Here is a 72,089-nt window from a genome sequence, read left to right on the forward strand (position 1 = left end):
ACCGCCGGTAGCAGACAAGGCACCAAAACACAGGTACGCCTATATATATATATATAACATTGTGAATGCGCATGATTCTGATTGTGCATGGGCATCGCGCTGATAAACGTGAGACATCGAAAGTAACACGATGATTTGATCTCGATCCTGTTACAATAATAAATGCAAAATGTATTTATGTTGGCGAGGACCATTGTTTCTCTTCCCGTGTCCTTATGGATCTATAGCCATCCGATATGGCGAAAACATCTGAACACTGACATGTTAATAAAGAATCAATTTCTTTCCCAGCACAGATGGGTCATGAAAAGATCCATTATCACTAGTGCTTAAAACGAGAAATCCCTTTTCGTGAAGGCATTTAAGATTTCCTTGTTTTCTTTTTCTGGCTGAGTTAACGATCGGAACTCACAAATCGTTTAACATTAAATACAAAAACTGATAAGTCCATATTTGCCAAATGGAGATATTTGCGATTAAAGGTCAAGAAAAATAAAGAGAATAATAGGAAATTGTTTGCTTCTTTTGACCATAACTTCAAAAATGTATACCTTTAAATGTAGTGACCAATAGTATTACCATTTAAAAGGTATTATTTTGTACTTTATTACACAGACCGCACTTCAAAATCTTCAGAAATGGACTTATCGGTTTTTGCAAACAAACTCTTCAAGTATTATGCTTTGTTTTATACTAAAAATGATAATGATGATAATCATAATAATTATAACAATGCTGATGGTAATACTAATGATGCCAGAAAAAAGCACTGATGAGAACTAGGGTGTATAGGAGGAGGTAAGATGTGTTTGAACAATCGCTTAAATAATGAAAGAGGAGAGAACAAATAGATGTCACATTGTGCTACTTTTTCATCGGAGCGCCATCAAATACGTACACTGTATACCATGGCCATAAGCAATGCAAGATATATATAATGTATATATATATATATATATATATATATATATATATATAGTATATATATGTATGAGTGTGTGTGTATGTGTGTGTGTGTAATAGTTCTGAATACATACATGAATACATATGCACAGTGGCGTATCTAGGGAAAACGGCGCCCGGGGCAAGCGCGAAAATTGCGCCTCTAATTTCTGAAAAAGTGTTCAACCCCAACCCCGAGATTTTTCAAGCACTTTAAAGGGGTCTTTTGAGGGTGATTTAAATGTAATAAATTTTGATAAATTTTGGCGAGCGAGCGCAGCGAGCGAGCCGAAAATGTTTGTATTTCAACTTACAATGCATTGAATTCTTGTCATTTCTGGTTATCAAATCTTCGAATTACAATTCTAATCAATGTATAGTGACGGCCTTATAACGAATTATACCAACAGTGTTCAATCCCAATCCTGTCCCGGTAGGGAATTAAAAAAAGTCCACATAAAATGCCTTTTCAAGCATTAAAACGGGTCTTTTGAGGGTGATTTAAATGTAATAAATTTTGATGAATTTTGGCGAGCGAGCCGAAAATTTTTGTATTTCAGCTTACAAAACATTGAATTCATGTCATTTTTGGTTATTAAATCTTCGAATTACAGTTCTAATGAAGATAATATAGTGACGGCCTTATAGATAACGATTTATACCAACAGTGTTCAACCCCAACCCCATCCCGGTATAGGGACTTTAAAAAAGTCCACATGATATGCTTTTTCAAGCACTTAAAATGGGTCTTTTGAGGGTAATTTAAATGTAATAAATTTTGATGAATTTTGGCGAGCAAGCGCAGCGAGCTAGCCGAAAATTTTTGCATTTCAGCTTACAAAACATGGAATTCTTGTCATTTTTTGGTTATTAAATCTTACAATTCTAATCAAGATATAGTGACGGCCTTATAAATAACGATTTATACAACAAACTGAGGACTTCGTAAAAATATTCTAAATTAGTACAAGCTTGTGAGCCGAAATTTGTATATTTCCGCGTCATCATTACGTTTTGTTCTTGTCTTTTTTTTTATTTGATAAATTTTGGCGAGGGAGCGTAGCGAGCGAGCCGAAAATTTTTACATTTCAGCTTACAAAACATGGAATTCATGTTTTGTTTTTATCTTGTTTGATTTGGCTTTCTGCCCCCCCCCCCCTGCCCTCCCCCCCCCATTCTCCCTCCCCCCCCCCCCCCCCCGTCCGGGTGAGTTTTTTTTTTCTTCTTCTTTTTCGTCGTTTTTTTTTTTGTTTTTGGCGCCCCAACGAGTGGCGCCCGGGGCACGTGCCCCCCTTGCCCAGCCCCCCCCCCCCCCCAGATACGCCACTGCATATGCATAATACATCGCATGGACAGAGTTATGCATCCATACAATAGCGCAAAACCTGAAAAGATGCTGAACCGCCGTGGCACTGGATCTGTATACGTCTATAAATTGATGAAATCATACACTCCAGTGATGTAAATCAGTACCTGTACCGTTGGATCTTGTCATCTAGGGTACGCATTTTGCAAAGGCGGCTCAAAATCATGGGTGGCGAAAAGGGGCAAAATTAACATTATATTAAAAGGACAAACGGCGATAACTAAAAAAAGACAAAGGACATCAAGTCAGAAGGACAAAGGACGTCTAGTGAAAAGGGCAAAGGACGTCAAGTCAGAAGGACAAAAGACGTTTACTCAAAAGGACAAAGGACGTTACAGAAACGAACTAAACATATGAGGTCAACAGAGGGCGCTAGTCGAAGAATAAAGGACGATAAGTCAGAAAGACAAAGGACGATGTGTCAGAAGGACTGGAAAGATAACTCAAAAGGACCAACACTCGGAAGGACAAAGGACGTTAACTCAGAGGGACAAAGGACGTTGACAAAAACGTACTGGACATATGAGGCCAATAGAGGGAGCTAGTCGTAGTCGCACAGTCTTGTGCTGGTCGTGTAGCGCTAGTGCTGCACGCTCGCAACGGCACCGATAGTATACAAATGATGCACAGAATAGAGTGTGTTAGTGAAGGTGCGGCGCGCTCGAGAGTATTGACAATGGTGCGACATGCACGAGGCGCAGCCTAGCCTTTAAACAAGGCGACTCGCTCTGCGTGCCCCCGTATAGCGCGTTTACCCCACAAACCTGTTGGCCGGCGAGTGGAGCGAGCCGCCTTTAGCCACTCGTTCAGGGATGTGTACTTTTGTCGTTGTTGTTGCTTCATATTCTTTGACAAATTTGCGTACGAATTTGACGCAGAAAATACACACGGCACCAAGGCAAGCCGCGCGCGCTTGCTAACAAATTTGTACGCAAATTTGTCAAAGAATATAAATTTGTTTGCAACCGTTGTCAATACTCGAGAGTGCGCCGCACCTTCACTAACGCAACGAAATAATCCTGTGCATCATTTGTTTTATAAAATGGGTCGAAAACTAACAGCATTATTCACGTACCTTTGTGGGTCAATACCAGTCAGCTACATGTAGCACTCGCTCAAAAGTCAAGATGTCCGAAGATGTTAGTCCCAAACATTTACGCACGTCGCACTCGGAAATCCCGCACATAAGTACTGTACGTACGTATAAGAGTATACGTACGCCACGTGTTATGCACAAGAAAGGCCGCTGGCTGTTGTGGCAGCCCGCGGCCCGAACTAGAAGTTGTTTACAGGATTGACAGCGCGTATAGTAGCGCGTGACGCACTTGTAACAACTGATTGAGTGCGCACTGCTAGTGTAAACATTGTGACGTACGTCAGGCCAGGGAGGTGGAAGAGAGACTCTTCTTAGTGCATTTACTAAGAAATTAATGCACGCACACGTGACTCATTTCAGCGCTTCCAATTGGCTACATTCTTGAACCCATTTTATAATACATGTATAACATATACAATGGCACTAATTCCCCATGGCGTGCTGTAGCTATCCACTACTTAGGTGGTACCGCCGCGGCGCAGCTAAAGCACGCCATAGTCAGGCACCGGCTTCGGCCGGGGATCAAGTGACAGTGTGAGGGTATTACCTGACCGATAACCGACCAACTTGTGGATGCAGTTGCTGTTAAAATCTACGTACAAGTACTAAAATAGGCCCTACTTGTAAATGCGTGACATCTTCATCGAGACAAAGGCCTTTTGCAGGTGAGTTTGTGTCGGAGTTCATCTGAAATCAACCATAGGATACTGCAGTACAAGTTCTATCTGCTCACAATATAAAGACAGCTAGTAGTGCGACGAAATCAGAGCTGTTTTACTGTTTAGAGCAATGCTAACATACATTCAGCACTTTATGAAGAATTAATTTGATACAAAATATTGTCACAAGCTAAGGACCATAGGGTAGAGATTAATTAGGGTATTTGTGCACTTTCAATACCCTCGCCATCTAGCTGTAAAGTGAAAATAACGGCTCTGACAATAGGCCGCATCTAGACAGAAAGATCCGTCTGTCCGGAGGAGTCTTTTATTTTTCAGCTCTCCTGAGGGGATCCGTGAAGCCAGACGCAGTCTCCGCGGAACATTTCCCCGACGACTAGATACAGACCGATCTTTCGGTCAAGCCTGCATCACGCTTTATGGGTATACTGCGACCAGCTCCACCGCTCCCACAGTATAACTGTACAAGGAGTGCCCCGTGGTTAACATGGGTATAGCGTGAGGATGAGTGCAGTACTTCACTACTACTAGGGCTAAATCTAGACTAGATGGTCTTAGATCAATATAGACAGAAAAATCTATCTGTTGACTTTGACGATGCTCCTCATATCCATGAAGCGTATAGTCCAAAAGTCTTGCGGAACATGTAGAATGTCTATTTCATACGATAGATAAAGACTGATCTTTTTGTGTAGTCTACCTATCCCACTCACCCAAAAAGTACCTAGGGCAACATTACTACTTTGAACACTGCAGCTGAACTATACAGCTGTACATCAACAGATGAAAAGCACCAATAAGGATTTATATAATGTAGGTGTGGAAACATTAGGCCTACATAATACAGAGCATGGTGAAAATTGTTTAACCAATGTAACAAATTAGCCTCAAATAAAACTCATATATTTGTGATAGTGCATGATAAAACCAATACAAAATGACACACCCTGATAATTGTGTGAGGACTAAAAAATGGTGAAACAAGTCTGTATAATCAGTTAACCGAATCACTTCTATTTTTTTTTTAAAGAGCAATTCCTTTTTCTACATTTGATATTACCTCCCGCAAGGAAGGATGTTTTTTATTGGTGTTTGTTTGTCTGTACGCAAAATAACTCAAAAAGTAGAGAATGGATTTAAATGAAAATTACAGGGAAAAAATAATAATGACAATAGGAACAGAATATTTAGATTTAGGTAGTGATCCGGGATTTTTTTGTGGATTCTTGAAGGATTTCCTATTGTTTGGCATGACTGTTTAGGGTCTAGGGTCAATTAACTTGGGAGTTGGAGCTGCGCTTACTGCTGGAGGTTTACATAATGCGACTAAATTGCATGCTCTGCTCGGGCAAGGCGTTACGCAGATGGAAGCTGATAACGTAAATAAGGCTTTTATATCGGGAAATTGGGCAATTTTCAGCATACATGTAGATGAACAGGTGGAAATGAGCTGCTGCCTTGGTGGAGGTCTGAGCAGCTCTCTAAGTGCTTTTCCAGTTCTATTAAAGTTCTGGATCATAAAACAAGTGGGAAGTTATATGTGTGTGGTTTTTTTTTAAACAGTATTGTCCATATTGCCAGTACTAAATAGAGGGTGTTGTGAATATGGTAGAAAATGCATTTTACGGAAGGTATGTCACAAAGATGAGACCATGATTGTCTTTGCTGTTTTTCAAGAAAATACCCGTGCAAATACTAACTTAAAGAATAAATAGTCCTATTACTAAACCAATTATGAATAATGCATGCCTCTTGTTTGGTGGCCATTCAAATTGTTAACTGTACGGTCGTTAAGACGGGGGCTGACCAGCTACCGCATTACTGACGGTACAGTTAACAAAGACAGCACCAAACAAAATGTAGACTTATCGGTTTGAGAATAAGACAGCCCTCTGGCATGCTCTAGATGTAAAGGGCTATCACATTTTTTTTTCAGAATTGCTGTCAGAAACCCTATTGCTTTGCCCCCCTCCAAAAAAGCTGATTATAAAGATGATAAAAATTATGCATGTCACATACCATGCTACCGGTATTGGAAAATTTCAGTGACCCCAAAAAAAAAAAATGAAAAAAGAAAAAAAATGACTTGATTGTGTGCTTAAAGTATGGTGAACGAGACATTAAAATCAAGAAAATCATTTGAAAGAATGTGTCAAAGCAGAGGGAAATGTCTCTTAAAACAGATTTTTAATGTGACTTGTTAAAAGATATTCGCGCCACTGAGAAATCGCGAGTTAAAACTGATTGATTTGCTTCACCGATATTCGCTCCAGAGCAGCCGTCTTTTTCGAGCCCTAAAATATGACGTCACGAAATAAACAAAACCCTTTACGTGTGCAGCGGGACATCGAGGCCGCCATTCATAAAGCACATATTTCTTGGTGAGTAGATGGAATATCTGGCCTGTCTTTAGCCGCATCTGCTTTCTCGGCTGAGACATTAAAACGTCCAATTGTTACCTTATATTGTACGGAAAGACTTTTAGTTTGACATCGAGAGTGAATTGAGTGATGACAGTGACAATGACACTGTTAGTGACAGTGGTAGAGTCGGGGTAGTAGAAGAAGCGAGGGAGAGGCGACGGATATGGAAGGCCGCTGCGGACACAACTCGCTTGGGGCATACATGGAACTTTGCAACTGCCTCTCCATACGTATGCCCCAAACGCACCATGTCCGCAACGGCCCTCCATAGACGGAGAACACTGTGTGGATGGAGTGCTTGGCACAGCGCACATTTCGTGACGTCATAATTTTGGTCACCAAAATTTCGCCGTCAGATCGGGTTCAGGTGGTCTAAAAAGGGTCTCAAAACACCATCTCTCCATCGTTCTGGAGACGTTATTACCTTCTGAAAGTTAATTATTCATATTTCTAGAGACTTGAACTTTCAAGAAATATATAGATCACCTTAATGTTAATGAATATCGTCTTTTTTTCTCGTTCACCGTACTTTAATGCTAAATGCTAGACTGTCAACATTACTATGAAACTTAGAAACTCATCTCATTTAAACATGACTTAATTTGAAATTGTGTGAGATATCTTTGAAAACTGACAGCGTCACATACATTGTACTACAATTCTGTGTACAATAGACCTTACATGCAAGTTTGATGAAATGCATGTTCTGTACACTGGCAAGTTCCTTTGTTTGCATATTAATGTAAAGTGTGAACTTGATTTATGTCATCTACCATACCAATACTATATACTATGCAGACAAATCCACAAGTTTCGTGGATTATGTCACTTAGCAGCCTACTTTACAGTGCTCAGTGGTTTATGTTTTTCTCTGAATAATAAGATGATAGGCCTATACTAGCTAGACAGCAGTCAATATGGATATGAATCTTAATCCTACCATGTACATACATTCAAGCTTGCGTAAGTCAAAGATTTTTTTAAGTCCTTTTCTTTTAATTTTCTGTTCATTTTAATTCCTTATAAGTCGACTTTTCTTGTGAGTTGAAGTTATTTCTTTATTCCAAATAGATTCCACTTTTCAGGAGAGTTTGACTGGATGAATAAGCTACTGATCACCTTGCTGTAGAGTGAATAGCTGGCATGATTAACATATCTTATGCAATTCTAATTGGATAACACAAGTGTATACTTAATAGAATGTTAGGCTGGTAGCATGATTAAAGCCCAAAGAAAGTTCTGGTACGCCTGCAAAAGTTGTCAAATTTTGCTCCAAAATGTGAACGTATGCCTAGGAAATGTGCGGAATAACGCTGTAATAACAAGATATTCGATGGGTAACGACGAAAATGGGAAATATTAACCAAAAACGTTCAGTCTCAGAACTTACCCGAACGGGGTCAGGCTAGACTCGGACTCGGGGATAACTCGGCCTCGCTTTGCTTGACGGCGGGATGAGCTGTATTGCTGTCCCTCTGGATTGTACAGCGTTGTACTATGCATATGGGAGCGGCCTGTATAAACTACAATGTAGCGTTCTGGCTACTCGCAGTAATGGTCCGAGTTGTTACAACGCGCGCATCAAAAACCTCTTTGGCGCGCATGCAAAATCAGTGTGCGCCTCTCAAGCACCTCTAAAAACAATCAAAGACGCTTGATAAACAACAACAAAAACTTCAAAGACCGCGCGTCTCAGCAACTGAGGTGATGTGCGTATACTATAGGCTTGAGGACCGCGCGCTGTCCATTTGTTTTGTACAGGATTAGCACGCACTTTCCTGTCTGCTCAGTAAGGCCTCGTTTGGTACCCGTAGTATTATAGAGTACTGATGAACATGGCGATCACGAACTGTGTGTAAATTGTCTGAAATAGGGTCGAGTTTTCCCTGAGACCGAGTTATACCCCTTTCCCGCTGCCCGTCTCGGTGAACCACCGAGAGGTTCCCCGGTGAATTCACCGGGGAACCTCTCGGTGAAAGTTTCAGTGCCGTCGTTTCACACTGCTCTCGGTGAAACTTTCCCCTAGACGGGTTTTCTGCTCGCAACGTGGGTGATCTTATGTACTTGAGTTTGTTGTGCATCTGCGATTTGGTTTTTTCGATCCCATGTTCAGCAAGTTATCGGAGGAGGGACTCGTACGCGGTGCCAGCGTCATCTAGCCGACGTCCCGCTCAGTTCTTCGTTCACTGCTGCCTCGCTACGTAATTGAAATAACAATCTCTCTTCGTCTTTGGTCCACGCTCCAGCCATTTGCAAAATTCCCTCAAATTTCAACAGTACAAAACGTCAACGGATTTCTCCTGCACACTGTAAACCCAGGACTTGACGAGAAAAGCACAAAATACGAAAAAATCAAGCAAGAGGCGGACTGTATCACTATCAGACTTTACTGGAACAGTTAAGAGCTAGACACTAGAGGAAGACGAAGAAGGAGGAAGCATCAAAGCGATCAAGTACATTGTAAACCTATATCAGCTTTGTATACACGGCGTGCTAATTAAACAATACAATGCACAGCACGATGGAAAACAATGCTGTCGCACTGTGAACGCCACATTGCACACGAAACGACATACGATGTAGTGTCGTGTTTATGTTTACAAACACGAATTACTAGTACCCTGTACGTGTGGATTTGGGAGGTCGAGTGCGCGCTAGCTAGCTGAAAACGTGTGCATGACCAGAAACAAGACATGACCTTTGACATAATCTGCATATTTTCCCGGTGTTTCACCGAGACAACCTTTCACGCTGGGCGCTCTCGGTGAACCACCGGGTGATTTCCCGTTGAACTATCGGTGTTTACCCAGGACGCTTCTCGGGTAAAAATTGCCCAAAATTTCATCGGTGTTTCACCTAGGCTTCCCCTAGGTTTCAACCGAGTGACCTTTCACACTGCGGGGTTCCCCGGGTGCCCCCAGGTGCCCCCGGGGAAGATTTTCTTCAGCGGGAAAGGGGTATAAGTCTGGAGCCTTCTGTAATAAACGTCGGTCTACCGAGTTTTATTATTTTTCTCAAAATACTCCAAAACGACTCATCATTCCGGCAAACCGCGTCAGCCAGGTAAGTTTCTTTGTAGACTCTTTCGATATATTGCAAGCAAATATGAAATGGTGCCAGACGGGTTCTCAGGCCCTTACCAGAACTTTGTTTTCACTTTAAACTTTCCACTGTGATTTGTTTTGTGTTCTGGTTTGTATACAGATCACGACACACAGTGGACTCTCCTTGTTCTCCCTCAACTGACTCCAGTGTAGATGATACCACTGTAATACTGATGCTGAAATTGTAGCTTCTCGAAATTCTCCATAGCTTACTGCGACGCAAGTGGATCCAAGTTTGGGCAGTAGATGAAGGTAGATTTATTGCAAAGCTGTTGGAGTGTTACCAAATAAACATGATGGTCATTAGAATATTGCTAGTGTTATAAATGTACCAATAAATTACTCATTTTTTCCACAAGAAAAGTCACCACAGCTCTAATGAGAAAAGAGATCGATCTTAGTGACTGCAGTCACTTTTCCCTTAACATCCTTTTGTTTTGTTTGGTTTGATTTGTGTATTATGCTTACTTTGTTGTCTCTCAAATGTAATTATGTAGATCACATTTGGGAAATGAGCAAAAGCCAACAGTGGACTCTCCTACTTGGTCTCCGTCAGCCGATTCTGTTAGTGGAGATGACACCGATGCAGAAATTGTAGCTGGTAGAGTTTCTCCACTGCTACCACAATGCAGGTGGATACAAGATTGGACAGTAAGCTTAGTGAAGATGAAGGTAGGTGGGTGTAGTTGTAAAGCTAGTAACCAAATGTGACCCGCTACAACAAAAGGATCCTAAAGTCGCTGACGGTTGAGCCGAGAAAATCGAGTTTGAAGTCACGTCATTAAAATTGGTCAAAACAATCGGATTTGTGATTTTAACATAATTTTGTAATGTTTTCTTTTTTCTATCATCTGCTGAAATTTCTTAGCTAAATGGTCAAAGGAAAGACAAGAAATCAGTGTTTTTTTCTGGGCCATAATTTTCCGACTTTCAACGTAACAGTAACGTGTCCGAAGATTTTGATTCAGCGCCGCAGCTACACTCCGCCCCTAGCAACGAGGGAGTGATCTTATTGGTCAGTACGTGACATTCTGATTAATGATTGGTCGTGCGTAGACCGCTGGCGCCAAGCTTGAATGAACATCGCGGAGGTCGCTATTAGCATGCCTTCTATTTTCATGCGGTGAAAACTGTCTCGCCTCCTCTTGATCATGATAGGGTCGGAAGGAAAATTTTGAAGGCGTTTTTCTCGAAACTCAGATTTCCTTAACGACCACACATGCGCTAATAATATTATCGATATCTCCGCAACCGAGTAATTTTATGACTTGTGCTATGTATGAAATTAAAGTAGAAGAGTAGTGGAATAATGTCATGCCATTTTAGAAAATTGTCCTCCCCCGACTTTCGGATACTTTTGTTGTAGCGGGTCATAAATGTACTTAAAAACTACAATGTTACCAATGTTAAAAATGTACTTGATGATTTCTCTTTTCCGCTTAAGCAAAACTATGGCCCCTAGTTCCTGCAAGCCACATGCTTCCCCACATGTCTTTTTGTTTTCTCTTTGATGCACTGCTTGTCATTGCCACAGGTGTCAGTTTGGTTTATATGTTTACACTCGGTGTTAGATATTGCATACATGGAAGATAAAGTGTTGACCTGACCCATCACATACATACAGTACACAATTTTTGCAATCTGCTTTCTCTTTCTCTCTCTCTCTCTCAAAAAAAAGATAAATAAAATGAATAAATAAGATTACAAAATGTGTTGCTCGATCAATGAAAAATTTGTCTGTTGACTTTTTTGTGGTTTGTTGCAGTGGTTCATACAAACATTTCTGCTGTGAGTTGTAGGTGAGGAGGCAACATTTAAGATAACAAAACCTCAGTCCATAAAAAGATGCATACAATCACCTTGTACAGTAAAGAGCAGCAATCATGATTTCAATATCTGCTTGTTTACTTTAATAATTATACTTTGATTGATAAGAATATTAGGTTGCAACATAATTACATTTTCCACCGTAATTTTGTGTTTTATTTCTCTTGAATATGAAGATCAACTCTGGGAAGCAGATCAGGAGCCAACAGTGGACTCTCCTAATTGGTCTTCCTCAACTGATTCGAGTGGAGATGATACCAATGGTGATGTTACAGCTGGTAGAGAAGATCCAGATCCAGATGATCCAGACAATTGTTTTAATTGGCAGTCATCTGCTGATTAGTCTGACAAGGATGATGATAAGAAGCAAAGGAGACGTTGGAGGAATAGAAGAAATTAGATTAATGATATCATCATCATTGCATTGTTTCTCTTGCCTCGGATCTAGTTTTTCTAACTACCGCAAGGATACTTTATTTTTGTCTTCTTTACTGTAATGGCACGTGAGCACTTTGCATGTGTTTGCGTGATTGAAAAAGTCTTCAATTTCCTACTAGTGGGCCTACAAAACACACAAACTGTGTACATGTGTGTGTGTGTTTGTGTGTGTGTGATTATTTTCGAAAATATTTCGAATTTTGGAGAATTATACATTGTACCTTCCGTCTTGTATGCAATATTCTTGCAAAATGTAAAAAATTGAGTATCTGAATATAAAAACGACCCAGGTCCATGGAAGACCATTTCAAGTAAACTTAAAAAAAACTTCATATCTTTTTTATTTGTCTAATAATATTCTATTTAACTGTGATGGGAAGGCAACATTGTATATACAAATTGGAACATATATTATTATGACAATTAACATTTACATTAATTGTGGAGAGGCCATTTCGTGTGATGGACTTGGGTCGTTCTTTGATTCATATATATCTGCTATAGAGATGAGAGAAGGATGAGAGAGGGCACTATAATAATTATGAATGTAAGAATGACCCAAGTCCTTCATTCTTACATTTATATAAGATTTAACTCATTCTTTTCAGGCACTTGCGGGGGTAATTAGGATTTATCATTTATACACAAGATGAGTCCATGCATAAGCTTCAATTTCCCATGTCAAACTGAATGTGGCCAAAGATTGGACTTGGGTCGTTCTTATATTCAGGTCTTCAATTGATATTTATTGTAATTGAAGGGTAAGATATCTATTATACATTTATCTATCATATATTACATTTATATCTATAAACAGTGTTAATTGAGGTATTGTATAGCGAATAAAACTAATCAGTATTATATATACGTGTAAAGAGGGATTACACATCAACCAGTAGAAACCAACAGGAAAATCCGCACAGCCTATCCTCTGGTTTGAAGAAGGTTTGTAAAAACTAAGTATAACCAGTAGGAATCGGCATGTACTTGTGGAATCTACTGCATGGTTTGAAATGGGGTGGGCAGGCTCATCAACTAAAAATAAAACCAGTACAAACCAGTACAAACCAGTCAATTTCTTACAATAAAAAAACAAGTCAAACCAGTAGAAACCAGCAGGTACCTGTTGAGTTTACTGGTCTGGAGAGGGTTGTAAAAGTGTTGATAGCAGTAGAAACCGTTAGAAACCGTTAGAAACCAGTAAATCCTATACTGGTTTGAAATGGAGTGTAAAAATATCAAGTTAAACCAGTAGAAACCAACAAGTGCCTGTGGAGTCTACTGGTTCGTAGGGTGTTGTAAAGTTGAAGTAATACCAATAGAAACTAGTGCAGTGTAATGTTTCATTTGAAAACAAGTAGAGCCTACTGGTTTATAGAAGTGGGCTACATCAAAGAGAAGAAAACAGATTTTGCAAATAAAGTTGATTATCATTAATCATGCCTTTTATTTTCATGTTGATTTTTGCACCAACTTCATATCCCTTCCTAGGCAAAAAAGCAGGATTATATGAATGTTCACACAAAAAAAAAGAAATCAAAAAGCTGGTGGTTTGTAACTTAGCTTTGTTATGCAAGTCGAACAAACACTGGAACTTAAGTGCTCATTTGTTAGAACGGGAGTTGCCTGTGATAAACAGATGATGCTTTATGGTTGCACAAAATACTAAACGCTATAGACATCTCAGGATTCAAACATATTGGTTTAAGATACTAGCAAGTCTTTCTGGACAACATCGATTCATGTACTGTATGCAGCAACCGGAATATTCTTGTACATGTTGTAGGGACAAAATGAGGAAATCACAACATATCTCGAAATAAATTGGTGGTAGAAATAAGCCTTGTCAAATTGCAGCGTAAAATAGAGAGGTGAATAAACACCATGCAGCAGACAAAAGATTTGCTTTTTTTTTCGGGGGGGGGGGGGGTTGAATCACGCAATATTTATTTTATAATGTACTGTACATTGTGTGTATATATGAAGAGTTTGTTTGCAAAAACCGATAAGTTCAAAAATATACCTTTATAATTATGTAGTGACAAATATATCATTTAAAAGGTATTATTTTGTACTTAATGACAGAGATCGTACTTCACAATTTTCAAAAATGGACTTATCGGTTTTTGCAAACAAACCCTTCGTATATATATATATATATATATATTATATATATATATATATATATATGGAGAAAAAAACTTATAATGCATTTACTTTTTTGTTAATAAAGAGTGAGACTCCTGAAGAAGGCAGAGGCTTCAGAAAATTTGAGTCAATAAACTCACTCGTAAATTTATTGACAAAAAAGTGCATTACCAGTTTTCTTCTTCATTTCGTCTTGGAGTCAATATGTGAATTATAAGCATATATATAATTATATATGAGGAGTTTATTTTCAAAAGGGGTTAGATCCACTTCTAGTACTTTAGAGAAAAACTGGTTTGTTTGTGAGAATTTGTACACAAGTGTTTGGAAAATCAAAACCTAATTTTGCTATAATTTCTATTCAAATGTTTGTTTGGATTTGAAATTTTCACTGTAACTAAGTCAAATGGAATTCTGTGAAGTGATGCTAATAACTCAATTTTCGTCAAAAATGGATCTAACCCCTTTTGCAAATGTCTTCTTTATATATGTAGAGAACGTATTATGTAGAGAATGTATGTATGTATATAATTATATATATGTAGAGAATGTATATATATATATATATATATATATATATATATATGGTCTACATACATACTATTTTTTCTTTAACCAGGGATAGTGACATTACAACATCAATTACTGACATTTATAACAATGTATCTGGTATTCAATAACCATGGCAATAGTCTTGAAAAAAAAAAAGAAGTTTGCAATCCATTTCATTTCAATTCATTTATTGAGTTTTCACACAAATTATAGTGTTGTATTTACAACATCCATCTATGACAATAAAGTAACACACCTACATAAATTATGAGTTCAGTATGTAAAGACTATAATAACATTTACTTGACACAAAACCAATTAATATCAATCTCAAGCTTTGTATAGTTTGAGCTGGTTGTAATCGGCCATTTGCCGAAACAATTTCATCAAACTCATTAAAATGGTGTATATTAAAGTTAGGGAATACCTTTTACAGACCTCCCAAAATGCAGCAAAACATTACAAAATATGAACCTCAGGGGACTTGTTTAGGCCACTGCTGAAAAATTTGGAAGTCAACAGTTATCTACAATTTGAATAATGCACAAAACTCAATTACTCAGTAGTTATGTGTGTCAGCCACACTTAAGCTTTTTTGTTGCAGTCTTCTGTATTTTTTATCTATAAACACAAATCTAAAAGTATAAGAGCTGATGTAATAACATATAGAGTGTGTGGCAAGAATGTATATAGAAATGTTTGTAAGTTTTTATGAACTTCCTTCACAAAATATACATGATGGACACACATGCAGTGCATGGGTCTGCAAAGGTAGCCTAGTAATGTATTGGAATTTACGGTGAGCCCCGAAAAAAAATCAATTCAAAATCTAACGGTCAATAAAAATGTACTAAATGTTACCTTCCACTTTCAATACTTTATGGGAGTTTCTAAAATGATACTCTCTTCAACACACCACTGTATTTGTACAACTCTTCATTTGAGGCATGCAAATGGGATTCCCTACATTTAAAGGGGATCATTATAGTACTCTTGATATAAAACACAACATGATATCAACTCAAGGATGCACATATGTATGCACATCTCTGAACGAGAGACAAGACGTGACCTTGTCCTTATACAATTGAACATTCCACTCAAGCTTAACTCTTTAAGGGGATAATTATAGTACTCTTAATACAAAACACAACATAATATCACCTCAAGGATGCATATATGTATGTACATCTCTGAACGAGAGACAAGACGTGACCTTGTCCTTATACAATTGAACATTCCACTCAAGCTTAACTCTAAAAAAAAACTCTGGAAAATTATCCACACAAAGTTACTCAGCGGCATTCCTGACACAGAAAAGTTCAAAACCACTGACTGCTTATGAGGCCTATATCTTCTAGTGTAGCAGCTATAGGTGCCCATTGCGAGGCAGCCATTATTAGAGCATTCAACTTCATATAAAATTTGCTTCATTGATCTGACAACCATGACAATCTTTGGGTAAGCAGAATGAGTTTCATTTTTATGAAGTTAAGCCGATGTAATCATATACTTATGTCCTGTGGCATTTAGAATTAATTCTTATTCTACATTTATAGAGTTTAGTTCAGGACCATAAGATCTGGAAAGAACTGTAGAACTGAAAGAAATGTAGAGGACACCATGATCTATGTTCATTGACACAAACAAGTATGGTACGTGCATGAAACTATCACACCCGAGTTTGGGTGACAATTCATTGATTATTAAATAAGTTGGACACAGTGGGTATTTTGATGACTTGACACCTAGCATCCATCAGAATAAAATGTGTAAGAAAATTTGCAATAATTACCAAAAATTTCATTATCTGATCTCATCTTGTTATACATTTCCCTATCAAAAGTATCTTCAGCATTGGCTTCAGGTTCTTTTGTGGTGGGTATGTTAAAAGTGACAATATGCCTGCCCCTCTCAGAGAGAGATTCAACTTGTGATGCTAATTAAGCTTTCCGTCCAAACCCCCCCCCCAAAAAAAAAAAATACAAAAAAAAAGATTTAAATACACATGCATTGCTACATTGTGGACAGTATTTTCATCACTTATAGAATCAACAATCTCACAAAAATAAAACAAGAAAGACAGTATTTATGAAAGATATGCTGAATAACATATTATAAAAATACGTCTGAGAATAGATTTTGTTGACTGAAAGATCAAATTTCTGATAGAAAGATTCACGAGTTCTTGCAGTAGCTGATGACAGTGTCCCATCACAAACGACAACACCATTTTCATCTTTGAAAATATACTTCTATCCTTCAAAACAGGAGACCCAGGGGTCTTGCGCACACAATTTCACCTTCCACATTCATTTTTTTCCTTTTTGAAATAGGGCGTCCTGGGGTCCTTGTATTAAATACATACTTTGTCACCATTGTGAGAATACACTGAGTTTGGTGACAAATTGATCATGTGTTTTCAAGAAGAAGAGGACAATGTGTAGGTCCTCCCGTCAACTTGCACCCCACAACCTCCCTGGCCTCCCCCCCCCCTCCCGACACCCAACACCCACTCATGGATCTGCCATGGCAAAGTAGAAACTACAGTCTCCAATCTATAGCACAACTTATCTTTTCTCTTCTGGTTCTAGATAGAAGGTTCACAATTTCTTTAATTTGGAACCTAGCCCCCCTCCCCTGTCATTGTACCCCTTGAAGCCCCCAGGTGGGGAATGTTGCCAATATGCACAGAAACATATTCTACCACTCCCTGTCAACTTAAGTAGAAATATGACCATGTGTTTTCGAGAAGAAGATGAAAATGTGAAGATTTCATTTAGCCTAAATTGGTCCCCCCCCCCCCGGCTCATCCCCGATATGCCACAAACAAACTCTAAAACTACAGTTAACTTATGGGTTCTACTCATAGTATGAACATGTCTCGACAATTAATATTCTGACTCTATCACTTCTGTTCCTTTTTTTTTGGGGGGGGGGGGGGGGGCTTGGGTTCCCATGGACAGCATGGTGCCCATATTTTGAACAATTTGAGATGCTATTCCCTAACGGAAGCTGGTTGAAAAATTTTGTGAAATTCTTTCATGGGGTTTTAAGTAAGCCAGGAATGTACAATGTATTAAGGCCCCATTTGGACACCCGCCTCCTGGATCCACAGTGAACACACTTGAAACCACGTGGGGTTAATGATTAACCTAATCATACCAACTTAGCTCTATGACTTCTGGTTCTTGAGGAGAAGATTTTGAAAGACTTCCCAGTTTTGGGGGTTTGGGCCCTCTGCCCCTCCACCCCTTCCTGGGTTCTCTCCCCCCCCACCCCTTCTCGGGCTTCACCCCTGGAAATGCCATGAACAAACTTAAAACTACTCATCAATGTACAACTCATATAGAGTATCCAGACCTACCAAGTCTCGAGCCTCCGGTGTGAGATTCCTGATAGAGCACCCCATCTCACGCTCACACGCCCAGCATCCATTTTTTCATTCCTCCAGGAGCAAAAAAAAAAAAGAAAAAAAAGCAAAAAAAAAAAAAAGAAGTAGGTAATATGCATCGATCGCATAAGAGCCGGGGAATTCACCCATCTCCAGCCTGTATTGCCAGTCAGGGTAATTCCACACACACACACACACACACACACACACGCACACACACACACTCACACACACACAAATGACGTTATTCATTCATGATCCGAGCACGTGGAAGCAGAATAACATAGCACACAGCCAACTGCTCCAGACTGATCTCTGATAAATATAAACGTATTACCGGTGAGATCGAGAGTGATTGGATCCTCACCTACCAATCCGCCTTGCAGATCTTCCTCCATTTCAATCATTTTATGGAATGTAAAGACCCTGTAATACCACTGATACATGCGCAAATGAGATTGTTCCTGCACATGCTGCGACCACATTTGTCAAGGTGCCTGTTATCAGAGAGGCAAACACGGATTTCATGAACTTGCAGTTCAAAGTGCTAGATGTGCATCTTGAAGGTGCGTCTAACTGCAAAGTCATCAGTGTCTTGTTAAAATGTTATTATTGTTTGGAGCCATAGGGCAGTAATCTCTTTGTGAAAGCATGTCTAGTGTTAATGTCCTTCTGGCGTCAAATAGAGGTGATGATTCTTAGTTTTTCCATAATTCTCAGGGCCAATGATTCTTGTTTGAGTCCTTGTACTCTTACATCATGCTTATAATGATCAGTTATTTTCATTATGCATGTTTCCAAATCCAAACTTATATGTCATTACTCATTAATACACTGTCAAACATACTTACCATCAGTGATAATGAGATACAAGTAATTTTCAGTCAATATAGGTTATTATGAAATGTCCTGTTTACATTTTGTTCTCAGAAAACCAGTTTACTAATAGAAATCATGAGATTTGGCGCATACCTGTAATACAGTTTCATTAACAAAATTGCCCTACAGGTATGCACCAAATCTCATAATTACCTAATATATAGACTACACAAAAAAATTAGTCTGTATTTACCGTATGAAATAGTCTGGATATTCTACATGTTCCGCTAAGACTGATTTGACTATACCGGATGTCCCAAAAAAGCGGAACGGTGAATTTTCAGTACCTTGCGTTCTAAAAGTGATATATTTTTTGACATCAATAGAAAGAGCATCTTCCGCTGAAGACCATGATACCAAAATCATCAAATTTGGTTCAGTACTGTTTATTCTACGCCAATTTCTCTAAATGCAGTCATTTTCTTTTTTTTTTTTTTTTGGCGACTTATGAGATAATAATTTGGGTGCAACACGCGTTCCATACGGTGAATTGTGTAAGCTCGTTGATCCATGTCAACAAAAGATAACGCTTTCATATTGGTCGAGCGCAAACACACACACTGACACAGACACACACACACACTGTTTTTTTCCTGGCCCGTGCTCAATGTGAAAGCTGTATCTTTTGTTGACATGGATCACCGAGCTTAAACAATATTCACCGTATGGATCGCGTGTCGCACTCAAATTATTAGCTCATAAGTCGCAAAAATCCGGCGAAATTTGAAAATGACTGCAAAAAATTAGCGTAGAATAAAACGTATTGAACCAAATTTAATGATTTTGGTATCATTGTCTTCTGCGGAAGATGCTCTTTCTAATGATGTTAAAAAGTATATCACTTTTACAACGCAAGGTACTGAAAATCCACCGTTCCGCTTTTTTAGGACACCCGGTATTATACATGCTACACGGATATGAGGAGCACCGTCAAAGTCAACAGATAGATTGTTCTGTCTATGATGTAAGATCACCTAGTCTAGATTTAGACCTAGTAGTGAAGTACTGCACTCATCCTCACGCTATACCCATGTTAACCCCGGGGCATTCCTCGTACACAGTTATACTGTGGGAGCGCTGGAGCTGATCGCAGTGAGCCAGTAGGACCTATACCCAAAAAGCGTGATGCAGGCCTATTGTCAGAGCTGTTATTTTCGTCTTACAGCTAGATGGTGAGGGCACTATTGAAAGTACACAAATACCCTAATTAACCTCTACTCTATGGCCCCTAGCTTTTGACAATGTTTATTTGTTTCAACTGAATTCTTTCATAGAGTGCTGAATGTATGTTAACATTGCATTAAACAGTAATAGCTCTTATTTCGTCGCACTATAGCTGTCTAACGTTAGAACTACTGCAGTATCCTATGGTTGATTTCAGATGAACCCCGATATTTGAACTCACCCTGCAAAAGGCCTTTGTCTCGAAGATGTCACGCGTTTACAAGTAGGGCCTATTTTAGCACTTATACTTAGATTTTGACAGCAACTGCATCCACATGTTGGTCGGTTATCGGTCAGGCAATATCCTCCCGCTGTCACCTGATCCCCGGCCGAAGCCCCGGTGCCTGACTATAGCGTGCTAGCTGTAAAGTTAGCTATATCCACTGGCACTGCGTGGTACCGCCGCCGCAGCAGCAGAGCATCAGCAGGGGAATTAGTGCCATTGTACATGTTATACATGTATTATCGGTGCCGTTGCGTGCGTGCAGCGCTAGCGCTACACGACCAGCACTGTACGACTACGACTAGCTCCCTCTATTTGCCTCATATATCCAGTACGTTTCTGTCAACGTCCTCTGTCCCTCTGAGTTACCGTCCTTTGTCCTTCTGAGTTATCGTCCTTTGTCCTTTTGAGTTATCGTCCTTTGTCCTTCTGACACATCGTCCTTTGTCTTTCGACTTATTGTCCTTTATTCTTCGACTAGCGCCCTCTGTTGACCTCATATATGTTTAGTTCGTTTGTGTAAACGTCCTTGTTCTTTTGAGTTAACGTCTTTGTCCTTCTGACTTGACGTCCTTTGTCCTTCTGACTTAGTCCTTTGTCCTTTTGAGTTATTCTCCTTTGTCTTTTTGACTTCATGTCGTTTGTCCTTCTGAGTTAACGTCTTTTGTCCTTTTGACTCATCGTCCTTTGTCCCTATGATACAATGTTAATTTTTACATCTTTTGTCCTTTTGATTCATCGTCCTATGTCCGTTTAATGTAATGTTAATTTTGGCCCTTTTGGCCGCCCATACGAAATCAGATGGACTCGCATATCAATGGCGGGGGTGGACTCTCGCGCACACAGCGATCGGATGGGAGCGAGCTCACCCTTGCCCGATCGCGCGCTGTGTGTGCGAGTCCATTGCTCTCCTTGTGCGTATGCTGAAATTAAATTATAATATATATATCTTATATATATACATATATGTAGGCATATATATATATATATAAATATATGTATATATATATATATAATATGTATAATATAATATATACATCTATATATGAAACAATATGAGTCTCAAATATCCAACAAGGAGGTTTATTTCAATACTATATGTCTGTGGGTAGCGTATTTGAGACTCATTCTTCTTTATATAACATTCGAAGTCCAACACGTGGAAAATTCCAAGATAAACGTATTTAATATATACGTTCATTTTGGAGTCTCCCACATTATACCACTTCGGGGCTGCGCATCTCAGTGAATAGTTCTTTTGGAGTCATCTCTGCCCATAGATTTAACAAGACACTCTCAAGGCAAATTTGTATAGCGCACGCATTCAGTGCGCGCATGCAAACCTCAATACGCACAGCCTGAATTCCCAAGTTCATTGACTCTACCTGCCAAAATGTCAAATATCCTTCATAAATTCCCCCAAAATCTCGGATTACTACCAAAAGGTAATCATCTGTTAACATAACATCCTCCCTTGGCGGAGGTAATAACAGTATCACACAAACACACACACACACACACACACACACATATTATACATATATATATATATATATATATATATATATATATATACATATATATATATATATATATATATTATGTACAAAATAATTGTACCCGGTATTTTGAAATGACGTTCATCCAACATTTTGAGCGTTAAAATTTACAGACAGGTTCGAGGAGTGACAACATTAATGTTAATTTACCTTTTTATTTTTTAGAGTGTATTGATAAATTATACATGAAGAGTTCTTCATCCATATAAGATGTAGAGTTCTGTCGCAAAACGGATTAAGTACCAATATTTTCAACACTTACGGGTAAATCGTTCATGATATAGGGAAGTACAAGTATAATTTTAAAGCTCATCTGTGATTTATTTGTTTGATGCCAAGGAATATTCCGTATTTTTTGTCTTTGTTTTTTAGAAGCTTAAATGACAAATATCTCAAATTAAAGGAACAATTTACCATTTGCAGAAGAAACAAAAATCAATCAGTAGTGCTTTAAAATAGTTCTAAAATGCGGGTTAGGGGTAGAAACAACCACTGCAAAAACTTAATCCGTCCAAAAGGTGTTAAGTATTGTTAAAAAGACAAAATGTGAACAATAGTTAAAATAAAAGCGTTTCTAGACTAAACCGTCTTCAGTTACTGTTTAATGAGGAAAAAAAATATATCTCCTTATATCTCATGCTTATTAGTATTGCAAAAATTGATATGTTTTGTGATACAGCAGACCTACACATATTATGCAGCAAATGTGATGTCTTGAAAATTTTTAATGACTGCTTCCAAAGGTTAACAGGACCTTTAACAAGACTTCAGTTAACTTATTTGGTGATCAAACTCTTCATTAATGCTGCGATATCAGGATTGCTCAAAGGACACTCCTACAAGAAGCTACTAAACAAGGATATCGAATGCGTAAAACATTCAGTATGAAAACAGCGGCAGACGAATTTGACTGCAAATGTAACATTAATTTATATTTTCCTCTTTATTAATTATGTTTTTCTTAAAACAATTATACCCATCTTCCCAACATTTCCAGCAGCAAAGAAATCTTCAACAGAACCATATCAGACAACGTGCCACTAAACCCAATTAAACTGGTCCACTGGAAAAGCAGTACAATAAGTTTCCGCGACAACAAAAATTATGAAGAAAATTTACGTACACGAAGAAATGAACGGAAAAGGCTAAGAACAAGTTTGCTATTCTATCGATTACATAATGAAAACCAATGACTTACACAGAGCAGATATAAATATTGCTTAGGCATAAAGCAAGCAGCGATGCATTTGTGAAACCGAATATGATTTTTCTCATAGACAAGAAAAATCCCACTGAGAAAATCAAGTCAGATACAGATATATTTCGCAAACCTAAAAGGGCATTGTATCGTTTTTTTATTTTTTTTATATGTTGTTCTTTTAATCCTTAAAGAGCCAGCGGTGCAAACAGAATCAAAATTTCATAACGATTTAGCCCGTAATTTCATGTTAAAAATTGAACTTTTTGGGTGAGAATTATGCTAATGAGCTGACGAGCCCGGATGTCGTGACGTCACAGGTGCCAACAATATCACTGATTACAAGCTCTCGCATACGCGTGCGTTAAATCGTAGCGAGTAGCAGACGACGCTTAGGCCCAATTTAGCTAGCAGGCGGCACTTGTGTACTGTCCTATTCACGCAGCTGTCTCAAATTTCGCTGAACCAAATCGCACCAAAATTACAGGATATACTTCTAAGCATATTTCAAAATACTGTCTTATATTTGAACGAAATCGGTAATCGAGAAGTATCAATATTGACGCCGACTTTCAAGTCGTCACTCAAAAAAAACTCACTCTTCGCGAGAGATCATGGTAAACGCGACATGCACAATCTAGAACTAAAGTTAGCCGACTAGTACTTTGAAAACAGGGAATTTACGCGGAAACTAAACTAAAAAATGTCATGATTTTGGCGATTTATGTGATTTACGAACTATATTTTTCATTCGACTTAGCTCAAATGATTTATAAATTGATTTTTTGCTCCCGATTACTTGAAAGATGGCTAACTTCAGTCTGTGCGTGCGCAGGCAGGTAGGGCCTATTATGCCGCGATCACTCTTGTTTAGTCGTACAGAGCAGATTATTTTTAGCGACGACAGGAAAGTTGACAACTTCACTTACGCTTCCCGACTTGCGATTTGCTTCCAATTAGCGTGAGCAAGTGGACATGAGTCATAAAGTATTTCCTGTGATTTTGGTGCAATTTGGTTAAGTGAATTTTGAGATATCTACATGGATATGGAAGTACGCTAGCACTATACCTACACCAGCGCTTGGATCGCGAAGCGGCGGCACTGTTAGTATAGGCTACGTGGTCAGGCCACTCTTCCGAGGTATGGGTCCTACTAAAACTAAACTAGATCTAGATCTGACGTTAGTCCTTGGTGTTAATACGACCACCATGAGATTTATCTCGACTACAAAAACATTGAAAATCCATAAAGTAGATACCTTACCTGCAAAATTCAGCACAGAAACAACAAGGCCTGCAGCACAAGGGCCTAGATTTAACGGCAACGCTAGACCTTGGAGTCTGGACTTTCGTCTGGACTTTCTTCAAGTTCTGGCCGCAGGGGTATGTATACTATAACGTTTACGCTGTGCCTATTAGCGCTGTGCACGTACAGTTGTCGACGGGGCGGCGAGTGAGTGTAGGGGCGCGGCCTACTCATCAAGACTTGAACTGCCACGTAACGTTAGAATCTACTCGGTCTTTGACTGCTCACTAGTCCTAGTCCTAGTTCTAGTCTAGAGTCTATGTGTGCTGGGTGCCGTTTTCTTCTAACTAGGCGTAAACCGTGATTACCGTTGACTATCACTCAGTCCTCATCTTCGTTACATAAGTTTGAACTGTCGAACCATTATCGCTCATCATCAATGCATAGTATAGTTAGTGCAACGTTACTTACACACAGTTTTCTATGGGCAGCACGTTCGGACAATGATGCCAATTTCATTTTGCCTACCTGGAATATTCCCCACAAATTTTATCTAAATAAAAGCTTTTGAAGAGATTCCTTTTAAAAATTAATTGATATTGTTTAACATGTTTATTTCAGCTCCATAATGCAATTTTATTAAATAACAGTTTTTGCAGTACTTCATGTGAGATTTCATCAGTAAATTGACATGTGTAGTTCGTTTTGCTAAAGTCGGAGGGTGGCACCTGTGACGTATGCCAAATTGTGTGGATCGTTCCTTGGCTTGCTCGTTTTCATTTTTTTTTTCAAAAAATCATTACAGGCTTATCCTGAGTTTTAGAATACTCTCTTTCCAGTTGTAGGCATCAAAAAATGTAGATTAGAATTATCAGACAATTAGAAATTGTCAGTACAGTTTTCTTTTAATAGGCACCATTGGCAAGGAATCACCTAGAAAACTGTAAGCGGGAGCAGCAGTCATATTAAGTGAGAGGGGTTTTTCATTGTTTTTTCACTTTATGATTCTATTACAACACCTTACGTTCTCGAACAGAAGACTCTACATAGTACAAAAAATATAAGTAGTAATGTAGGCTAAGTAAATAAAAAATATCTACGAATGAATGTTTAAATAAACAATGCTTACTATGCAATAGTGATGTTAAGAAGGTAATTTGTTTGTTTGTTTCATTTCCATCTGAGGAGATGGCTGGATAGCCCATATTCAGCTTCAATAGCTGGTCTTCCATGGGGTCCAGTTGGATGTGAGGTGGGACCACTTCACCGGGTTAAACACCCTGCTCTTTGCGATGAATGAATGAAGCGGGATCTTTTACGTGCACGAGTTGTTACTCTCTCATACACGGGACCTCCATTTTATGTCCTATCCGAGGGACAGAGTGTTTTGCCTCTTACTAGAGGGGACGGTATGTTTACACACAACATTGCTCAGTCCAGACTCGGGTTCGAACCCGGGCCGCGTGATCGTGAGGCAGACGCGCTACCGACTGAGCCAACTCACCGCCCTATAAATAAAGGAATGGAAAAGAGTGATTCACTTAAAAAAGTGAAAAGCGTCGATCACTCGATAAACAATATGCAAATATCATATTCATTCCAAATTTTCCTATGTATATCTAGAGTATAAAATCAAGAATTTAAAACAAAAGCATATTGTTACAGTACTTACGTAACAGTTTGTTTAGCAATACAGAGGAATGAACGAGTATAAAATAACAAAGCTGTGGCGCAAACTCTGTTCAGTCAACACACTTATGTTTTTTTTTTTTACATTATATGATATTTACATGTATTTACATGTATATGCAGTACTTATAGTATGCTTAGTAGTACAGAGGAATGAACGAGTGTAAAATAACAAAGCTGTGGCGCAGACTCTGTTCATTCAACACACTTATGTATTTGGGTCAGAATTTTGAACGATGTACAATTGAGCCAAAACAACGCAAAATTTTAAAAGTAGGAAATTCTCCAAATCACTTATTTTACCTGAAAGAGTATAACTCAAGCTTTGATATGAACCCAATTATACTAGGATTTTCCCAGAGGAACAAGTTTTTATTCACCGCGGAAGTTTACCATGTCCAAAGCAGCGAACGTCCATGAAGAGTAGTACTGCATGTACATTTGAATACCATTTAACATAGTTTGCAACGATCTGATTCAGTTCAAAATCGTAACGAAATATCTTCAGAGACATATGTACGTGTTGGCAGAATATTAAGCTTGTACTTTTAACCTGCACGTAATTGTAGACAACTGATGATTTAACCAAATTCGTCATTTCTGTTGAAACATTGCTCTTCCGCTAAACACTTTCTCCACTTTACGCCCATTTTACATAAACTCAATATTTTGACCTCTTATTTCACTATCCCATGCTTTAATCCTTACTCCTAAATAATAACATAACATTTCAAGATGTATCGGATCTAGGCAGTCTCTATAACCAAACAAACATAGCATAGTTTTCATCACGGAGGTTCGCATATACCTCACGGACGTTCGGAACAAACAAAATATTGAACAATTCAGCTCTCTTGAGTTGGAAACGCATTCTATTCACAACAAACAGTAATTTCATGTCGAGAACAAACTCCTTTGCAAAATCCTGAATAGATATTACAAATTCTCAATTATAAAAGCTTGTTTATCTTCTCATGCTGAGGAATCAAAGAAAACAATTTTTCCATCTCTCGTAAATGAACGTACAAGCGTACGTGTAATCTTAGTGACGTAGTTCATCCTGAAACGAATATATTTATCAAAATTTCGTTATCACGAAGTAAAGGTTCAGGTCCTAAATTTGTTATCTAAAGTCTACGATGCAAAATTTGCTTATAACGAACAAGGTCACAGCTAAATATGACGAAGAATTGAAATAGAAAAACAAAAGAAATGTGCTCCGTTATAGAAATACGAAGTTTAGCTGTGGAGGGCAAACGAATACATTAGGAAGAAATCCCTCTGCGTTTGCTCCTTGTGTTTCACACTGTTACCGAGGAGAATTTGTGTTATTATATTAGTCAGAAATGATATAAGGTTCGATACTGCGAAGTCTCGTCATAACAAGTCCATAAAACTTGGATGGATGTTTGTGACTTCGATATATACAATATGGTTTCTTATAACAAACATTTTGTAGCGCGTCATTTCGGAGGCTCGATATTCATACATTTGTCAGTCTTAAAATTGATAGAGTTCATATAATCATGAAGCTTTTTTATTCGGTAAATGATAGGAATCTCCGAAGTTTAATCGAAAGGTTGATTAATAAATTGGAACATGAAAAATCAGGTTCGTTTATCCAAATGTGGAGAAACAAATTAACAACCAAATCCTCCAGATTTCAAAACCTCATGATAATTGTTTTCACCTAAACGAATATCAGGCCCATTCCACTTTTAGAAGAAGGGACCTAAAAAAAGTGTACCTTAATATTTAATTTTCGGATTAACAAACTTTCGGAATGAGAACATTTTAATAAGAAACCCCCTGAGTTAACTACGAACATTTTTTTTTTTCATTTTCGGAATAACAAACCTTTGGACATTCGGAGTAACGAGTCTTTATAAGAGCGAACGTGTCAAAGTGCAACCTTAAACCTATTCTAAATCATTACTTTTTTAACATGTATTTTCAAAGGAAGCACAAAAGCACAAACAACTTGACGATCTCTCTGTCTCTTAAATGTAAATTGAAAAAAAAAAAAACATCCGGGACAGAATTACAAATTAACATTGCTTTTCATGGATGAGAATAAAAAAAAACAATACCATGTCATGATAAGCGGGGGAATTGCGTGTTTTCATCAGACAATAATTGTATACTGCATTATTTTTGTTCGCTTGTGACGACATTTCGATGAATAAAAAAAAAATAAGCAAAAAAAAAAAAATCCCCAGAGGAATTAGGTATAACGGGAGTGCACGGGCAATTCTTTTCTCTGTGTGTTGAAGCTCGATTACTTCTCTGTTTCTTTTCATTTGCATTCAACTGCTTCCAGGTCCTTTTGAAACTTTTCCGTTTCTTCTTCAACACATGCCCATTACAATGACTTCTTCCGTCATTTCATCCTTTTTGTTTCAATATATCCTGAATGTAACTGCGTAGCACTTTTAGGATTTGTCCTGTTTTGTTTTGTTTTGTTTTTTCTGTTTGGTCGCAGCATGTTCAGGCTACTTAGGAAATGAGAGAAAAATCGCCGTGAAGAGAAAATAAGAATGTATTAAGGCATTAAATACCATGACTCAAAAGATAAACACTTGGAACATCTGTCACTAAAAAGTGGCACTGTTCCTCTTTCTCCTACTATGTAATCCATGGACTTATTCTACCAACGAACATCCGTGACCAAAACGTTTTCCTTTTGTTATTACAGGTAAATTGAGTGCTGAACGTTATTCACTTTTGGGTATGAGCGACTCAGTGATTTGGTAAAATTTTCAAGTAATATTAACTTAATGTACAGTGATATATTTGTAATTATCAGAAATTTCCTTACTCGGACCGAACGTCCGTGAGTGAAACTTTCAGAACCTGTAACAGTGCAAATTGTCTTCAAAACCTCATTAGAAAGAAATTTAAATGCACAGAAATTACAGATTACGCAGATTTTCAACTGTTTGTTCATCATGATCACATACCACCTTAAAGATTCGGAAACTACTGCTTTAAACTCATTGTTTACTTTGTAAAACCTTATATGTCGCTATTGGAGCCAAAAGTTTTAAAGAATACAGGACACTTTCGGGACAAGTTATCCCTATCGGTCGGATTGCATACGTCACGAACGTTCGCTGGAATTGTCACGGACGTTTGTTATACTACTAGGGTCATGTTCCAGGACGGGTAACTAATCGGCAGAGAGTACCTAGCCTTCCTAACTCTTTTAAAAATTTGAAAACGTATTGTCAATGCAAATTATAAGAAATTTGACATCCTTACAGCATATAAATTGCTCAGAGGGGGATTAGGAGGTGAATTTTCAGAGAAAATGTTAAGTATTTGCTTGGCTTTCGGTGAATTGCATGGTCCAAAAACTGCGGACGAGCCTCAGTCCGCTCAAAACATGACATGCAGCTCCTCGGCTAAAGAGCCAAAGGTAAAATGTACCTTCGCCATCAAAGCAAGATGGTGTCCCACTCGATAACGTTTTAATCACCACGGACGTTCTTTTTTTCTCGGAGGTTCGTCTAAAAATGTAATTTCGGTTCCCATTTGACAAGGGATGGACAGAAACTCAAAACAAACATATTATCGTGTGGCTAGATCTTAGTTGATTTGGACTCAGAACAATATCGCCAATAACGTTTAATGGGCTACGATCTTTATTAGTAAATAGCGGAAGCACGTCCGTGACGTAAACTGAGTATAATTTTGCATAATAGAATGTTACGTCCCATGTACAGCCAGCAGACGTACAATTTTTGCAGGAAATGATCATTAGGTGGAACACCAAATTTCTGTATACATTACAGTTGGGACATCAAAGTAGAATTTGCAGCAGCTATAGAAATAAAAACATCACGGACGTTCGTCTGTTTAGGGCTTTGATATTTCAATTGTTCTCTGTGATTTTATACGTGCTCATAAAGTTCTTATAATTTTGTGGTACATACCCATGATATGTCAGATCCAGAACATGATCAGATATTAGATGCCACGTAACATAAAAAAAGGAACATCATTAGTTTGAAAAACAAAAATTATTGTGAAAATAGCGTTTTTACCGTATTTTTACACTTTAAGTCCTTGTCAAATGAAAAATATCAGTCAAAAGTCAACCAAACCATACATTTCCTGAAAGGATATTTACCAGGCTTTGATATATGACATGAAAGAAGCTGGTTTCTTAGATCATCCTGTCGTGTTCTAAGGGAAAGAATGTCATAAGGTGCGAAAATTGGCAATTGTACATCGTTCAAAATTCTCACCCATTTACATACTATTCCTATTATCAAGACAAACACCTGAACATTTTATGAAGGGAACTACTTCTGTGGGAGTAGAATAAATACAGTTTGCCTGGAATGCTTTCTCGTGGCTTTTTAGCAACATATATTAAATGTCTTTTCATGTCCTGTGATCACTTTATGTTGGTGAATCCATTCACTTAATGTGATTATGTTATGCGTAATGAAATATTTTATCGAGCATAAATATTTTGGCTCATTCAACATGATCTATCATTTTCACACAGCCCTTTTTATTGTTTTGCTAAGGAAGAATTATTGTTATCGACTGCTTTTGGCTGTTGATATCAGTACACTCCGTGTAATTTTGCTCTTTGTTTGGAAAGAACATAACAGTTGCAGTTTCCGTGTGTGAGATTGTCACAACAAACGTTATGTGCATGATTCATGTTTTATTCTCGAGCAGGCTGCAACTGTAGCAGGGTGCAAACCAAATGTCCACTTTGGAACAGGGTATTTATAAACTTAATTGCACTGTTTGACGAAGGCACAAGCCCCGTTTCATTTCTCAAGCAAAATACAGATGCAAAGTCACTAATGAAGCAGGGTGAGAATCGATTTTCACATTCTAAGCAGGAGGTATATAACCCAGTTTTATTAATCGAGCAGGATGCAAACCCAACTTCATTTCTCGAGCAGACTGCAAATCCAATTTCACCTGTCGACAGAGTGCAAACTGAAATCAACTTCTTGAAGAGGGTGTAATCCCGATTTCAATGTTTCAACAGATTTTAAGATGCATTGTAACTCTCCGGTTGGAGTATGCAGTTCCATGGATCACGTTGATTTTATCGGATTGATCAGTTTCAAGTTAACTTGAAGTCCTATAAGATGTGCTAATTCACTCTTAAAAGACTTCAGTCAAATGAAGTCTAACCTCGAAGCCGGACCGGAACCCCACTCCAGCGGAAGCCTTCTCTATAACCTTCAAAACAGAGTTTGTCTTTAGTCAAATACATCATGCGTTTAAGTATGCGTATCAGTATGAATTGTATAAAAAGATTAAAATAATCATAATGAAGTATACGAAGACGACAATGTCTTCTAGACTAGATTTAAAAAAAATGAAGAGCCCCATCGCAAGACATAATGTATATCACTTCCGACAGCTTTTCGGTAGAATCGTCACACTGTAATCAAAATTGTTTCACCAGAACAATGCTATTTATATATTTCCTACTGAATGTAGAGTTCATCTCCAGAAGATGGTCTAAAGTACCACTAATTTTTACAAGCTCATTATGCTCCATTCAAAAATGTCTCAATCCATCAGTATGTCTTGTAGCGAATTCATCACTGCAAACCTGATACATGATCAATGAAAATGGCATTTCCGACACTCATCCTTACAAACTTAATTGTTTGAATTAATTTTGATGAGACGAGTATCATTTATCCCAGCACTGGGGGACTTGGGTCTGAAATGACGGGGTAAAAACAAAGAGATATACACATGTGTATTTCTATTTCTATGTGCCAAACGAGTGTGCCGAAGCTCATGTGAGCAATTTGCTGTACCATCTTTGTGTCATGCCCTTTTTTGTCATATTCGTCGAAGTTCTGTGACGTATTGTAAGTTTGTTAACCTAAACATATCATTCGTCTCATGAAAATTATTCGCATGATTTCAGCGAAGTCAAAATCAAAATACTGTACGAAATGAAGTACAACGAATCATGAGTTAACGATGAAATTAAGCTCTACCAACATTCTTTAATCTTTGGAAGAGTATTAATAGCAAAAACAAGATGTGGAGGAAACACATGGAACAGTGTTATGTCCACAAGATTGGTAAACACAGTACACCTTTCAACCACGGAATAGAATCTCCACAGGGTATTCTGTCGCAAAATTGGATCATTATCTGTAGATATGGTATCTCTCGTATTAAAGTATGAAAGAGTTTTTCTTAGTGTTTTCAACTTTCGTCAGTATAAAGGCCCATGCCTCTATCACATCGATAGCGCTCTCATATGGAGGCTCTCTGAGACCAATTGATTTTGAGGTCACCCAATATGTGGCTACCCGACGAGCATAATGATCTTAATGTTTTACTGTACGTCTCGCAAAAACAAAAACAAAAACAAAAACAACACTTTGTGACATTTTTCTTTATGACATTTAGCCTTGATCAATTCCCCTCTCCTGCCTTGATTTTTTTTTCTCTAGCTTGTTCTATTTTTCTTTGTCCATGTGTCCTTTACCTTACTCCTCGAATAGTAACATACTTCAATAGCTGTTTGTCCAAGATTCGTCCGGAGCGTGGAAGTTTTATTGCGCAGAACCCTGGTCTATGTCGTGGCTGCTCTCATCTTCCGGCACACTACTAACACTGGGTGTCTATTGGAGAGTGAGAAGAGATTAAATAGAATGACAAAGTTTTGTCCGATCGTTATAGATGACTGGTAAAGTCTCTTCTAATCCAAACAGGGTACCTATGCGACAATACCTTAAGTGACAATTAGTTCAGCCAGTCTTTCAGCTACGCACTTATATGCGGTGTTTCATTACCTATCTTCGCGGCGTACGGTACACTGCCTACAAAATCTGGAATTGAAATTAGCAACCTAATTTTGAGCAAATCTGAGAGTATCAAATTAATAAAAGCTAAATTCATTTACATATTGTGCAAGCAGCGGAGAAAAGTAAAATGTTTTGAGCAATGACGTGCAAGTGGACGTCGGTATCAACACTTCCCAATGACATACGCCAAACCATCGTTATGCAACAGTGATTGAGGTGCTTTGCAGCTCTCCTCTATATCAATTCATAATGTTTAAATCTACTCCAATTCGTAGTAAGAATATACTAGCTTACGTTGGAATTCAACACATTTCTCGGACTCAAATATGATTATACCGATTCTTTTTTCTAACATTTCAAAAAGTTACTGACATTACCTCTGTGAAAACATGAAGGTATCAAAGAGGCTGCTTATTCTTTTTTTTTTAACACAACATATATATATATATATATATATATATATATATATATATATACGGTTCTAGGACTGCTCCCCCGAGGACAAATCCCGCGGGGACTACTCCCACCGGACAATTCCCCCGGAGGACGTCTCCCCCGGAGGACTACTCCCCCGGAGGACGTCTCCCCCAGAGGATTACTCCCCCGGAGGACTACTTCCCCGGAGGACGTCTCCCACGGAGGACAACTCCCCCGAAGGACGTCTCCCCCAGAGGACTACTCCCCCGGGGGACTACTCCCCGGGAGGACCACTCCCCCGGAGGACGCGCCCGGAGGACCACTCCACCGGAGGACCACTTCACCGGAGGACTACTCCCCCGGAGAACTACTCCCCCGGAGGACCACTCCCCTGGAGGACCACTCCCCGTGGAGGACCACTCGAGCGGAGGACCACTCCCATGGAGGACCACTCCCCCTGAGGACCACTCCCCCGGACGACAACTCCCCGGATGACCGAACCTTGGTCGACCACCCCCAAAACTTTTCATGAAAGAATTCGATTTAAATACCTGTTGACGCTGATCTTTCAAGAGTGACAGAGTTAACTTTAAGTTTGTGTGAACGTAGTTTAATTTATCTATTCATTTGTTCATTCATTCATCCTTATAATAGTAATTGAGCTTCGGCTAAGTACGCTGAAATTTATTTCAGAAATACTGCAAAAAGAGAGGTTTGGCATCATTATTCTGTAAAACTAAGGGGTCACCTCGTCCCTTAATTCCCAAATTCTCATCAGCTGTCCATCTTATTAATACGCTTTTAGCAATTATATCTTATTTCCTATCATTTACAGTCTGGAAAAATAAAAATCCCATTAACAAAAACTGTCAACGTGTAAAAATATGTCACCCAATAGGACCGTCACTGTCATGTTATATTTCTGAAATAAGTTCCTTCCTTCCTTTTACATCTAGCGGAAGGTGATATGTTCCACAAACCATGCATTCTTTTGAAGACTTTTACAATGTAGGTTTGAATGTTATCGCATAATTTATGTGTCTCTGTGTCTTTGAGACACCTTAGTAATGGGTGAACTTTCTTTCTATTTATTACGATATTACGTTATGAATAACAAATGGCCGGCAAGGAACCAAAGTCAACAAAATTAAGTCATTGTGGGAGCGAAGGAGCGAGCGAGTTTGACAATTTTTGCAGTCAAAACTTGCTCATTCTCGCTTTATCATATCCGAGTTTATTGCACGTTGATATTCATTTCATATTGGCGTAGAAAGAAAACAAGAGCTCGGAGGGGGGGGGGGGGGGGTTGAAGCTCACCAGAGTTTCGCAGTCACCATATCTGACGCAATTTCCCTGTAAATTAAAGCCACTTCTCCATTTTTTTTTTCTAGGAGGAGCGCCCCCCCCCCCCCTTGCGCCACATACCCAGTAAAATTGACTTTGGATCCCTATCATATAAGAATGATTCCCACCAACCTGAGGTGAAATCTGCACTGGTTCTGAAGAAGATGAAATTGGAATTCACCCCTCCCCCTACTTTCACCTATCTTGTGTGACCCGGTTCCCCAAGGGGATTCTCCGAGGCATTGCCGTGAACAACATACAAAGGTTTCTGCATAAAACATATCTTGAATGTAATGCTATTGGGTCTAGAGAAAAAGATTTCTCATTTCAAGGGGAGGAAGTGGCTACTCCCGGCCCCCTGCGGGGACCACATGAAACACACAAGCAACTTTGGGACCCCATCCCCTAAGGATGGTTCCCAGTCAGTTTGGTTGAAGTCTGCCCACTGGTATAAATATATCCACATACAATATATCTTGACTGTAATGCTTTTGGGTCTGGAGCACAAATTTCTCCCTATTTTCGGGGAGGGGAGGGGGGCACATGCACAACATGAACAAGCTTTGGACCCTACCACCTAAGGATGAGCCCCACCAAGTTTGATTGAAATCCAGCCACAGGTTGTGAAGAGGAAAAAGAAAATGTGTCTATCCCTCTTGGCCCCCACCCCATTACTTTCACCCCTATAGGGGCCCAAGGGGGCCACATAGGCTCTTGCCATGAACAAACTACAATCTTCATATATCAAGGGATCTACACAAAACCAAGGAGCTTATCTTCGCTGTAGGCCTACCTCTTTTGGGTCCGGCGAAGATTTTTTAAAGTTTACCCCTTTTCCTCCCTTAGGGCCCTCCCCCTGGGCCCCCTGGGGCTATAATATAGGCTCCACATGAACGACCTTGGGTCCCTACCCTCTCAGGATAATCCCCACCAAGTTTTGTTGAAATCCGCCCACCGATTCTGGAGAAGAAGATGAAAAAGATTACGGACGACGGACAAAAAGCGATGGCAATAGTTCACTTGAACCTTCGGCTCGGGTGAGCCAAAAGTAATTCTGGCATGGTGGGGGGGGGGGGGGGCATAGGACCCCTATGCACAGCCCCCTCCCCCATGATGCCGCTATTGCTAGGCACGCGTTTTAGCGGGAATAGCTGAAGACAGCCCTGACCAGTGGCGGCTGGGGGGGGGGGGGGGGCGAATCTGCCGCTCCCCCTTTTTTCTGTTTGATGACTTTTTTTTTTAAAAGTCATCACGCAAATTTAGTCGTCAAAAAATTCGCGGAATTTTCGACCCCCCCCCCTTTTGGAAATGCTGGATCCGCCAGTGCTGACGTTGTTCTTCGTTGCATGTTAGCCTAGGCCTATTGTGCATTCATCTCGTCCCTCCTCGTGGGACCTTGAAGCCAACCAAAGCCATGGAGTGGATCACAACACAGCGAGGAGGGCGGAAACTTGTCACCGCATTTGTTTGTTTTTATTTCTGGAGGAAAGGTGCATCATTGATTGCTTTACGCTAAGAAATCACGTTCATACATGGCACCAATGATTCCATGATTGATGTAAGGATTATACCTATTTTTAACCCTCAGGCTGATACTTTCAATTGGTGCATGATTATCTTAAGTCTTGACAAGGGGTTCGATCTATTTAGGCCAATATGTCATGTTGATAAAAGATTGTATGACCTTATAATTCAGATAAACATAATTATATTGTTATATTTAGTTTGCTTTTTGTTTGTTTTCCATGTTCTAAGGTTGTTTCCATGTTCAAACGTTATCAAATAGAATAGTGTTTAACAGTGTTTTTTAGTAAACTGGAATTGTCCCATCTTTGTGGCTGAGAAATTTGTGTTGGCTGTGCGGGTGTGCTTTCCCAGCGCTGTAGGAAGATATTACCATTTTACACGTTAAAGTCCCTCCAGGAACAAAACATTTTTTTTTTTCTGACGATTATTTCTCCGACATTAAGAATTGTAAATGATGTTCAGACAGATTCACAGTTAACATAACAAACGAAAATTGCAAACTAACATTACTGGCAATGACACACAGGATAAAGTAATTATCATAAGAATCGAAGATAAAAATCATAACCACATTAAAAAGGTACTTCTATTAACACATTCCTTATCATTATCATGAATTGTAAAACGGAAAAGAAAATCATTAAAGAAAGGACTTCTTAAAATAAAGTAAAATAATGAAGAAAAAAAGGTACATGCTGAGGAATGAACTCTGTTTCCCCTCAAAAGCGTATTTTCGCCAACGTGTTTAACTCTTCAGTAACTTTCAATAATAAAATGAAGCTGCGCTTCTACTCTTTTCGACATTACATGAAGCGTGTATAATGGTTAAACTTTGTGCTGAGATTTCAAAAACTTTGCTATAAAGACGGACGTGTCTTAAAGGAACACCAATTTTAAGCAGGCTTTTATATCGAAAGAAATAATGTTTGTACACATATGAATTAAGTTTTAATTTAAAGGACAAAAAATCCTTGTTTAGTATATAGGATTTTCCCCCGGGAGACGTCCCCAGGGCAGTTGTCAGGTGGGAGTGGTCCTCTGGGGAGTTGTGTTCCGGGGGAGTGGTCCTCCGGGGGAGTAGTCCTCCGGGGGAGTAGTCCTTCGGGGGAGTAGTCCCCCGGGAGTGGTCCTCCAGGGGAGTAATTCTCCGGGGGAGTAGTCCTCCGGGGGAGTAGTCGCCGGGGGGAGTGGTCCTCCGGGGGAGTAGTCCTCCGGTGGAGTGGTCCTCCGGGGGAGTGGTCCTTCGGGGGAGTGGTCCTCCGGGGGAGTGGTCCTCCGGGGGAGTGGTCCTCTGGGGGAGTGGTCCTCCGGGGGAGACATCCTCCGGGGGAGACATCCTCCGGGGGAGTGGTCCTCCGGGGGAGTGGTCCTCCGGAGGAGTTGTCAGGTGGGAGTAGTCCCCGGGGAAGTAGTCCTCCTGGGGAGTTGTCCTGATACGTATATATATATATATATATATATATATATATATATACATACATACATACATAGATAAAAAGAAAGCCCATCGTCCATGTACCTTCAGTTCTTTTTCCATTCTTCTCACCATATTTTATATCCTTTTTCGCTTTCTTCACCGATGACCATTTTGTTATTCATGAAAATGATTTTAATCCTCAATGGAATTACCTAAAATATCCTCAACAAATGGAATGCATAATACTGATTATACTATCAGAAGTATTTGAGATTTTCATGACATGGCACACCTTGCTTGCATTGTAGATGCAACTTTAAAAATGTTCCAACATAAATTCACAAAGATTGCGACCATGACATTTGCAAAGAGCAATATGGATTATCCCAAATCGCCACAAAACACATTCTCAAGTTTTACTCGGGATTGGAGAATAGTTTGATAATATAACTAATATATTATGATAATCAATAATTGAAGTAATTAATAATGATTAATCCTTTATGAACAGAACGTTTCTCAAAGGTCCATAAAAAGTCACCAGCCAAATTGATTACTGTCTTCGTGCAATATAGCAGAGTATAAAAATCTGTGAAGTTATGAACGAAAGAGGGAGGATCCTGATTGTGACAGTATTACAAAGTAGATCTAGTAGCGAGGTCTTCAAGATGTACTAGTATAAAAAAGAAAGTGGCCATCACAAGATGATAAAATGCAGGGGCGAATGCACGAATTCCGTAAAGGGGAGGCGCCTTTACAAAATTAAAGGGTATCCACCACTGCTGCAATGCAAACTTCTTGCTGAGAAACACATGTCTTTAAAATGCACGAAAATTGCTCATTTATATACGGAAAGGATGGTGCTAATAAAAGAATACATGTGCAGTTTTTAGTTGGTCATTTGATTTCAATTTCGTCTTTCTTTTTTTTTTAATGCTTCCATCAGCCTTCCCAGTGATTAAGGTTATGCTAGCTTATCCTTAATTCTTTATGTGCCACGTTCGCACGTCCGACTCAGTCGACGGCGTGCCAACTTCGCATATTCTGCTCAACACACAAAGCCGCTTAAACCGATCGATAAATCGCTAATCCCGTGGTACAATGGAAGCGTTTTTCGCGCTTTTGTTCCTCTCACATACGGATTGCATTCTATGTGGTCAAGCCGTGTTCCCAACTAGATATGCGTGTACATTCTAAGTTTCTGTTACGGTTTTACGTGCAAAAGTCATGACTTTACAGTAATGTAGCAACTGGTCATTCGAAAGAAACTTGAAAATAGATTTGTCATACAATTTATATCGAAGCAAAGTTTAGCATTCCTCTTTAACTTTGCTCACTATCGTGTCCACCTTAACAGAAATTTGTAAAAGTTATACAAATTTGAAAAACCGAATTCTTTCTCAAAGCATGACTACCTTCGTGTCTCAAAATAACGTGGCACACATGGGGTTTCCACCATGGCACATAAAGAGTTGATAACCTACAAAACATTTGTCATAGTTTATGAGATAGAATCACCTTTTTGCGTCTTGGATAGTCACTCAGTAACTCGTTTAACCTCTTCCCATGGATGTTGATGCACTCCGCCTGTAGCATGGTGAACAATATGAAAAAGGAATGTATATTCTATACCAAGGCATATGTGACAATTCATCACAAAACGAAGAATAAGTCGCACCCCTTTATTTAAAGGACATGTTTTCCTTCATAGACATGTGGGTTGAGTGAATGCAGCAATATTAGTAGAACACATCAGTGAGAGTTTGAGCAAAATCGGACAATCCGTTCAAAAGTTATGAATTTTTTAAGTTTCTGCTCAGTCACGGCTGGATGAAAAGACTACTATAGCCTGTGATGTCACATGAGTACAACGATATAAAGAAATAATAAAGAAAATTCAACATATTTCCATTTTTCTCGCATAACGAAAGAACACTCGACTTCTCTCTTTCAGAAGACAGGGGGAATACTGTTACCTTTAACATACATCAGTAACAAGTCGAAGAAATGTGCACTTTATTCAAAAAGTAAAATTTTGTGAAATTCTCTTTTTATTTTCCTTATCATAGTTGCACGAGTCTCTTTTCCCAGTTCACGCTTTCCGAGTGTGTGTTTTCTTTCCAAGATTTTGATAGGTTTGGAAAGTCCATTTGACTTGAGTTATACAACATTTGAAAGAGTGGAGTCTTTTCTTTCATAATCTGCCCTTATTAAACTTAAAATTCATATCTGGCAACCTTTTCTTGGTTTGGTAATGCAGGGTTACATATTATTAATTTTAATTTCCTCTAACAAAGTTGTTTCACTGTGGGCGTAGCACACCGAATAACATTTGAAACACGCGTTCTTGCTCATATGAAATGACACATCCACCTTCAATTTAGTAAGTTCTTATTTCGATAAATCTTCTTCAACTAAACTCCCATTGATTGTCTAGTGTCGGGATGGATTGCGATTACACGGGATGTATATGGCAATGCTTGAGACCTTTAGATTGGTTTTCTCGTTTTTAATTCAACTCCCACGGAGGACCACTCCCCCGGAGGACAACTCCCCGGATGACCGAACCCTGGTCGACCATCCCCAAATGTTTTCATGAAAGAATTCGATTGAAATACCTGTTGATGCTGATCTTTCAAGAGTGACAGAGTTAACTTTAAGTTTGTGTGAACGTAGTTTAATTTATCTATTCATTTGTTCATTCATTCATCCTTATAATAATAATTGAGCTTCGGCTAAGTACGCTGAAATTTATTTCAGAAATACTGCAAAAAGAGAGGTTTGGCATCATTATTCTGTAAAACTAAGGGGTCACCTCGTCCCTTAATTCCCAAATTCTCATCAGATGTCCATCTTATTAATACGCTTTTAGCAATTATATCTTATTTCCTATCATTTACAGTCTGGAAAAATAAAAATCCCATTAACAAAAACTGTCAACGTGTAAAAATATGTCGCCCAATAGGACCGTCACTGTCTGGTATATTTCTAAAATAAGTTTCTTCCTTCCTTTTACATGTAGCGGAAGGTGATATGTTCCACAAACCATGCGTTCTTTTGAAGACGTTTACAATGTAGTTTTGAATGTTATCGCATATGTGTCTCTGTGTCTTTGAGACACTTTAGTAATGGGTAAACTTTCCTTCTATTTATTATGATATTACGTTATGAATAACAAATGGCCGGCAAGGAACCAAAGTCAACAAAATTAAGTCATTGTGGGAGCGAAGGAGCGAGCGAGTTTGACAATTTTTGCAGTCAAAACTTGCTCATTCTCGCTTTATCATATCCGAGTTTATTGCACGTTGATATTCATTTCATATTGGCGTAGAAAGAAAACAAGAGCTCGGAGGGGGGGGGGGGGGTTGACGCTTACCAGAGTATCGCAGTCACCATATCTGACGCAATTTCCCTGTAAATTAAAGCCACTTCTCCATTTTTTTTCTAGGAGGAGCGCCCCCCCCCCCCCCCTTGCGCCACATACCCAGTAAAATTGAATGTGGGTCCCTATCCCATAAGAATGATTCCCACCAACCTGAGGTGAAATCTGCACTGGTTCTGAAGAAGATGAAAATGGAATTCACCCCCTCCCCCTACTTTCACCCATCTTGTGTGACCCGGTTCCCCAAGGGGATTCTCCGAGGCATTGCCGTGAACAACATACAAAGGTATCTGCATAAAACATATCTTGAATGTAATGCTATTGGGTATAGAGAAAAAGATTTCTCATTTCAAGGGGAGGAGGTGGCTACTCCCGGCCCCCTGCGGGGACCACATGAAACACACAAGCAACTTTGGGACCCCATCCCCTAAGGATGGTTCCCAGTCAGTTTGGTTGAAGTCTGCCCACTGGTATAAATATATCCACATACAGTATATCTTGACTGTAATGCTTTTGGGTCTGGAGCACAAATTTCTCCCTATTTTCGGGGAGGGGAGGGGGGCACATGCACAACATGAACAAGCTTTGGACCCTACCACCTAAGGATGAGCCCCACCAAGTTTGATTGAAATCCAGCCACAGGTTCTGAAGAGGAAAAAGAAAATGTGTCTATCCCTCTTGGCCCCCACCCCATTACTTTCACCCCTATAGGGGCCCAAGGGGGCCACATAGGCTCTTGCCATGAACAAACTACAATCTTCATATATCAAGGTATCTACACAAAACCAAGGAGCTTATCTTCGCTGTAGGCCTACCTCTTTTGGGTCCGGCGAAGATTTTTTAAAGTTTACCCCTTTTCCTCCCTTAGGGCCCTCCCCCTGGGCCCCCTGGGGCTATAATACAGGCGCCAAATGAACGACCTTGGGTCCCTACCCTCTCAGGATAATCCCCACCAAGTTTTGTTGAAATGCGCCCACCGATTCTGGAGAAGATGAAAAAGATTACGGACGACGGACGATGGACGACGGACAAAAAGCGATGGCAATAGTTCACTTGAACCTTCGGCTCGGGTGAGCCAAAAGTCATTCTGACATAGTTGGGGGGGGGGGGGGGCATAGGACCCCTATGCACAGCCCCCTCCCCTATGATGCCGCTATTGCTAGGCACGCGTTTTAGCGGGAATAGCTGAAGACAGCCCTGACCACTGGCGGCTCCGGGGGGGGGGGCGAATCGGCCGCTCCCCCTTTTTTCTGTTTGATGATTTTTTTTTTAAAGTCATCACGCAAATTTAGTCATCAAAAAAATTCGCGGAATTTTCGTCCCCCCCCTTTTTGGAAATGCTGGATCCGCCAGTGCTGACGTTGTTCTTCGTTGCATGTTAGCCTAGGCCTATTGTGCATTCATCTCGTCCCTCCTCGTGGGACCTTGAAGCCAACCAAAACCATGGAGTGGATCACAACACAGCGAGGAGGGCGGAAACTTGTCACCGCATTTGTTTGTTTTTATTTCTGGAGGAAAGGTGCATCATTTATTGCTTTACGCTAAGAAATCACGTTCATACATGACACCAATGATTCCATGATTGATGTAAGGATTATACCTATTTTTAACCCTCAGGCTGATATTTTCAATTGGTGCATGATTATCTTAAGTTTTGACAAGGGGTTCGATCTATTTAGGCCAATATGTCATGTTGATAAAAGATTGTATGACCTTATATTTCAGATAAACATAATTATATTGTTATATTTAGTTTGCTTTTTGTTTGTTTTCCATGTTCTAAGGTTGTTTCCATGTTCAAACGTTATCAAATAGAATAGTGTTTAACAGTGTTTTTTTTTAGTAAACTGGAATTGTCCCATCTTTGTGGCTGAGAAATTTGTGTTGGCTGTGCGGGTGTGCTTTCCCAGCGCTGTTGGAAGATATTACCATTTTACACGTTAAAGTCCCTCCAGGAACAAAACATTTTTTTTTTCCTGACGATTATTTCTCCGACATTAAGAATTGTAAATGATGTTCAGACAGATTCACAGTTAACATAACAAACGAAAATTGCAAACAAACATTACTGGCAGTGACACACAGGATAAAGTACCTATCATAAGAATCGAAGATAAAAATCATAACCACATTAAAAAGGTACTTCTATTAACACATTCCTTATCATTATCATGAATTGTAAAACGGAAAAGAAAATCATTAAAGAAAGGACTTCTTAAAATAAAGTAAAATAATGAAGAAAAACAGGTACATGCTGAGGAATGAACCCCTCAAATGCGTATTTTCGCCAACATGTTTAACTCTTCAGTAACTTTCAGTAATAAAATGAACCTACCTACTTTTTTTGACATAACATGTAGCGTGTATAATGGTTAAACTTTGTGCAGAGATTTCAAAAACTTTGCTATAAAGACGGACGTTTCTTAAAGGTAACGCCAATTTTAAGCAGGCTTTTATATCGAAAGAAATAATGTTTGTACACATATGAATTAAGTTTTAATTTAAAGGACAAAAAATCCTTGTTTAGTATAGGATTTTCCCCCGGGAGACGTCCCCAGGGCAGTTGTCAGGTGGAAGTTGTCCTCCGGGGAGTTGTGTTCCGGGGGAGTGGTCCTCCGGGGGATTAGTCCCCCGGGGGAGTAGTCCTCCGGGGGAGTAGTCCTCCGGGGGAGTAGTCCTTCGGGGGAGTAGTCCCCCGGGGAGTGGTCTTCCGGGGGGCGTTTTTTTTTAAAGACGGCACAGATTGGGGCATGGCGCGTGTTAAACCTATGTGAAAAACGGGTTAGGGTTTTTGGTTATGGTTAGGGTTAGGGTTGGGGTTAGGGTTAGGGTTAGGGTTAGAGTTAGGGTTTGATGGTTAGGGTTAGGATTAGGATTAGGGTTAGGTTTAGGGATAGGGTCCCCGATAGATTTTTAGTTTCCCCAATCTGTGCCGTCTAAAAAAAAAACACGCCTCCGGGGGAGTAATCCTCCGGGGGAGTATAGTCCTCCGGGGGAGTAGTCGCCGGGGGAGTGGTCCTCCGGAGGAGTTGTCAGGTGGGAGTAGTCCCCGGGGAAGTAGTCCTCCGGGGGAGTTGTCCTGATACGTATATTATACATACATACATACATACATAGATAAAAAGAAAGCCCATCGTCCATGTACCTTCACTTCTTTTTCCATTCTTCTTACCATATTTTATATCTGTTTTCTCTTTCTTCACCGATGACCATTTTGGTATTCATGAAAATGATTTTAATCCTCAATGGAATTACCTAAAATATCCTCAACAAATGGAATGCATGCTACTGATTATACTATCAGAAGTATTTCAGATTTTCATGTCATGGCACACCTTGCTTGCATTGTAGATGCAACTTTAAAAATGTTCCAACCTAAATTCACAAAGATTGCGACCATGACATTTGCAAAGAGCAATATGGATTATCCCAAATCGCCACAAAACACATCCTCAAGTTTTACTCGGGATTGGAGAATAGTTTGATAATATAACTAATATATTATGAGAATTAATAATTGAAATAATTAATAATGATTAATCCTTTATGAACACAACGTTTCTCAAAGGTCCATAAAAAGTCACCAGCCAAATTGATTACTGTCTTTGTGCAATATAGCAGAGTATAAAAATCTGTGAAGTTGTGAACGAAAGAGGGAGGATCCTGATTGTGACAGTATTACAAAGTAGATCTAGTAGCGAGGTCTTCAAGATGTACTAGTATAAAAAAGAAAGTGGCCACCACAAGATGATAAAATGCAGGGGCGGATGCAGGAATTCCGTAAAGGGGAGGCGCCTTTACAAAATTAAAGGGTAGGCGCCTTTACAAAATTAAAGGGTATCCACCACTGCTGATATGCAAACTTCTTGCTGAGAAAAAAACATGTCTTTAAAATGCACGAAAATTGCTCATTTATATACGGAAAGGGTGGTGCTAATAAAGGAATACATGTGCAGTTTGTAGTTGGTCATTTGATTTCAATTTCGTCTTTCTTTTTTTAATGCTTCCATCAGCCTTCCCAGTGACTAAGGTTATGCCATCTTATCCTTAATAACCTACAAAACATTTGTCATACTTTATGAGATAGAATCACCTTTTTGCCTCTTGGATAGTCACTCAGTAACTCGTTTAACCTCTTCCCATCGATGTTGATGCACTCCGCCTGTAGCATGGTGAACAATATGAAAAAGGAATGTATATTCTATACCAAGGCACATGTGACAATTCATCACAAAACGAAGAATAAGTCGCACCCCTTTATTTAAAGGACATGTTTTCCTTCATAGACATGTGGGTTGAGTGAATGCAGCAATATTAGTAGAACACATCAGTGAGCACAGTGAGAGTTTGAGCAAAATCGGACAATCCGTTCAAAAGTTATGAATTTTTTAAGTTTCTGCTCAGTCACGGCTGGATGAAAAGACTACTATAGCCTGTGATGTCACATGAGTACAACGATATAAAGAAAGAATAAAGAAAATTCAACATATTTCCATTTTTCTCGCATAACGAAAGAACACTCGACTTCTCTCTTTCAGAAGACAGGGGGAATACTGTTACCCTTAACATACATCAGTAACAAGTCGAAGAAATGTGCACTTTATTCAAAAAGTAAAATTTTGTGAAATTTTCTTTTTATTTTCCTTATCATAGTTGCACGAGTCTCTTTTCCCAGTTCACGCTTTCCGAGTGTGTGTTTTCTTTCCAAGATTTTGATAGGTTTGGAAAGTCCATTTGACTTGAGTTATACAACATTTGAAAGAGTAGAGTCTTTTCTTTCATAATCTGCCCTTATTAAACTTAAAATTCATATCTGGCAACCTTTTCTTGGTTTGGTAATGCAGGGTTACATATTATTAATTTTAATTTCCTCTAACAAAGTTGTTTCACTGTAGGCGTAGCACACCGAATAACATTTGAAACACGCGTTCTTGCTCATATGAAATGACACATCCACCTTCAATTTAGTAAGTTCTTATTTCGATAAATCTTCTTCAACAAAACTCCCATTGATTGTCTAGTGTCGGGACGGATTGCGATTACACGGGATGTATGTGGTAATGCTTGAGACCTTTAGATTGGTTTTCTCGTTTTTAATTCAATTCAAATCTCACAATATCTGACATTGGAATAGGGGAAGTATACGATTAGATTACATCTTTCGGATTGACGGAATTCATTGCCACAGGAAAGACATAACTACATGGTTAAACAGATCTGAATTAAGTGCTCAAGGTTATTGATCCCCTCTCACTTTGATTAAGACAATGTTGAACAAATGACAACGACTGACTCTTACTTTACAGCGTGAAGCCTGGGAGGAAATTGTCCTGAAGAATGTTCTTGACAGGTTAAACTCATTGAGACTGGCAGATGTAAGACTGGGCAGATGACACAGAAATTTAGCCAGGTTTGCTGATGCTGACTCTGAGATGAATTGCCTCATTAGCATGACACATCGTATTTCTAATTCGCTGATCTGTAACGGGAAGAGAAGAAAATCAGTTACGAATTTTTAATTAGAGGCCTTAATACTCATTTTCCTTTGTCCGTTTCTGATTCTCGTTCTTATCAATTTTCTGAGCATTGCTGTCAATATGCCATGTAACAAGCTTAATGCGAACACGTAACAATGTAACATATTACTTGTGTTCTGTGGAAGAAGGAATTGTGCCTTTGTTACGCTATTCGCGGTGAAACACATCGCAATAATCAATCAGTTTCTAGCTCAAATTTAATAACAATAAAAAAGATTCCTCACTCACCAGAAAAGAAACAAACAAAAAAAGAAGAAAGCAAAACAAAAACCGGAACGTCTACAAGATTGAGTTGCACTATTGAGCTAGACTATACGACATGACATTACTGTAGCAAAGGTGACATTCTCTGTGATTGGTCAATGGCAGCAGCACGAAACAATGTAAAGACTGGAGAGAATATGGGTGTCACATTGCCCCTCGTCCTCTCTCGATTATTATTGATACTTTATGATTCGACGTCTTTGTAGAGTGATAAACGTCTGAGTAGCCTTTGCGTATACAGTAGGTTCTCCTGCCACAATCTACATTCAAATAGTAGTGATTTGTGTTCAATGCAAATCACTGCTCTTCCATCCTGCCTATTGCGGGGCCATTCTCCCAAAAAGTGAGCAAACCTGCGACTTTTGTGTCACCAGGATGTTCATACGGTTTGAATATATATTCATATTTTGTCCCTTAGAAATCAACACTTTTAGTTCAATTCATTCGAGAGGTTAAACCTGTAAGATGTATATGAATAAAACTATTGGAACATCAGGCTAAGAAATATTTTCCATCTGTCTCCCCGTCCCCTTTCTCTCCATGTTTGTGCACTATTTGTTTCATGGCAAAATTTTCTTCACAAAACTTATCGCAAGGAAACATTGTATCATCAGAAAAGAAAAGACAGTGTAAAACCCTGCTGGATAAAGGACCAAACGTTTTGCACTTGGTTATCTTGATATTTCCATACATTTGTCCTTGCATGTGTCAATACCCATATTTCGATCCTATATTGAATGTTATAATACCGAGGATGGCTAGAGTTGCACACAATGTTAGTCAATATTAAGACTATGGGGTTAATTTGCAATAGGAATCATAGTCCCCAAATAAAATAAATAACAGGCTCTTTTTCCTTAAAAAAAAAAAAAAAAACCGCTCCCAACACTAAATAACTCATATCAATTATCAAAAGTCAAAGCGTACATACCTGGCATGATGATGCTGAGGCGGCGGCTGTTAAGAAGAAACTATCGGGCAAGTAGGGACAGGACAGGCTGAACTTCGAAAGACGTGGCATAGTAAACACCCACTGGGCCAAGTCTGTCCCCATTAAGGACTGATTTAGGTTATTATCATCAAGGCTGCTAAAATGCAACCTAAGATCTTCAATCTGTAGAAGAAAAAAAAAGTGAACCGAAATATTGTAAAAACTAACAAAGAGAGAACAATAAAATGGTGTGAAAATAGCGAGAAGGAATAATCGAAGACGAAGTGGAAAAAAAAAACATGTAAAGGAGGATCGACTGCTGGATGACATGTAATGTCTTTCCATTCTAAGGCCAAATATATTACATAAAGCTATAATATTGTACTTTTTTATGTTAATCATCCTGTTCTGGAGGAACGTCTCCTTGTGGGAGTAGGAATAGTAGCCTGAACTGTCACAGATAGGGGAACGGTGCACATGGTAGTGGACATTACTAAACATCATACCCACATGATTATTTTACGATGAGACTAAATGACGGTATCAGGGTATTGGAAAGTCAGAAAAATAACTGCTCTCCTTTATACGAAGAGCGAAAGAGTGTACAGTTCCATTCAGCTGAGTCAGTGGGTCAAAATACTATCACATATCCCCCCCGTTATTTCCCGCCGCGGCCATTATACACTTAATTAAACTTGTATTTTTTCCTTCAATTTCTTGGTCAGGTCTTGATAAATCTGAACACCCTGGACACAAAATGAGTAAAATTCTTCTAAGAGACAAGATGGCCCTTGTGGACTTACAAAGACAGGACCCAATGTCACTAATACTGATCGAGCAAAAATGCTCTTTCACATTTACAAACGTACTCAAAGTAATGACAAAAGTTAATTGCTGACGGACCTATTTCTAGGGTAGAGAGGGGTATATTATTAGCGGGAAAATACCATTCACATCTAAACATTGCAATGTAGCCGTATACGTAATGCAAATAGAGTGCTATCTGATGTATTGTCTGATTATATAGTGTTATTGAGAGCTGTCTCCCAATCATCCAGTGCACCGATTGAGCTGAAAGTGAAAGAAAAAAAAATGTTGGATGCATAGAATAAGTATATCAACAGTGTTCTTAAACAAAGAAAAATTGTATGAACTCCTCAAACAAGTGTCAAATGCTTCCCAGGAAAAGACCAGTGAGGTAATACTTTTAGTTTTCTTCCTCATGTACTACATCTATAAACTGTGTCTCCTGTGCACAATGACGTCCTAACGTTTCACATTGATCACTTCTGTGACTGCAATCATACCCGATATGGAGTCAAGCAATCGCACTCGGAAAAGCTTCGACCTGGGTTCCTCTTATTCTACCGAACTCTCATTGTATTTCAACCATTTCAACGTTGTACACAGCGAAAAAATCAATATGCCAGATTGACTTGTAAAAAGAAAGAAAGAATAACAAAAACAAAAACAAAAACCACACACACACACACACACAAATAAAACAAATTATACCCTGTTGGCATGACTACATGATATTTGTTGCTCTTTAAGAACGAGTCTTGCACATATTATATGCACATTGAGATCTCAGGAGCAACATGTTTGCTAAGTTTTATTTTCATGTTCTAGAATCCACTGAAAATCCCTGCTGTGCGTTTATCACCGTCATATTTTGCTTGTGGGGAGAGCAGCTCACACTTTACATGACCAATCATTAGACATTTCTCAAGTTCACCCATTGAGGGGGGCTATTTACAAAAAAAAAAAAAAATAAGACAACAGGGCCGACTTAGGAATATGCTAAAATCGCGGCTCTTCGTTATAATCTCTTGACCCCCACAGTTTCTTCGTCTTTATGTTAGACCGATCATTTTCAATTTGACCAAAAAGAAACTTCACTATTTGTTTTGGGATACGGTATAAAGAAATTTATAAGACCTACGATGAAAGAGGCACATACTGTATATTCGTATCACATTCGTATTTCCATAATATTGGCTTTCTTAATTTTGTAGATCGATTTTTACGATAAAGAAACCATATCAAAGGCAAAACATTTGGTGGAATATTGAAAATGACTTTAAGTAAAAAGGTAGTCTTTCGCTGTATTTCCAACTATTTCTTTTATAATACATGAGTATTATTTCATGCCTTCGTCTCATGAGAAATAAAGGAATAATAAGAACATTCAGAGTCATTCATAAACATAATTACTTCATGAATTATATGTAGTCCTTCAGCAAATTATAGCCAAGAAGACCCCATTTCATCCACTATCATATTGTTAACTTAAATTGAAACAAAAAATGAACAAAAATGCAAATTCTGACGGACATGGTGTAGGTTTCCAGTTGCAAAGGCAATCAGCAATATCGGACATAGCTATACATAAAAATTTTTGCAATAAAATTTTAGGAAAAGTCACGAAGAATTAGGTTGATACATCTGTATTGGGTTAAGGGCGTAGGGGAAGACCAAGTGGCAAACGAAAATATGGTAGGGGACCCAATGTGCCCCCTCCTCTTGGGATTTAGGGTTAAGCCTATTAACATTACATTTTGCTTTTTGATTTTAGTTCCTAAACGGACATCTGGTGCATTTAGTCTTATCCGTGATTTAACTTCTCCTGAATCTGGACGCAGTAGCGAAAAAAGGATTTTGCCTCATTTTCAACAAGAGGTATGTCCATGTGCCCTGGCAGGAGATACCGTATGCACGTTAACCTATCAGATTTTTGAAATTGTATATACTATCTATTATCATGTAGGAGTGTCCAAACAAGGGAAACATTCCCTACAGGGAAAATGATTTTGGTCTGATAACCAGACAGTGGTGGCCGTCATCGGTAAACAGATGTCTACATCCGTGCATATCATGAGGCTCGTTCATCGCTTTATAGTGTTATTCACGAAGTAGAATATCTGCTTGAAGGATGTGTCAGGAGTTGCCGATGAAATTGCCGACTCTCTGTCTCGCTTTCAGATGGAGAGATTCCTTCGCCTGGAATCGAACTCGATCTCGGGGATCCCCTGTAGAGCGCACAAATGTCAAACTCGCCCACTAATGTCACAATAACCACAAATGTCATTACACGGCAACCACATTATGTCATACACACGGCAACCACAAAAGTCTAAGTTGCCACAGACGTCATTAAACGTCAACCACATGATGTCAAAATCTGATTAACCACGTGTGTCATAGCACGTCGACCATAAATGTCAACATTTCCATTTTTACTGCAAATGTCCTAACGCGTCAACCACAAGTGTCAAAACTCATTGCTTGCATTATGCAAATGAATAATAAAGCGAATCAGACTAAAATTTGATCAACGTTTGTTTGTCTGTCCCAGAACAGTCTGTCTATTTATTGGGATAAAACTTGGTGGGTGGATGAAGGTCCATCCAAGAATTACCGGGTGCACGTCAAGAGACCAACACCCAGGAGTCATACAGCCCACATGTCATACAGCTCACAAGTCATACTACAGCCAAAGAGTCATACAGCCGACAAGTCATACAACCCACCTGTTATACAGCCCATGGGTTCGACACTACGCACAACAAATTTTCACGAGACCGGTACTATGCAAACAAAGCCCACGAGACCGACACTACGCTTAAAAGAGTAGAGTAGTCATCTGCAAAGGTGTTGATGTAGTATAAATTCACAGAAAATAATGTAATCGTCTATTACAGTGGCAGTAAGGATTCGGGGAAAAAAAAAGAAGATGCAACCATGGAAACAGCTATTCTATTTCGTGACAAATGTACCGTTTTGTGGAGAATGATTTTACAAATACAAGCCACAAATCGAGGTGAATCGCTGCGATATAAAACGTTTTCATCCGTTGAATGCCATACACCATAGTTACAGCGAAAATTAAAAATTGAAATCTTAGCAGGCGGGTATAAGCAGGTGGAAAAGTTATCTAATAAGGCATACTCAAGATTCAAAGATTCAAGATTCAAATTTATTTTCACTTCCATCAAATAAACAAGGAAATTATACACATTGCATATGTACAGGACATTTGTAAAAATTGCAAAATGTAATTTGACAAAGTACATATGAAAATAGAAGCAGATGAAAAGAAAAACGCAATTATGTCTTTGTTAATATATACATAAAGCGTGTAATACAAATCAACTAATGATGAGGATGGAAGTGGAGGGTCCCACTAAGAAGCATAGCTTGTACGATCTGGGACCCTCAGAAAATACACAAGACAGCAATATAAAACAAAATAAAACGAACCGAATCGGATGTCAACTGACATCAAAATAATTGGGAAGGGGAAAAAAAGGGGGGGGGGGAAGGGGGAAAAAACTACAGCACGTGCCATCGTGGACGCAAGCAATCTGGATTCAACGATGTAAAATAAGTGATGAAATACAACCTGGATTAAATATAATGCAAAATATTTTATACATAATTATATTGGTAAGAAATTAAATGCAGGAGAAAGAGAGAATAGACACATCGATATATGCGGAACACTTACAGGAACATAATTATAAGGAGGACTTATGTAAAAAAAAAGTTCATAATGATTGTTTAATATTCAAAGAAATGATGACTTGACTGAGATGGTAAAACGAAACTAACTCGGTTGGATGTTGTAAGATTTCAATAAAAGTAATATATTTTAATTTATTCTTGAAGGAGTTCAGAGATTGAGCTGTTATAATATTGTTGTGAAGTGAATTCCAATACTTTGGCCCATCGTAGATGAATGTGTTTCGAGCCAACAAAGTTCTCAGAAATGGTAAATGGAACTCATTTGATCGCCTTGTTGGATAATTGTGAACGGATTGATTTCTTTGAAACATTGTTTCGAATATATTTGGAAGATTGTTTTGTTGTAATTATACATAAATTGTCCTAAATTAAACAAATACAAATCATTAATTTTCAATATTTTATGCTCATAAAATTGTGGGTCAGTATGGAACAAAAATGCAGTATGACATATGATACGGAGTGATTTCTTTTGCAATAAAAGTAATTTATCTAAAAGTGTTTTATATGTATTTCCCCACGCGAGAATACCGTAATTTAAATATGGCAGTAATAGGGATGAAAATAATATAAGCAGGGACGACAAAGGAAAACAAAATTTAAACTTATTAATTATACCAATATTCCGTGAAATAATTTTACATATACTGTCAATATGAAATTTCCATGAAGTCTTATTGTCAACTGTTATTCCAAGAAATTTTACATGGGAAACATTTTCGAGTGGAGTACCATCTAAAGCAATGTCAACAGGTAATGCCTCAGTAGAATTGCTAAAAAGCATATAAATTAGTTTGTTTTTTGAAGATTAAGAGATAACTTATTTGCTTTTATCCACTGGGCAACATTTTCTAATTCTGAAACTATTGTATCAACAAGGGTAAGAAGATTATTGAGCGAAAAAAAATAAATTTGAGTCATCTGCAAAGAGAATGAAAGAGAGAACATCTGATGATCTACAAAAAAAATCATTTATGTAAACATTAAACAATAGTGGACCTAATAAAATTCCCTGTGGAACCCCACATTTAATATCTAACATTTGTGAATTACAACCATTTAAAGAGACATATTGCTTCCTGTTTATGAGGTAGCTCCTGAACCACTCAAAGGCCTTCCCACGCACTGCATAATGATGTAATTTGTTAAGTAAAATATCATGATAAATGGTGTCGAAGGCCTTGGAGAAGTCCAGGAACAAACCTATCAGATGAGAAGATTTGTCGATAGCATGTGCCACTTTTTCTATAAAACTCAATAATGCATGTGTAGTGCTATGTTTCTCCCTAAATCCAAACTGAGAATTCGAAAATATATTATTGGATTAAAAAAAAAATTAATAGTTATTTTATGGATAATTTTTTCAAGAAAATATATTATTGGATTAAAAAAAAACATTAATAGTTATTTTATGGATAATTTTTTCAAGAATTTTTAAAAATGCACTTAACAAAGAAATTGGTCGGTAATTATTTACGTCTAATTTGTAACCTTCTTTAAATAAAGGGATGACTTTTGCTGTTTTCATGCTTTCGGGGACGGTTCCGTGTATAAAAAGGGATAAATTAAATATATGAGCTAAAGGATCCGCAATTGATGATATTACCCCCTTTAAAAGAAAATTGCTGATGTCATCGTGTCTAGCACTTTTTTTGGAACTAAAATCAGAGACAATATTAATTATCTCCTGAGTGTATATTGGATCAAAAAATATTGAACTAGAATTTGGTGGACCCAAAAATTCGGGAAAATGTTTTATGGAGGGAGGAATATTACTTGTCAGGCTTTCCCCAATTGAAGAAAAATGATTATTCAAAATATTACAATTTTGATGAGGACCTTCAAAAATTTCACCATCGAATCTAATTTTTGTAGTATATGACTTGACATTAATATATTCATGGGTTGCTTTAAATCTTTCCGTGTATTTTGCATATCATGCCTATGAAATTGTAACTGGTATATTTTTTCTTTTCTATACGTATAATTTTCGTCAAAGTATTCTTATAACTAATATATTTCAACTTTGATTGCTCAGTACGTCTCATGTTGAATCTGTAATATAAGTTATTTTTTCTATTTATTGAACGCAAAAGCGATTTTGAAATCCATGGAAGAATAGGTATTTTTTTTTTTTATAATTAGCTGATTTTTCTCTACGTTTTGGAATACAAATGTCCAAATGTTGAATAAAAATCTTCATAAAATATTCAAAAGACAAATTAACATAATTTGTATCAAAAATACAGAACCAGTCTGCAGTGTCTAAACTAGCACCTAGCCTGGCTATATTTTCATGTGTGATTCTTCGTTTAGATAAACGGTTGCATTTATTATTAACTGTCTCGTTTAAAGAAAAACCAGTCGAGATAGAGAAATGATCGGTGATATCTGAGAGTACTACAAAAGAATCGGGAGGAGGAAGAATGTTACAAAAATATTATCAATAAGAGAAACGGATTCATTAACTCTACGTGTGGGTTTACATATTAAAGGTAAAAAAGAGGCAGATAAAAATATTTCCAAAAAATCTTGCCACATATTATTCTGTTTTAATAAATCTATATTAAAATCACCCATTATAAAACAATTTTTATCAATAAAAAGTGGGTATTTAACGAAATCCGAAAAATAGTCTAAAAATGATTTGATATTCGCACTTGGTGGTCTACTACACCTATGATTATATTTTTACTGCCAGGAACTGTGATTTCAATAAATAAAGACTCAAAGAAATTAGTCATACTGTTAAACTCATCACGAACTACGTAATCATAATTTTGTGAAACATATATGGCAACACCTCCACCTACCCTATTATTTTTGTCTGTTATTAACCACTATAATCATACTCGTCAAGAGCGAATGGAATACTTGAGTCATGAGAAAGCCAGGTTTCGGTTAATCCTACCGCCGAGATATTGTGCATAATGGGACTATTTAAAGATAACCTCAATTCTTCAAATGTTTATTAATGCTCCTAATATTAAAATGTAGAAGAGAAAAGATAGTATTATCATACTCCTTGACAACATTATTAAATTGGGTTTGAGTTAGATATTCAGAAGACGGACATTGCAATTGGTTCTCTGTGTGAAAATCATAATCTAATTCTTACGGCGATGAACTAAAACTGTCGGAAATATAATTATAAAAAAAAAAGTCATTTTGATTGATATTTGATTAGTTTTGTATAAAAGAATGTATTGCCAAATCAAAAAAGTCATCATCATTAATTGAATTGAATGCTGTGACTGTTGAATTGCGTATTAAAGGGTGAGCGTGATGTCCGTTGCTTGAGCCGACGAAGGCACCTGTAGAGAACAATTTGACTGTGGAGATTGTTGCAATATTCCAGTTACACGTTATATCGTTGTCTTTTGACATAACGTTATCTACCAAAGAAAATAGGAACGCCCTATACATAATATTAATACGATCTTGATTAGCACAAACATAAAGAAAACAGTTTGTCATTAGCATACTAATATAAACTAGAAATGTCGCTACGGCGACTGGTGTATGCCTCCGCCATAATGCATGGTTCTCCTAATAGGTCTACAGTACAATGTCTTGACAATGTGTGATGACAGTTTCACACAATTGGCAAAATATTAAAATGACAGGTTTACCACAAATGTGCTGAATGTTCACTTTCCTAGAACTAGGTTCAATTGGATGAATGATTAAAACGTCAGAGTGCAGGTATTTGGGGGAAATGATGATTTTTACTTGACTTTTGACTCTTTTATAAGTTTATGCATTGAGTAATTTTCAAGGTATTGAGAAAAAGTATAATTTCAGTATCAAATGGTAAAATAGTATTATCTAAACCTGGCCTTTGACCTTTGACCTCACAGTTCCAAAGAGAACCACTGTTAGGTAGAACATGCATAGATATGTAAGTTTCATGATAATACCCTGAGTTACTTTTGAGATAGGGAGGAAGAAGTGCAATTTAGCACTTTCACTTGACCTTTGACCCTTTGACCTTTGACCATTTGGCAAGAAACTTCCCACAGAATAGATATTGGGTTATAAATGCATACATCAAGTTAAAAAAAAATCCTTCAGGCATTGCATAAATATAAGGAAAGTAGTGATATTTTGAGGAGTTGACCTTGACCTTTGACCCCCTGACCTTTGAACCATGACCCCCAACTTCCCTAGATAATCACTGCCCATCGGTACATGCATATATACTAAGTTCCATGAAGATACCTTGAACCATTTGCGAGATATGGAGAAAAACATGAATTTTCAACCTTTTTTTTCACAAAATAACCTGTGACCTTTGACCTTTGACCCCGTGACCCTAAAATCCAAACAAAGTACCATCCCTCCAGGATATACCTCATACCAAGTTTGATGCAAAACCACCTAACGGTTTTTGAGATATCGACAAAAACAAAACGGGACGGACGTACGGACGGACGGACGGACGTACGGATGGACGGACGGACGACCCGAAAACATAATGCCTCCGGCCGCTTCGTTGGCGGAGGCATAACAAAGTAAGTTATAATAAAACTCCGGAAATTATTCTTTATCCATTCAGTAGAAGAAACATATAAAATAACATTACATATAACATGACGTATTATATTATGACAGAAGAGGAGACATCACAAGCAGGGACCGCCAACCGCCAGTATGTAGGGCAAGTACGCGATTGCCAAAGACAACTCTAGCGAAAGACACACACCAAATTCGAACAAAATACAAGTTAACATACATTGTAAAACACTGTAGAGGCGGACCACTGCGTTAGTGGAGATGAATATTATGCTCAACTGATATTGTATTTAGTTCAGAAAGCACCCTTTTGCAGATCCCATCCTGAACGAAAAGAACAGACTATACAATTCACCGTGAGTAACAATCCATCCTGCATAATATGCTTTAACGTGTTGTATTACTGATAATAAAATGTATATAACTTGCATACGTTGACTACTAATACGTTGGGTAAGTTGGGAGCATGTGCCACGATTTTCAAAACATCAGCTGTTGGAGTTCTGGATTGGGATGTCAATTGATCAGAAAACTATATCGATGAAGAGTGAGGAAAAAAAAACCGGATTTATTTTTTTTTTAAATCTCAAACAGCTGTAGTAGAGGGAATTCTTGTCCGAGGAATCAATTTGGAGGGAACCAGCAATGGGTTTGTTCACAGGAACATCTATGAATAAACCGTTTTTATTATTCATTTTATAGGGATTTCTCCTCTCCCACAGTTGCAAGCAAAAGATGAAGCGAGAAAGAAAGGGCCAAAAAAAAAAAAAAAATCAAACAAACAAAAAACTTACATCCTGTCCACTTTCTACCTAGAAATTGGGAAAGCCTATTAACAAAGGCATGGTGGCATCTGAAATTGAACCATACATCGTTCTTGTCCTCTATTTTTTTTTCACATATTTTGTTCTTTTTTTAAGGGGGGGGGGGGGGGCTTCCCCCCAAGGAAAAACCGCAGTATCTATACATTCAGCTCTATTTCTCAACAACCGAGATATTCACCATTTTATATTTTTGCCAAAGCCCCTGGAAAATATATTCTTTTGAAAAATTCCTTCATTGTCGAATTTTAGTCTATCTAGGTACCAATTTTCCTGGAAAATATCATTTTGTGTTTTTGTTTTGTTTTTAAGTTCTTGATGAAAATGTAGATACTTTGGGGAAACCCCCAGCAATTGACTGATTTCCCCAAGGAAAAACGCAGTATCTACAGCGGAATAGTAGATAATTGAACATTGACACTAGACTTAGGATTCTAAGTTTTAGTTTTAGACTTCTTAGTTTTACAAACAGGCCTGCCCTAGGCCTATTCTAGTCCTAGATCTTATCAAAAGAGGAGCACTCTTTAGAATTATAGGTGCATCGATATTTAATTTGTTCTTTTTGCCTTTAAATTTGCATGCGTCACTCTTAAGTTATTTAAGTTTAAGTTAGACTACATGATACATCTGTCTAACTTAAGAATCAGAGGCCATAGATCTACTCTAAGTCTAATCTAGTGACGTAGGAAGCAAGATGTGACTGCTTTTTATGCTAATAAACGCGCATATTTCTTGTAACTTACAGGGAGGAAGAAGCAGCTGCAACAATCTGCTAAAAAAAATTGTCTACGTCACATTTTTTTTCTTTTTACTTTCGGAATACGGACTCTGAAAATTCTGATTAAGTCTAACGTTAGAAAAGAGACGCAAGACTCTAACTTAGACTCCTTAGGGAAAGTGCAAGTGTAGATACTGCGTTTGGCAGTTACGGAAAAGTAGCTTTCCAAACATTTTTTTTTTTTCAAAAAAACTGAATATGTCATACGAACAAGGATTGCCCACTGACTATACTTATGGGCCGTTCTCCACAAAAGGGCACCAACAGGGTTGGACAAACTATAAAATTTCGACATTAAAAAAGTCGTGAAACTCATTTGAATTCAGAAACTTTAATACTTTGAGAACACATAACAACCAACGGGTGATTTTTGACACCAACACATTTTTCAAGAAATAGCATTGAACTTGAACACATTTTTTCATAGTTTTTACCACCCGTCAGATACGTTACCATTAGGCTTTAGACAAGAAAATGGTTGTGGAAGTATCATCTGTGGACCATTAATGTAAATATCTATTTCAATGTAAACGTAACTAATATGCGCACATGATTAAAAAGTAATTCTTGAACTTTTATCGGTCCAGATGTAAAAAACGATTGACGTTTGAAGCCTGTAAGTCAAAATGAGCTCAAAAATATATATATTTTTTCGTAGAAAATACACAACCATAAATTGCAATTAATATCTCTAATACACTTTGATCTTATATTGCTTTGAAACAGTAATAAAAATCATACATAAGTACTGAAATTATCAAAGAAAGCTAATTGCAAGCAAACTTTACAGCAGATTTCATACATTTTGAATCACAAGGAAAGAGAAAAATGGTAACGTATCTGACATACTTCGATTCCACAAAATTTCGTTACTGTGATTTCTATCTCAAGATGACGATAAACTCAATCTTGCATTATATCTTACACCCAAATGAATTTTCAACCTTGAACATTCATATTTATAACCCTAGTTAATATAGTCTTAACACTGCTCAGTAATACAAAGTCATATATTCATCAATAGCATTATGCAGGTGCATGCATTAAACAAAATCAACGCAATAACATAATCATGTTCTGTTTGAAATGTATGACTGAAATTTGATTTAAAATGTATAATAGTCCATTCCCTTCTATTAACTCATTGATTAGATATCTGACATTATTAAGGGGGAACAATATCATCAAATTCATGCATACCTATACGAGTGCAAAGAAGATATATACGGTAATGTCGATATGGTAACGTATCTGACAGACATCTATACCATACGAAATTTTGTCACTGTGACTTATAAAGTAACATGATGATAAACTCACCCTTACATATTGTCTTACATCAAAATGTTATAGCCACCTAGAACATATAACCCCGGATAATCTATTTGACATAGTTCTGTTAGTAAAATTATTAGTTGATAACATGCACAAACAAAGTTATCTCGAAACGTAATTATAATTCTGTTTCAAATATAATGACCGAAACTTTTGATTTCTAATAGACAATGTACAGCCTATTATGTAGCTCTGTCCCTCTGTTAACTCATAATTAGATATGCAACATCATTCATTTTGGAACAACATGATGAAATTGATTAGCTCCGAGTGTACAGACAAATATATAACTTCCAACGTATAAAGGTAACGTATTTGTCTGCTGACAGCTCAATCTTATAAATACAATGTTATTTCACTTGGCCCACTTGTGTTTCGGCTCTGCTCCTAACAAAAAGACCCAAAAGAACTTTCTAAAATAGTATAAAAGATTTCATTCCCAGCAAGTAGTCATGTTGCATATACGTGTCAGAAGCTTTGTATAATGTATTAATGTATTTCCACATGTCCTGTCATGAAATTTGTTTTAAAAAGAAGCCACGGAACAATAATTTAGGTAATGGTGGTAATAACGTAACCGACACAACTCTCAAGTAAAACTTCTTTGCATTAACACATCTGATTCATCATCCACTCAAATATTTTGGTACATTTATTAAAGCTTACACTATAATTATTGACGTATTCCACATTTTCATATTTTTGTACATTCATAGAGAGCCAAGACAAAACAACTAGATTAAGGAATTGTAAATATTCTCCTTCCACGTACATCAGTTGACAATTAACATTACGTTGTCCCTGTACAATAATGTGGCAAGTATTTAAGGAAAAATCCGGGTCAGAAATTAATATGATTAAAGAACGAAGAGGAACAAAAAATACATACCGAGTAACAAGTAGAGAAGATAATATATTATATTTCTAAATTTCACATTTTCAGAAAACATTTCTTGACCAGTCTTTATGAATATTCTAATGAGCAAGTCGTTGATGTCATCCGCTCATAATTTGTCATTATATGTTATACATGATATTTTGGAAATTCTTACTTTTTTTGCAGAATACAGGCAAAAACCATACGCTTATATTAAGATATGTCATACATTCTGGATTGATAGAAGGAAAGCTTTATCCTGCATGATATCTGATATATGATATTTTGAGGATGTCTGAAAATGAAATGTGTAGAAAAATGCAAGGACCTTAAGACATTAATTTGTTCATTTAAAAAAAGAAATGTTTTCCGAAAGCAAAAGTGAAATTTAAACACGTCATTATTTTCCTTTTTCCTGAGTCGACATGTCGTGATCAGAAACAGGAACGCGATATTGGATTTGTCTTTTCCGCTCCTTTGCTAGAAACGTGGGGTCAATCTTTTTCTTTCTCTCTCTGTAGGCCTTCTGTATACCTCAGCAAGCATTTTACCCATGTCTTTTTCTTTCTAAAATACACGAGAGACAGACAGAGAGGGAAAATATCAGCATGGGAGTTTTATAATCAATGTACATTGTTTAATAATAAATAATATAATATATATATATATATTATATAGCCGTCGTGTACGTAAGAACAGGACATTATCATCCAATAAGATTCGTTACGAGTCGGGTAAGATACGTTATGCCGTGCCAATGCTGGGAAATATTCTAACGTACATGCGAGCTATCACAACACATGAAACAATATCATGCATACGCAACCACTCCATGGTATAACTGTTCCATCAACATTAAATAACTCGTAAATGTCTCATGGTGAGTAGTCATATAGATAAATATTCAAAAATGAAAACTCTTACCAACCACGTAGCTGGGACGAATAACAAACGGCGAGAAGCCTTATTGTATACATCTCCCTCAGACTCTCCGTACTAAATGTAATGCAACATCACGCTCAAAGTGGCCGCCATGCTTTGAAGAGCGGAGAACCATTTACAAAATTAAAGAATGAGCGCAAAGAGCGTTGCGCCTAGTTGATGCACTTTGCACAGATATATTTATATATACATATCTGTGACTTTATGCGGTAACGTATATGACGGTAACGTATTTGACGGTAACGTATTTGACGGCCTTAATGGTCAACCTTATGTTTTCACGAAATAACAACCTTTTCTTTCATAACTCCCGTGTATGAATACAAGCAATGTATGGTGCTTTATAGAAAAATGCATTATAACTTTGCAAACAAAGTATTTTTTCTGTAATAGAGCAAAGTTTCAGTAACGTATCTTATGTTCGCTTATCGTAACATACACAATTGCAAACTTTGTGTCTGAATATATTTATTATTATAGAGTTTCAGAATACACTGTTTGTATTTATATAATCTTGAAATGGACTTCATTCACTACACCGAAATACATACCACTGCTTTATTGTCTTCATATTTTTTTACGGCGTCATACAAAAAGTAACGTATCTTACGGAGATTTGGAGACACCTTCGCTAAGATCGCAGAAAAAAATATACCGATCTTTTTTCGCTAAGCATTATGCTTTTTTATTTAGGCACTGAAGGCACTATAAATTAGTGAGCAAAACATAAAGTTCTGATATTACAGTAAAGAGCGGGAGCGTGAAATATAATCACAGAGTTCGCTGGAGACATGGGTAAAATCAACATATACATATGTCATGCTGTCGAATATAATTTTTTCATGAGGTGCTGTGACCTGAATTGATTTTAATTTTACTCGTTATATTCTCTAGTATAAATAAAAGTAAAAAAATGGTTTCCTGATGAAAAAAATCGTGCTTTATGGCCTAGAGAAAGGTGGAGACACAAAAATGCCCTTTGGCGCCACTTTTCGGAGAATGGCCCTTATGCAAAAAAGTGAAAATCGACAAAAATCTCTTTGGCATGCAGCAGGCATGCAGTCAGCACAGGGCCCGGCTAGTCAGCATACAGTGGAACCTACTTGGATTAAAAGAAAACTGTACTGACATTTTCTAATTGTCTGATAATTCTAATCTACATTTTTGATGCCTACAACTGGAAAGAGAGGATTCTAGAACCCAGGATAAGCCTGTAATGATTTTTTTTTTGAAAAAAATGAAAACGAGCAAGCCAAGGAACGATCCACACAATTTGGCATACGTCACAGGTGCCACGCTCCGACTTTAGCAAAACGAACTACACATGTCAATTTACTGATGAAATCTCACATGAAGTACGGCAAAAACTGTTATTTAATAAAATTGCATTATGGAGCTGAAATAAACATGTTAAACAATATTAATTAATTTTTAAAAGGAATCTCTTCAAAAGCTTTTTATTTAGATAAAATTTGTGGGGAATATTCCAGATACCGGGGTATATATGCAAAATGAAATTGGCATCACTGTCCGAACGTGCTGCCCATAGAAAACTGTGTGTAAGTAACGTTGCACTAACTATATACTATGCATTGATGATGAGCGATAATGGTTCGACAGTTCAAACTTATCTAACGAAGATGAGGACTGAGTGGTAGTCAGCAGCAATCACGGTTTACGCCTAGTTAGAAGAAAACGGCACCCAGTACACACATAGACTCTAGACTAGAACTAGGACTAGGACTAGTGAGCAGTCAAGGACCGAGTAGATTCTAACGTTACGTGGCAGTTCAAGTCTTGATGAGTAGGCCCCTACACTCACTCGCCGCCCCGTCGACAGCTGTACGTGCACAGCGCTAATAGGCACAGCGTAAACGTTATAGTATACATACCCCTGCTGTCAGAACTTGAAGAAAGTCCAGACGAAAGTCCAGACTCCAGATCTAGATCTGGACCCTTGTCCTGCAGGCACTGTTGTTTCTGTGCTGAATTTTTCAGGTAAGGTATCTGCTTTATGGATTTTCAATGTTTTGTAGTCGAGATAAATCTCATGGTGGTCGTATTAACACCAAGGACTAGATCTAGATCTAGTTTAGTTTTAGTAGGACCCATACCTCGGAAGAGTGCCTGACCACGTAGATACTAACAGTGACGCCGCTTCGCGATCCAAGCGCTGGTGTAGGTATAGTGCTAGCGTACTTCCATATCCATGTAGATATCTCAAAATTCACTTAACCAAATTGCATCAAAATCACAGGAAATACTCTATGACTCATGTCCACTTGCTCACGCTAATTGGAACCAAATCGCAAGTCGGGAAGCGCAAGTGAAGTTGTCGACTTTCCTGTCGTCGCTAAAAATAATCTGCACTGTACGACTAAACAAGAGTAATCGCGGCATAGGCCCTACCTGCCTGCGAACGCACAGACTGAAGTTAGCCATGTAATATGATGAGACAAATCTTTCAAGTAATCGGGAGCACAAAATCAATTTATAAATTATTTGAGCTAAGTCGAATGAAAAATATAGTTCGTAAATCACACAAATCGCCAAAATCATGACATTTTTTTTTTTTAGTTTAGTTCCCGCGTAAATTCCCCGTTCGCAAAGTAGTAGTCGGCTAACTTCAGTTCTAGATTGTGCATGTTGCGTTTACCATGATCTCTCGCGAAGAGTGAGTTTTTTTTTTTTTGAGTGACGACTTGAAAGTCGGCGTCAATGTTGATACTTCTCGATTACCGATTTCGTTCAAATATAAGACAGTATTTTGAAATATGCTTAGCAGTATATCCTGTAATTTTGGTGCGATTTGGTTCAGCGAAATTTGAGACAGCTGCATGAATAGGACAGTACACAAGTGCCGCCTGCTAGCTAAATTGGGCCTAGGCGTCGTCTGCTACTCGGTACGATTTAAGGCACGCGTATGCGAGAGCTTGTAATCAGTGATAGTTGGCACCTGTGACGTCACGACATCCGGGCTCGTCAGCTCATTAGCATAATTCTCACCCAAAAAGTTCAGTTTTTAACATGAAATTACGGGCTAAATCGTTATGAAATTTTGATTCTGTTTACACCGCTGGGTCTTTTAGAATTAAAAGAACAACATATAAAAAAAATAAAAAACCGGTACAATGCCCTTTTAAAACAAAATGTTGCGGGGAAAATTACTCGTCAGCTTAGCCCTTATCTGCAGACAATGAGTAAGTTATTCAAAACTACTTCAATATTGAAAGAATAAAGCTGATCGTTTGTCACACGAAGCGAGGTAAACACAATGATCGTTTGTCACACGAAGCGAGGTAAACACAAATGCATACATTTGTGTTTACCTCGCTTCGTGTGACAAACGATCAGCTTTATTCTTTGATATTCTACCACGATGATGAACATCTTCCGTAGGCCTACTATTTCAATATTAACTTGTTGTGAAGTAACTTTGTTAGGCCTAGACCCTAGTCAAAATTCCTCAGGCTCCGAATCCGAAAGTTTCGGCGAAAGGCAATAGACAAACTAGATCTATTTGTGTTGTGTTGGATAAACGTCACGTTATGTAACATGTTAACTAACTATACACAGCCCAGTCGCCGCTGTATATACGTTGTATTCGCGTAGCGTATTAACAGCGTCTGGTCGGGCTACATGTTAACTAGACCCTATAGGCCTACTAACAATGTTAGATCTAAGTCTAAGTCTAAGACTTGTCTAACGTTTCACAGTAACGTTTGAGTCTTGCGTCTCTTTTCTAACGTTAGACTTAACGTTAATCAGAACTTTCAGGGTCCGTATTCCGAAAGTCTTAGGAAGTAGGACTAGAATAGGCCTAACGATAGGGCAGGCATGTTTATAAAACTAAGTAAGAAGTCTAAAACTAAAACTCAACCACTTAAGGTCCTAACACTCAGTGTAGTGAAGTGTCAATGCCTAGAGAGCGGATGTAACTTCGATCTAGACCTAGGCCTATTGATGTATTTTTTCTAATTAAAGAGTCCTGTCTCGTGTAGGGCTTAGACTAAACCTTCTAGGCTATTTTTTTTTTCTGTCAGTATCGTGCATGTATAGCCTGAGGCTGTGGACTAATGTAGCCTGCTACGCAGCCAGCCTAGAATAAACGAAAAACTAGTCTAGATCGATCTAGGTCCAGACATCCGATTTTGATTTATTTTGGTCTAGACAGACTCTAGCCTAGACTGTACAGTAGATCTAAATGCTAGTTAGCGGCTAGGCCATGTACCATCACATTACAGCCCTGGGAAGCTTCATATTAAAGTAATACGTAACGTTACAGCTAGAAAATTCTAGATTGGTCTGGTAATGTTTTACTTTTTAGGTTTGAGCTGCAGTCTGAAAAAGCAAAACGTTCCAAGAACGATCTGTTATTTGTTAATGTTATGAAGCCTGCTCTGTAATCAGGGCATAAATGGGGGGGGGGGGGGATGGAGGATGCATCCCCCAGGGCCCAAGGTTGAGGATCATGAATACTTGTACAATGATGTATACATTTATACATAATCATGGCAGAAGATGCATTAATCCTAGTCATTCCGCTGTAGATACTGCGGTTTTCCTTGGGGAAATTCGTTCCATTGTAGATACTGCGTTTTTCCTTGGGGAAATCAGTCAATTGCATGGGGTTTCCCCAAAGTATACATTTTCATCAATAACTTAAAAACAAAACGAAAACACAAAATGATATTTTCCAGGAAAATTGGTAGCTAGATAGACTAAAATTCCACAATGAAGGAATTTTTCAAAAGAGTATATTTTCCAGGGGTTTTGGCAAAAATATAAAATGGTGAATATCTCGGTTGTTGAGAAATAGAGCTGGATGTAGATACTGCGTTTTTCCTTGGGGGGCAGCGTTTTTTGGAGAATAATTTAACAAACACAAGCCACAAATCGAGGTGAATCGCTGCGATATAAAACGCTTTCATCCGTTGAATGGAATGCCATACATTATAGTTAAAGAGAAAATTAAAAATTGAAATCTAAGCAGGCTGATATAAGCAGGCGGAAAGGATATCTAATAAGGCCTACTCAACTACTAAAGCGAGAAAGAAAACGGCGAAAAAACAAAAAAACTTACATGCTGTCCACTATCTATCTAGAAATTTTTCGCGTTTTACCTGCTAGACCTGCTAGTACTTACCTTCTCTTTCCGTGTATTCCGTGTGACCTGCGTTAGAGCTTTGAAACCATTCCGTTTTATGTTACTAGCGACAACAGGTACTGTGAAGTACCTGCGTTGGAGTTGCCTGCGAGGTGCAGCCGGGAAGGGTCTCCTACTGGTGTTCTGCTAGTAGCTCTGCGGGAAAAACCCCACGACTCACCTGGAACAAGTTTTGAGAATGTCCAAGGCCTTGTCATGCCGTATCTGGGGAAGTTTTGCGAGTTAAAAAAAAAAATGCTACCCGGAGCTTTCCGCAGTGGGCTCGCACCTAACAGTATACCTAGCACGTATCTCACTCGTTGTTGCCCTGAGGTGCGCACGCAAGTCCAATTCCCCTCCCCCCCCCCCCCCCGAGCATAGTTTGCAGCATGGCCATTTTTTTTTTTTCCGGGTGAGTCGCGAGGGATTGCCAGCAGAGGTCCACGCAGAACACCTGTAGGATGCCCATAGGCTGCTGCCGCAAGTCACAAACAGTTGAACCGTTTGAAGTACGTAGGTGAAGCCTAATTAGAGTCCCTTATAGTCCAGGTTAGGCTCCATAGAAAATGCACATAACTATATATATATATATCTTACAATCTATATACATGTACATCAATCTCTCTCTCTCTCTCTCTCTCTCTCTCTCTATATATATATATATATATATACATACATACAAAGTTTTTTTTTTTTATGGTTTCTTGTCAATTCCAGGGTGCTGATTCCAAATCTGATTGAAGCCACTCGCGTAACCTTGAGCATTTTCGGCAAAAGCAAAAATCAAAGATGGCCGCAATATATGTTAATTTGGCCATGATAATCCCAGTTATATCCATGTTATGAATCATTACTCCATCAAACATTTTAAACTTTGCTCCTTGAGTAATCTCATCTGCATAGGCACGAGAATTTTATTTCCATTAAAGCTCATTTTCAATTAAAAATGGCCGCCACTCCGATACTCATGTACAATAATTATGAATGAAAAAAAATATGCATGGAAATATATAACAAATTTACTGTATTTCCAGTCCCGTGCTTACGTTGTTATCTGGTTTCGCATGTGCTCCTTGGTTGATGTGTAATGAATAGTTTGTATGGTACCGCTCTTGGATATAGAACGGCAAGGGATAGCAATTCGGAAGTTTCGTTTGCGCCCTCACCAGTTTTTGTTGTTTTAATTCAAGAAGAAAATCAAGCTTGTTCGAATTATATCAAAGCGGTATTCCTAGATTATATCATTATCAAAGTGCCAAGGTTATGATCCGCTACAAGCTCACCTCAGGACTCTCCCCTACCCCCCCCCCCCCACACACACACATACACACCGGAACCGAATAGGTTCCGAATAGGTCCCGAATCAGAGCAGAATCGCCAAGGGTGACCCGAATCAATCTTGGCATCCCGAATAAAGACGAATGCCAACCCGAAGAGTGGCCAGAATTAAGCATAATGTGGCCAAAGTCGAGGCGAATGTGGCCCGAATGCCCCATTACAGCCGAATAGAGCCAAATGACAACCCGAATTAGGGCGAATATGGCCATATGCGCCGAATACATCATCGATTTTATCGAACACGTCCCAGAATCGTCCGAATCGGGCCTCCCTGCATGCGTATTAAAGCCACGGTATATTTTCGCGTGCGTGCGCTGTGTGAATTTGAATGCACATTAAATGAATTTGAATGACAAAGGTATGAAAATAATCGGGAAAACCTATAGTCCTGATGAGTTTATTTGGGGCGTTCAATATCATTTTCAGGCGATCAAGTTCCTACTTCGTGCAATCATTCACTGAACGAAGTTTTTTTTTTATTCATTTATCCCTTTTTTTTTTGAAGAGAGGAGAAAGAGCATACACAACCAATGAAGGCTTGCATTATAGTTTAATAATGATAATTGTTTAAAGGTTCTACATTGTTCTCTGTTCGTGTATCTTTTTTTTTTCCTCTTAATGATTAATTATAAATTGTGAGGTTCAATCAGCAGTATATCCAAACAACACGACAATGTAATCATATTTCGTGATGGTACTGCATGCTGACAACGTACCAACACTAACCATATAATGTTAATACATCAATAGAAAGACTATCTGATCGACACACAATGATCTCACATAGTCCCACAAAAGTAAACCATTAAGACAGCAAGAAATAACAAGCAAGTCGTTTACAATGTTTGTGTTATCAGTTTCAATGTCGCCGAAATTGTCCCTCCCCCCCCCCCCGAAGTTTTCAATCATTCCGTATTTTGCTCGTCATCAACTCTGTCATTCAGACACAGGCGCAGAAAAATGCTACTTTCATTATAGCTTTTCCCGGCCAATTTCGCACTGTTGTGAGTCCATTTGATAGAAAGTGCATTCAATTTAGCAAAAACCCCATTGTTATCGCAAAGTCTGTCCTTCAAAATTGCAACCTGTGCGTTCAATGTAGCATTTCGATCAATGAAATTTGCACATGCGGCTTTCAAATTCGAAAAAGGGCTTTCAAATTCGTAAAATGAGCATTCAAATTGGCTGGTACTCTACGTTTATTCAAATTCGCCGCCATTTGCCGAAAAGGGTACTTGAGTCATTCAATTTCGCTATAATGGGCAGTCAAATTCCGAACATTTTCATTCAAATTAACGTCATGTTATTTCTTTTTTGACAAGGTAAGAACATTCAAATGTGTGCATTTTCATGTGACTTTTTGTTTTATCCACACACTGTCAAGCACTTAAAGTATCATTTTTTGACCCGATATAACTCGAGTTTGTTGTTCTGTGACCCCCTTTTCTTTCATACATATAGGTCTACATGTACCAATACTACATATTAACTTCATCTTATTACAGTATCGTGATGGCACAAGTTAGATACAGACGTATATTTCTAGAAGACAGAAAAATAATTCTACGCACATTTGATGATCATTACCTTGACTTTCTAGAACTGGCCGACAAACCCGGAATAAAGCGCTCAACGGCCAGATCTTCGCAGTAGGAGACTCAATAAGGACATTAAAAAAAAACTGTTGCCAAAATCTCTAAATTAATACAAAAATACGAAGTGTAACGATGCTTACAAAACAATAACCATGTTGTATAAAATAAAGGAAGAACCAAAGCATAAACATGTGCGCTGAATTGACTGCAAAAGATGGTTAATTGGGTGCCCAAAAATGAATTCGAATAGCAGCATTTTTTTTTTTTTGGATCACGTGATCGAGCTTGACCGAAAGATCGGTCTGTATCTGGTCGTTGGGGATATGTTCCGCGGAGATACTGCGTCTGGCTTCACGGATACGGATCCGGAGGAGAGCGGACAGACGGATCTTTCTGTCTACGAGCGAGTGTGTTTGCGTAACAATCGATTCTCGTAGTTTGTGCTATACATATAGCAGTCGTTCTATTGATTCCGTCTGCACAAGCTGTATAGCCTTACTAGAGAGCTCACACCTATAAATAAAATGGAATGTCCCTGACCGCTTCACAAAATTGTACCAAAGATACTTAAATGAACGAAGAAAAAAAATTAGTTAAAAATCAGAAATGCAGTTTGGCAAAAAAACTGAGTAGCTGCAGATATTGAGTATGAATTCCTCTACAAAACTGCATTTTGGTTGGAAGATGAAAGCATTTCTCATGGAATTTAAGAGGACTATATTTGATTGGGCACATGTATAGAAATAGGCCTATATGTGGATATTTGAAGGGATGTAGATGAAAGGGTATATATCCAGGTAAGTGAAGATGATTATTCCCAGCTATTTTACAGAATTTTGTGAATTTTGAATTTTTACACACGATCTGTAAAGGGAAATATTTAGACACCGTGCAAAGCCCGGTCTATTATACAGCAACAGGGCTTTGACTAGATATTGTTCTACGTACTGTTGTACATAGCACCACGTGGCACAAAAAGTACGACGGGAAGTGACACCACAGTTACTCTCCACCAGCTCCCTTGCCCTGTTTCAACCAAAGAGCGTAGAAACCTAAGAGGGTGCACTCTGGAGATTTTGCGTAGCACGCTCAAGGGCAGGTGCGAGCGCCATTTTAGGAAGCAAAGCGATCGATAGCGGGCGGATTTTTACGTGACCCTCAATGGAGAGGTATCTGCTTCTCTTTCATTTTCTCCTTTTTAGGGAGGTATACAGGGTAAAAGAAGAACTTCGGACCTCATTACGGCATTTATAAGTATCATTACTGCCTAAGAACGAAATTTAAATGAAGGAATGCTCTTCAATATCCAATCTGTTGTCCCTAAAAATTCGAGCTAACTCCAAATGATATAGGGAATATATCTAAACCATGATGTGTGATATGCATGAGGGTGCTCACAGCTTCAGAGCCCTCTCCCCCCCCTCCCTCCCTCCCTCCCTCCCTCTCTCCCTCCCTCACTCTCAACTGTTCTCTTGGTCGGCAATGTAGGCTAATATACCATGATTTTCAATATAGAACAACAGATAGAAATCATTGTAGGCGATCACTACAATTTTCCTTTCTATACTGTACAGTCGTTTCCAGAAAAGCTGCAGAACATTATAGTAGGCTTGCTAAGGGCGAAAAAAGGGGTGATCGCTGCATTTTATAGTACAAAATGTCCTATTTGGCACACATGTTCCTCTGTACAATTTGAATTTTTTTCATCTAAAGAGACAATCTGTATCTATGCAAATAAGCCTTAATTTGCATAATTTATGCAAAAATACATATGAAAATTATTAAAAAATATATGTACATCTAGTGGAAATACCTAATTTGGTACAAGTCTTCTATAGAGTATGTGAAAACAATTCCTGCAAAAATTGATTTCATACCTATGTAAATAAACATAAAATTTGCATAATTACGCAAGTTATTGTGCAAAAATCTGCATTTTTGAATGAATTTCTAAACTATTAAGCACTGGATCTTGTAGTACAGAGTTTGGACCTAGGATGGATGTTCCTTGGGTCAAAAGTAAATGATTCATCTGAAGAGACAAACTGTCTCTATGCAGACAACCTGTTATTTGCATAATATGCATATCAATACCTACACATCTACAGATAATCAGAACAAACAAAAAGCCTTAATGAAGCCTTAATGAAACTCCTATTAAATCTCATCCTAGATAGATATAACCCGTTAGAAAGACTTTATGAAACAAAATGAGAAAAGAATTTGAATAATTGAACCATTGCTACCAGCTAATTTGCATAATTAATAAAGAAAGTAAAGTAGAATATTATTGTTAAAGTTTTTCTTACAGTCTAAGAACTGCATTTTATGATGAAAAGCATGGAAGTAGTATGCATTTCCTTTAGTCAAAAGGAAATGGTTTGTAATATCAAAACACTATTTGCCTATGCAAATACCACCTAATTAGCATATTGTGCATATTAATACCCGAATGTACCAGAAGCCAATGGTCAAGGTCGACTTAAGAAATTGTATCAGTTTACGCGATAACTCAAGACTGCTTATGCAAATTTCACCAAACCTGGTCCAAAGGTGACGTATGATGGGGCAAGTGATTAAGCAGTTTTTAAGTGAA

At 38.2% G+C, this 72,089-nt stretch overlaps 1 protein-coding gene across 1 annotated transcript; it reads right to left on the reverse strand.

Annotated features, from left to right (window-relative positions):
* Positions 1–32,521: 32,521 nt before the first annotated feature.
* Positions 32,522–46,363, reverse strand: LOC140245920 (uncharacterized). The gene is made up of 4 exons (XM_072325391.1): positions 46,187–46,363; positions 44,981–45,049; positions 39,024–39,092; positions 32,522–32,617 (listed from the first exon to the last, which is right to left on the reverse strand). Exons 1-4 carry the CDS (start codon positions 46,337–46,339, stop codon positions 32,549–32,551), a joined length of 360 nt encoding a protein of 119 aa, XP_072181492.1. The 5' UTR covers positions 46,340–46,363; the 3' UTR covers positions 32,522–32,548.
* Between the last annotated feature and the right edge of the window lie 25,726 nt (positions 46,364–72,089).

This window comes from Diadema setosum, unplaced genomic scaffold (genome assembly GCF_964275005.1).
Source record: "Diadema setosum unplaced genomic scaffold, eeDiaSeto1 scaffold_62, whole genome shotgun sequence".
NCBI lineage: Eukaryota > Metazoa > Echinodermata > Echinoidea > Diadematoida > Diadematidae > Diadema > Diadema setosum.

What these genes read in the sequence shown, in the direction of transcription:
- LOC140245920 (XM_072325391.1), bottom strand. Translation starts at nt 46,339, where the DNA reads ATGCTAATGAGGCAATTCATCTCAGAGTCAGCATCAGCAAACCTGGCT. An exon ending in ACTATCCAAGAGGCAAAAAG is followed by an intron (nt 39,093 to 44,980) that starts GTGATTCTATCT and finishes ACCATGCTACAG; the next exon opens with GCGGAGTGCATCAACATCCA. An exon ending in ACTATCCAAGACGCAAAAAG is followed by an intron (nt 32,618 to 39,023) that starts GTGATTCTATCT and finishes ACTCTCCAATAG; the next exon opens with ACACCCAGTGTTAGTAGTGT.